This window comes from Amblyomma mixtum, chromosome 8 (assembly GCF_055824585.1).
Source record: "Amblyomma mixtum isolate Tamu chromosome 8, ASM5582458v1, whole genome shotgun sequence".
NCBI classification, from domain to species: Eukaryota; Metazoa; Arthropoda; class Arachnida; order Ixodida; family Ixodidae; genus Amblyomma; species Amblyomma mixtum.
This window is the reverse complement of record NC_143019.1, coordinates 95,361,308-95,433,396: the sequence shown is the minus strand read 5'-3', so window position 1 is coordinate 95,433,396 and position 72,089 is coordinate 95,361,308. Positions and strand designations below refer to the sequence as shown.

The following is a 72,089-nucleotide window of genomic DNA, read 5'->3' as shown; positions in this document are numbered from 1 at the left end:
TATGTTCACAAACACGCAACGACAGTCACTCAGTCAGTCTTCCTTGAACAGAAACTGTAGACGCCTCGGATTTTTCTGGGCGAATTGCGTGATGACACTGGTGATAAATTCATTTCTGTGCTTCATTACACGCTCTCGGTGCACACTCATCATACAAAGGCCGTCCAGTCTGTCGTTTGTCATCGTTGAGCGTAGCCACGTTTTCACTCTCCTCATTGTACTGAAGGAGCGTTCGACCGTACAGGTAGTAACTGGCAAAGCGAGAGCCACCTCAATGGCTTTTGCAACACCAGGGAAGAATGTCTTGGCCTGATGTAGAAGCTCGCAGTAAGTTATTTCTGATGGGTCCCCAGTTTTGTTGCACCACATCTCGTACCAAGAGATGGCCTCTTCCTTGAAGTTGTCGATGCCGTAAAAGCACTGGAGTTCTTCGGCGAGAACAGCGAACTCAACACGGCTCAAGTGCTTCATTTTTGATGGATGCAGCTGGAGAAGTTTGAAGCTCCTCTCATTGCTTTCAGAAAAGCGCCGAGCTAAAGAAGCAGTGAGGGAGTCCAAGTACGGCACATATATTGCCACACGGTAGTATTCCTCTGGCTACTGAATCCCGTAGTTGTCTCGGTGGGCCTGACGAGAGACTTGTCTTGGTACAGATATCACCACATTTAAGTGATTGGCTGCCTCCCTTGCTGCATTCATGATGTTAGAGAACTCCTCTACAGCGTTTGTCCGGTGGCCGCGAAAAATACGTTGTAGCTCAGTGATGTGGCCATGCACAGAATGGAAGTCCATGGATACACCTTGCAGAATGTTCGTAGCTGGTTCGAGCCGAGCGCTGTACTTCGCTACAATATGCAAGCAGACGATGAAAGATGAGCTTGTTGTTGCGCAGTAGAGGATGTGAGCTCGTTGTCTAGTTGCAGCGTTCGAGCATGATTCCGTGGACGCGAGCTGCTCGAGTGCTTCGACTATGGCCACGTAATGCTGAGAGAAGATCCTAATAGACTTGTACTTTGCAGACCATCTTGTCTCACACAGCATCGGAATGTTGGGCACCAATTTTCTCCGGAGCACGCTCTCGCGGAAGAAGTTTATGGTTTGTTTGATTATCCCAATTGTGTTTCGAATTTCAGAGACGTCGTTCAAATCGTAGATGACGAGATTTAGTTTGTGACTTGCACAGTGGAAAAATAGTGCCTTCGGGAACTGTTTTTGTATAATTTTGTTCACTCCAGCTTCTTTTCCAGCCATTGTAGAGCATCCATCGTACCCCTGTCCAACGAGGTTCGAAAGAATCAGTCCGACATTCGTCAAAAGCTTCAAGATTGCCGCGGCGATGCAAGCGGAGTTTAATTGCTCCAGCTCTACAAATCCCAAAAACTGCTCTCGAACGCACACTTCGACTTCCGCCTTGTCAATAAAGCGAACGCCTATAGACATCTGCTCTTTTCCTGAAATATCTGCAGTTTCGTCAGCAAGAACGGAAAAAGCAAACGCTTTGTTAGTTTCGGTAACTATCTGCTCTCTCAGGATGTCGCCACAGATTGTGATGATCTCGTTCTGGACGCGGACAGAAGTGTACTTGGCATTGCCAGCAGAAGAAGCGAAGTGCTCCTGAAGTAGAGTATCTCCAGCTTCTACACGAAAGTCAAGCAGATCATTGAAGACTCCACTATCGGACTGCTTGCCGCGAATCGGCAAGTCATGCGTCGCGCAAAAGACAATGGTGGAAACTATTGGAAATAGTTTCTCACGGTTCCTTTCAACTTGCGCGTGCAGTGCTCTGTTCAGCTGCTGTACAACGGGTAGCTGCTTGCCTTTCATCACATCCATAAAGTTCTGTGAGGCCGTCATTGCCTCCTGGTGCCATTGGGATTTTACGTGATCCCTGCACGCCTCGTGCATTTTTCTGTAGTTACTGAAAGCGCGCACGATAAAACTACCTTGAGTACCCCGGTGAACACGCGGAGGAAAAATGACGCAAAAACGACAAAAGGCGCCTTTCGCTGTCGCTGAGTACGCAAGCCAGTGGGCGTAATCTCCCAGCCACTGATGTCGAAAAGGCCTCTTTCCAGGTGTTACATCCTTCTTAAAATCATATGTGACATTTGGCGACCATGGCTTAGTAAGAAGACGTAACTTCAAAAAGTCCGGTATGCCAGTGAGTTTAGCTTTGCCTAGAAACTCTCCTAAGTCATATTCTTGAGGCAAGTTATTTGTTTTCTTGATGTTGTCTCCGGACTTCGATCCCAAGCAAGGAGAAAGGGAATCGTTTCGGCTTACTGCGTGACCGGAGCTCGCTGGTGGAGTTCCTTCCATGGAGACGACGACGCCGGCTACTGTCCGGTGATGAAAGGTTGCATCGCTCTGGTCAAATCCGGACTTGAATCCCAAGAAAGGAGAAATGGAATCATCTCGGCCTGCTGCATCACCTGAACTCACTGTTGACAGAGTCCCTTCCATGGAGTCGACGACATCAGCTACTGTCCGGTGATAAAAGCTTGCATCACTCTGTTCAAATGCTACACCGTTGTCACATGTCACACCAGAATCTGCAGGGGCGCATTTGGATAATGCTTCGTCAGACAACCGCTGACGCTTGAAGAAGCGTCGAATATCCATCATTCGGGACCGCGCGAGACAAAGCTGGCTATGGAGTTCCTCGGGGTTGGTAGTGTTAAAAATATATACACATTGATTGGAAAAACGGTTGAATGCGTACGTTGAAAACAAAAAATGACTATGTATGCAGCGAAAACTTATTTACAAGATAAATGCACGCTCGCAGCTTTTTTCATACACCTCGCTCCATCTTGCTCGCGCAACCGCACAGTCGAGTATTTGCACACACACTACTCGCCGCTCGTCGTTTTCTCGTCCGCTGTCTTGGTTGTTCTCAGCTTCGTTGACAACCGGCCACTAAAAACACCGAAGCACAAACAAAGAGGCGCGCACACGCAAGGAACGCCGCGCGACTTCCGAGGGGAAGGGACACTCGCCACTCCGGTCGGAAAATTTGTTTTGTGTGTTTTTATGAGGTTCAGAGCCCCAAAACGACTCAGGCTATGAGGGACGGACGGTCTCTTTACCATGCACTGACATCGCACAGTACATGGGCGCTGTTGGGATTTGAGACCCAGCCAGAGGTGACAGGCGAGCCAGGCAGGCGCCATCGGGCTGCCTTGACCAAAGGCGCTGGTTTCCGGAGAAGACGCAAGGAACGCTGGTGTGGGGGCGCCTCTGGAGACTGCGTCGCCGTGAACAAAAGCAGCTAATCCCCTTTGCCGAAAATTCTGAAAGCGGCGCTTGTACCGAACTGCGCTCTCCCGTGGATCGGAGGAGACAGCGAGCGGCGGCGGCGCCAACTCATCGCCCGCTTGCCCCTGAGCAGTCCGACAAAGCGGGGATGGACACGGCTGATTTGTCCCTCCCTCCTGAAGAATTCATCGGTGGCCGGGGTGTGCACTGTCTGCCTCCGTGTCGCTATCTCTCTAAAGATCAAAGAAACAGGCACACATCTCAAGACGGCTCGAAACACATGCTCGCCGGTGCCGCTGTATGTCCGCAACGACGCGTCCCCGGACGCGGCACTTTGCAGATGTGACCCAAAGCGTGGAAGCAGGGCCGCTTTTACTCTTTTGGCTGAGCGCACCGCCGCCCCTGACGTGCGGCCATCACTCACGGTTCGAGTGAGTGATTTTCCAGGGGGGTGCAGCCGCCCCCCCTTGCCCCCCCCCTCCGGACGCCCATGTACCTGAAGGTGCATGTGACGGATGGTGTCTAGAGACAGGCCAGGCCTAGGTTAAACAGAAAGGGCCTCAAAACTGAGTCCTGTGGGACGCCTGCCAAACTGGGCTGAGAGTACGAGGGTGTTTCCAATGCGGACCATCATGATGCGTCTGCTGAGGTGATGAATTGACGCCGGCAGCTACCCACTCCGAGAAGGTCGAGTGCCACCTGTAGGGTGCTGTGAGGAAGGCTGTCGAAGGCTGCTTGGAGGTCCAGGGTACCAGGAAGGCCGCCTCATCATTCTGCTTCGTCTTCTCCAGAGAACCAACCACGTCAGCAATGCAGCCGGCTTTTGCGTAGTGCCTCCGTAAGCCCGTCCGCCGTTCGGAAAGGAATCCTTTAAGCTTTGCGCTCTGGTATAACGGGTGTTAAGATCGGTGTACACGGACCGGGGAAGAATTACTTCCAGACATGAGTCATCGTAAAGCAAGATACGGCGAAGGCTAAGCACCGGCGGAAGCAGCGGTGACGGCGGCGGCGTCCAGTGGCCGAGTCTACCCTCGGGTCGCCGGACGACGGAGCGGTGCTCACAAGATCAAGCTGTTGCTGCTCATCGAAAGACGGCTGTGTCCTCGACAGAGGTCTCGTGCTTCGGACATCCGGCGGGGGTCACCTGCTGGGAGGGAACGAGCAGAAGACTTGCCGCAGTGATCAAAGTGACACATCAGTGTTTGATGACTCTGTCTCTTCCCCTTCCCATCTTCCGAGCTGAGAGAGAGAGCCAGCACCGCCCCTGCCGTGGGTGGTACCACCAAAGTCCACAATTGCCCATCCGATTGCACAGCGTTCATCGAACTTTATTCCCCAGTCACGGATCTGGGGAATACGAACACTATTTAACGGAATGTTTTTTTGTGACCAGAGCACTCCTTTCTCGACTGCAAATATGTAGAATAGACCTTCTGTACAGTTTCCTCCTCAATGGAGTTCGCTATCGTCCTTCAGAGCTGGGACTTGCGGACCTGAACGACCCACCCAACTCAAGGGCCCCTCCGTCCTCAACACGGGGCAACGCCCGCCACTGCTTTTGGCTTATTACACGCAACGAATGTGAGTGTCATCGGTCTGTAAGAACTCTGGTGCTTGGCCGACTTGTCCTTGAGTATAGGGATGATGATGGCCGTCACCAGGTGTCGTCAGGTCGGCCGTGATCTAAATGACGTTTAGGGGCTACAGGAGGCTTTCCTTCATGGAGCGGTCCCGATTTCATAGCATCTGGTAGGTTACCCCGTGTGCTCCAAAGACACTTTTCCACTTGGAGCGGTTAAGCACTGCGTTCAGCTTGTGGAGTGTGATGGTTGCATCGCACAGATGTTGGCTGCGTCTGGAGGCCTTCCACTGATTGGCTGCGAGTAGCCGGCCTACCTTGCACAGCTCGAAGGGACGCCAGTGAGGAGCACAGGTGAGGGGACGGCTACCGTTTAGTAGTCGTTTTGGCCAGCTGTTCTGCCAGTGCCTGTACAGTGACGCTCTTAGAATTTTGCAGCGTCAGAGGTCGGGTCTTGGAGGGCTGTAGAAGAGCCTTGAGTAGCCGTCACGCCCTGGATGATTGCCGTGCAGTCTGGATGGAGCTGCAGATTCTTTGCCAACTCTCCTGCCGATGGCGCTCGGCGTGACGTCGTCAGGGCTTTCTTCTCTGCTCGACGCCTAGCTGCTGCAAGTGCCAGGGTAAGGGGGAGGGCAGGGGCATACATTGGATGGTGGCAATGCGGGCACATTCTGCGATGTGTTCGAGAAAGGTGCCCAAGACTGGAGCCTCTTTGCAGGGCGTACGAAAGTCGGGCCGCCTCACTACTTAATGCGCCTAGTCACCAAGTTGTCTCCACGTGGTGGAAGTGAGGTAAACGGGGAGGGAAGTGGCCCGACCTCCATGCGCCTGGTGCCTTCTCCCACATGAATCGGCCTGGGCCCGAGTCGAGGGCCAGGTCAGTGATGGAGGACTGTGTACGTCGCACAAGAGCTGGAGGAGAGCGAGACCATACTAGGCAATGACGGCGAGGAGCTGACGTCCACGGCAATTGGCGATGACACAACCACAGTCCCTTTGGTGCGCACTGAAGATCCCAGTGATGACGGTCGCTTTGCCCAAACTAGTATGAAAGTGCAAATGCACGAGCCTCCCCCCCTCCTTTCGGGGGGGGGGCTTAGCCCCCTACTCCCCCCACCCCCCGAGAGACTGAGCGATGGGGTCAGGGGGCAGCATATCTTCTGCTACAGAATGGCATATTCCTGCCCATTGGACAGCATACAAGACAGCTGATTCAGCATATTAACGACCACTCAAGTCCACTAAATCCACCTTCTTTAAAAGTAACCCTCCAGAACATTCTGAAGACTAATCCCAAATGCTTCTGGCACATAATAATACCTGGAAACACCAATAAAGTGTCATTATTGCACCCACTGGTGAACCTGCTGCCGACCACCTCTGTGCTACTGTACTTCAGTGAGGTCATTTCCTTCTTCATCCAGTGTTATCATCCAACGTCCCGATCTCTAACTGCGATCATTTCCCGATGGACCCCACCATGTTCAACTTGCAAGGCATCATACCGATTATCGATTCGAAACTAACCTCTTCTAGCGGAATTGCTGGCATAAATGGCAAATTTATACGGAATGCTAAACAGTATAGTTCTATCATCATGAAATACATATCCTCACAATCTTAAGGTCCTACCAGTACTTAAAGCCGGAGATCAACAGAATATGTAACCATTAAACATTATCGTTGAGATCAATAGCATGCAAATAATGGTACATATATTTACACAAATTGCAAATTTCCTGGAGGATACCTTTCTGTAACAGAGCAATGCTTCCGAAAATTTTTCTCTTGTGGCATTCAACTACTTTCGTCCACTTATGGCTTGCAATTTTATTTGGACTCCACTTTTTCATTTGACTGCATATTTCTTGACTTTGCTAAAGCATTCGATAAAGTTAATGACTCGCTGCTGTTACATAAACTAAGTGCGCTGAACATTGACCCTGCAGTTTTTAACCGGATCCGCGGATGTCCTTCTTGTTTTGGATTTGTGAGCATTAATGACGCTGATTCCCCCACTGTACCACTTGGTCCTGGGGTTCCTGAAGGATCAGTACTTGGTACTCTTACCTTTTCTTTATATTCTATATCGCTATGAATTGCTGTTCTCCTGTGTAATGTACTCTGTGTCCTGAGGTTAAAATAAATGTCTCTTGCAAGGAGCATGCAGGGAAGAGGGTGAACGAAAAAAAGAGAGGGTGCTAACCCCAGCACCCCCCCCCCCCCCCCCCCCAACAGATTGAAAAAACAGCGACTATGAGCTGGGAGGACCGGGAGACCCTATGCTACGCTCTTAAGATCCGGTCCAGCAGAAGACCGCCACGTACTGGGCTGCCGACGTCATGGACTGAGGAAAATGAACGCTTGAGCGTAGCGGGGCCATGCGGGAGCCCAGGGGCCTGCGCGTCCCGAATTTCTCTGTGTCAATATAAATTTTTAACTTCTACTGCTACGACATGTATAGCAGGCTGCTGCTTCGCTGACGTCCGGGCAATGGGGCCGCTAGACCAAATGCTTTCCCTTCCTGAACACATGCTGCGTGCAACCGGCGACGGCGTTCGGTTCAGCCGCTAAGCCCAGCGGCTTCGAGTATTTTGCCTTTGCCTACGTTTTTTCTCACGCTTGCGAGCACGCCACATGTAGGCTGCTGACTGCGGCTGATCCGACGGTCCCGCTTATGCCATGGTGCATAGAGGAGCGGCACGCCCCGCGCGACCTCTGCTCTGAGCCGCCAAGAGGACGAAGTGGCCACGGGCACGTGAAGGGGGAGGAAACGACTTCACTGAAACAAGAAGAATTTAGTGCTCTTGCATCCCAGTAAGGTTCCTATGAATCAAGGGGCCCTCTGGCGTCCGCTTCTCTCTTGTACCGGTTGACCCCTCGTAGACATGTTGGTTAGGCTAGTGGTCAGTACAGCTTTTTCCAAGGAAGAGGGGATGAGGTTGATGACAGTAGACACTGCCTTCCGCGGCGGGCATTCTCAGAGGTAGTGGTATAGGTGTTGATCGGGTGCGCGGCCCGTGGAACAGTGGGATATGTGCAGGATGGGATATATATATATGCGTTGAGCAACGATGGGCGATACGCCACCACATTGAGCTCTCGCGAGGATCTAGTTAGCTGTACGGTGGGGCACGTGTGTCTGTTCTTGCGGCAGTATGCAGTGATCACTTTGTAGGCTGGTGTGTCCGCTCCCATGACCGTGAGGTTGGATGATGCTTCCACTGACGCCCAGAAGGAGATATTTTGGTTGGACGCATGAACGCGTTCAATGGAATAGCCTCATGTCCGTGTCCCAACGTCGCAGTGATCGGATCCCAGAGTGAGTGAGTGAATAATAACTTTATTGGGTGTCCGGTAGGGTTTAACGCGACCGGACCTAGGTCTCCCACATGGGGACGTCGAAATCTTGTCTCGTGGCCACTTCGAGGGCCTACTGGACGGCTCAGAGTTGATCGTTGAGGCTGGAGCTGCGCACAGTGGCGGACCACCTCGACGAGAGGGTTCACGGGGTTAATATCAGTAAGTTTTGCCTTACACTCCCAGAGTATGTGTTTAAGTGTGGCTATAAATACTTTGGCGTTCATATCACTTCTAACCTAAGCTGGTCTTTTCATATCGAGCACATAATCAACAACGCTAATCGCATGCTAGGTTACTTACGTCGCCATTTTTTCAACTTTCCTTCTTCTGTGAAACTTTTCTTATATAAAACATTAATTCGTTCCAAACTGGAGTATGCATCGTCAGTCTGGGACCCTCCTTATGACAGTCATATTACTGCTCTTGAGATGGTTCAGAATAACTCTGCACGTTTCATCCTCACTAACTACAATCGCACTGCAAGCATAACTACTATGAAGTCTATCCTTTCTCTCCCATCGCTGTCACTTCGTCGAAAAGTGTCTCGTATCGCTTTATTTCACAAGTTGTACCATCATCCTGTACTGCGCGATCGCCTTATTCCACAGCTATTTTATGTATCCCATTGTACTGACCATAATCATAAAGTCGGTTTAGTTTCTTCTAATACCAAATATTTTTCCCAGTGATTTTTGCTGCGTACCTCGCGTGACTGGGATCACCTTCCCATAGGTATTGCCGACATCAATAATTATGACATGTTCCGCGAAGCTATAGCTAGCATTGTATACACAGGTGTTATTTAAATTTGTCTCTTTTGCTGTATTTTCTAACCTTATTCTTGTGTTTTGTCACTCCCCCTCTGTAATGCCTCTGGCCCTGAGGGGTACAATAAATAAAATAAAATAAAAAGTCTGTCTTGCAGGCCTTTCATGGTTGGGTGCGGGCTTCCTCTCCATTTTTTTTGTTTATTTTATTTTACTTTATCTCAGGAGAGTTTACAATAAAGGGTAGGTCCTGATGTATTGCAGCGAGTTCGGGTACGTGTTTATTTGTAATTGCCTCCAGGTGACTGCCTGAGCTCTGCATAGTTTGTTGCTAGGCGAAGGGAAGGCCCGGCGGGCCGGGTTGGTTAAGAAACTCGCCAGCTTGACTCTCCCCCCGCGTTCACCATGGCACTCTCCGCATGGTTTGCGAGGCCTCGTGCGGTGGAGTGAGCGACCTCGCTGAGGTTGGTGAGATGCGGAGACACATCCCCCATGTGTGCGAGGAAATATACTACCTCGACATTGTTGTCCGGTCAGTGTTTCAGGTTCTTGATTATTCTTATTATCCTCATCTTGGCGTCATTCTTTATGGCCGTGCGCGAGTCGCTGACAACGACCACGCAATCGTGATCTGATATGGCGTGTGCAATGGCTATAATTCCTCGGCCACTTCGGCGTGTCGGTACATGATCCTGGCGGAGTGGACAAGCGTATTGTTGATCGCCTTGATGTTCGGCAGCGTCCACGACCCCGCCGCGGTGGCTGAGTGGTTACGGCGCTCGGCTGCTGGCCCGAAATACGCGGGTTCGATCCCGGCCGCGGCGGCTGAATTTCTTTGGAGGGGAAATTCTATAGGCCCGCGTACTGTGCGATGTCAGTGCACGTTAAAGAACCCCAGGTGGTCGAAATTTCCGGAGCCCTCCACTACGGCGTCTCTCATAGCCTTAGTCGCTTTGGGACGTTAAACCCCATAAACCAACCAACCAGCGTCCACGAAGCGCGCTTCTCTCGCTTTTCCGGTAAACTCGCTGCAGCGCCGCGGCTCTGGCCAGTCTTTTGCCTTGTATATACATCGGGTGTACGTTTTGAGGGTCTGGGGCGACTTGGATGCCGTCCCTGACGTTCCGCGGGATTATTTCCCTTGCGGTGTGTTGGCGGTGAAGGCTGATGCCAAGCCAATCGAGTGTGTGTCGTCTAGCTTCGGTGATCGTCACTCTCCCAGAGAGCCAAAAATATTTAGAGGAAATCCACCAGTGACCACAATATCAAACGTAATTTTGAGAGACCCATGAAACACCCCTGCGAGCCTTAGCAAGAGAGCATCTCTTAGTAGACATCCACTTCACTTGCATTTTGCGATATGACCACAATATCACTTTGTTGTGCACATCGCTGTGACTCAAATAGGTGACTTTCTGTGAACGTTCACAATTAGACGCAATTAAATTAGGCAGACTAGCTGTATTATCATAAAGAACTGAAATGCATGTATCTCTGAAAGCATTTTTTATGCTACAATATGTACACTGAAGAAGCCCCATGAATGTGGCTCCGAAAGGCGCCTTCTTTAGAAGCAAGTTTGTTTTTGCCTAATGCATCTGCATAATGTCCACGCCAAGGCAGCAGAGCAATATGAGTTTTTAGAGCGCAGCTCTTTGGCGTCCGTTCCTGGGTTTCGCGTCGTCGTCGGCGTTGTCGTCGGCCTCGTAACCAGCTCCGCCCCCCTTTCATCCCCCCAGCGCTAGCAGCGACCGACTGATACCGCTGGATGCCGCTGACGCCGCTAGAGAGTCAAGATAACGTGACTGTATAGAACACCGTCGCCGCCATGCAGAAAGAGGAGGAAAGGGTCCCCCCCCCCCCCCCCTGTTCTTGTGTGGCGGATAGGGTGCTCTTCAGTTGCCGACGCGCCGGTTATTTCACGTAGGCCCCGGCACGTCGACGAATACGTGACCACCTTCCCACGGCTAGACCTGGTTCTTAGCGCTGCGGAAGCGAGGGTATCATATTGTTTGTGTCGGCATCGGCGGCGTTGTCCCTGAAACCAACTCCGCAGCTGGGGTTGACTCACTATCGAAAAGGTGAAACAGCTTATTTGCTGCGCTCAAATTTCGCATTAGGAAGTAACGTAATCGTCGGTAATTTTTTTTTTAAATAATAGATATCAGCGAACACGATCTTCTCACTTGGGCTTCTCTTTTGTGCTTTCACAAGTTCATAATTGATTAAAATAACATATCTCTACCGGTGAGTGCCAGCGACTCTAACAGGAAGGCCTTGTGTGGGGCGTATATAAGCTCGTTGAAAGTCAATATCATGTGTGCAGCCAATGGTGCACGTCGATATATTGCATAATGTTTTCTGTTTCATGACGTTTGTGGTTCAGTGTTTCGCATATGGCTGACTGCCTGATTAGATTGCGTGGCATTTTTTGATACTAATTAGGCTAATCCAATGTCGAAACTTTGCTACCCGTCCGAACGAATCATCTTTTGAGTTTTACATTTCAAAAAGTTTATTTACGCTTGACATTTGGAGAATATGCAAAGAGGGTCACAAATACTTTCCACGCGTGCGTGTTTTGCCCAACTGCCGCCACAAGTTCAGTGCAAAACATTTTTGCTGATATTCTGTAGATGCCCATTCAGAGGCAATAAGGACATCTTCTAGACATAGAATGGACAAAGTGTGGTCGTTAAGAACTACCCTCTGTACATTAAATATTTTGGGAGGTAGGTACATTCTGTCGATATCTGTTGGATCAAAATGGTTGTCTGGCATAGGAGGGAGCCGGCGAGGTTTCGAGTACGCGGACGCCCCTACGTGGGGCGGTTTCAAGCAGAAGACGTCTCTATGATGTTTGCGAGTCAGTGCTAATGGTGATTATTGACTGGGTGTCCAGATGCTTGGATGATGGCTAGAGCAAACTCCGCCTCTCTAATGTCCTGTGTGTGTATGGCAGCTGCGACCGTGCGTCGCCACTTTTGCGTTGCCGCCATGTCTGTACAGTCTTTGTCAAAAATATAGAGCCCAAGGGGTTTGCTTCCAAGCCGTGTAGCAGGGCTCTAACACATTTGCAAGTCCTAAGCTTGGACTGTCAAATGTGCTACAGCCCTGCTAAACGGCTTGGAAGCATTTGACAGTCCTAAGCTTGGAAGCCCGTCATACTTAGTGGCACGGGCCGGGACACCTTTCTTTTCTAATTCTTTTTCTTAGTCCCACCACGGTATTAGTCCTATAGCTTGGGAGGGTTGAGGACTTAAGTTCTTCCTGCCTTCGTAAGATTGGGGCGCCTGAATGCATGAGAAGCCGGACTGCAGGACTCAGAATCAGATCCCTTGGGCTGTATACTTTTGACAAAGACTGTACGTGACATTCTGTTTGTCTCCGAATGCTTGGTTGAGGTATTCGGCCTGCGTTCGTCGTCTACTCGCGTACATTTCTATATGGTTGTTGCGTGGAAGGGACCTCATATGTAGCTGCTCGGCTATCTTAAAGGGGACCGGCCGCAACGCCGCCTCTCGTGTCCCTTTCAGGTTATCGTACCCGAGTGTTCCGAGTAGCTTCTAGCCATTGGCAGTGGTCCACAAACGCTCTAATTGGCCGGAGCGTTGGGCCTTTAAAGTCTTCTTTATCGTGTTGTGGATTCCGATTTAGTCTATGGGGCCTAACGTACGATGCAAGGCGTAGGGGTAGGGCTGTTTTGACTGCTTTTCTGAGAGTAATGGTGGCTTGTTTTGTCTGTTTGAGGGTGAGGTTGTCGGAGGGAAGCTGATACGCGAGGTGGCTGGCTACGAGAGACTCTACCAGGTGGATGTGTCCTTTTCTCATAAGTCGTAAGTGCGGCTTGCAATTCGCCGAAGAAGGTAGGCGATTTGGTGATTTGTTTGAGGGTGTGACTGGCGTCCGCGTTAACCTGAGTGCAGCTGCCTAAGACACGGAGGTGTTACACCATCAAGACAGACATCGAGACACTTGGTGGTGACGTGACTTTAATGGTGTTGAGGAGGGGGGGGGGGGTCTCAAGGGTGTGAAAGGAGCTTAAGAAATTTCGATTATAAGGGGAGCAGGTTAGCTACATATTATCGGCGAATCTCTCGACTGTTTCCGCAGCAGCTTGGAGGTTGCAGTTCCTATCGACCCACGGCTTACCTAGAGGGTAATATCATTGTCGTACATCATGTGATGTAGGTTGGGAATCTGAATGAGTTCCCGCACAAAGGTGGCCATGTTCACATTGAACAATAACGGGGATAGCACCGCGCTTTGCGGTGAAGAGCACACGTGCTCGTGAGGCTGTCGAGGCGCCAGCCACGTGATCACCCCGTGAAAGCGTCTCGCGTTGCTTTCGTCGTCTTCGGTTCCGGAACGGCCGATGAAAAGGTCACCCAAGTGGGCTTTTTATCGCGGGTCATGTGGATGTGGAGTAGGCCTTCATGATAACTTGTTATCTGCAGTCACATGTCCAAGATAAGCTTATGCAAGAAATACGAATCAACTCGCCTAGCTGTGATGCTCACGGGGTTGAAGACAGTGACAGTTGCCGACATCAGAGTTGCACCTCTTCCTCCGTCAGACAACATATGTGGCTTCCTCTTAGGTTAATATCCCTGTCTGTACACTAGAGGTTTCTGTTTAGATCTAGAGGGCCATGTGCTCCAACTTTGTGTGTCTACTTGGTTTGGCACCCATGACCTCTTCTAGTATTCTCGTAAGTTTCTAATAGGCCAACAATTGTTGCATCCGATAAACTGGCATAGTAGAGACGACAACGCAAGCACGCGACGTCTTGCTGAAGCAGACCAAGAAACGGCTCCTGAGTTGCGGTGCAAAAATTCACTTTTTAAAATCTGAACAGCATGAAGCTGGGTCTCCCGGGAACATTACTTCTACCGTGGCATCATGAAGTTATTTGTGTTAATCAGATAGACGTCAACGACCAGCACTATTCGATTTCAGAACGCCTGTGCCACCTATCTGCGAAGGAATTTAGTTTTTTCGCGGCTTCCGTGCCTTCTAAACGTTTTGCAGGCGGCTGTGAAACGCGGAGAGCTGGCGCAGACAATTTTTATTGCTTCACTAAGGACGCCGTCAAGGACTTGTTGCATTTTTTCTAATCCGAAGTTCTTGAACTTGAAGAAGAGAACTGATGACATGAGCACATCAGTTTCCATGTTTATCATATTTTTCAGTGGCTTTTGTTTGTTTAGTTTTTATTCTGCTTTTATTTCTTCGCCGGCTCGTGTACAATTTGGGTGTCCTTTCTTTGTTGGGCTATTCAACCATTTCTCCAATCAAGTCAACCTCCACTTTTGATCATTATGAGAACCTGGGGAAAGCGCTTCTATAGTTCCCCTGGATGCCGCCAAGAGGCGCACTGCTTTGAACAATAAAAAAATAGCGCGTTGACATCATCTGCGACGTAAGATGAAAGGGAATGATTGAGTGACTGCAGAACAGAACCTGATTGGTCGCGAGACTTAGCGTACTGGCTGGGCGCAGTTCCGAACTGCTGGTAATGTTAAGCGCTCTTTCATTTTATGTGATCATCCTTAATGTATACCACTCACACACACTTGCTCAAAAAAAAAAAAAAAACTCGGGCACCGTTCTCACAAGTCCGCCACCTCGCAACCATTCAGCACTCGCTCCTGTCCAGTCCCTGGCGGAGTCCAGACGGGGGCGTCGCACCACCCCGGCCCGTACGAACCGGGGGGCGACAGTAGGCTGGGGTCGCCGCTGGCATCATCGTCCGGATTGCGGGAGGGCAGCAGAAGACGGGCGTGCTTCCTCAGCTTGGCCTCCAGGCGCTTAGCTTCTGACTTCAACGCCGCGGACAGGTCATCCTTCTCCGTGGGATCCACTGCGTGAGACAGTACAGCGCAATAGACTGTTTTATAAGTCGTGCAACCTTTGCGCTAACAATAGCTGCATGCATATTGCTCCAATGGTTTATGGGGATTAACGTCACAAAGCGACTCAGACTACGGGGGACGCCGTAGTCGAGGGCTCCGGATAATTCCGACCACCTGGGGTTCTTTAATGCGTACTGACATCGCACAGTACACCGGCCTGTAGCATTTCGCCTTCATCGAAATGCGACCGCCGCGGCCGGGATCGAACCCGCGTCTTACCGGTCAGCAGCCGAGCGCCATAACCACTGAATCACCGCGGCGATGTATATTGCTCAAAGTAACACGGTTGCACTACTCGTAGTCATCGTTACTGTTATCAAGGGATGTGTTTTTTTAAATAAATTCTTACACGCGTAGCGATTGGTGCCGTCTCCGTGAATGTGAATTTCCAGCACTCAAGAGGCTCATACATTCGATCGCCGCTGTTGAGTTTTGGTCGCTCCAGCCATTTATTTATGTTGGTCCATTAAAGAAATACAACGTTCTGTCCATGGAACACAAAAGCGTGGAGCTTTGCTACCTCAGCTGTACTAGTTTCTCGATCAATAAAGCTTCTTGCCAGCTGTATTTCTCTCTTTGTGCTGTGAACCAAGGTTGATCATCTAGGCCGCTTATTTGTGCCCTTTATATGGGGCTGGTATATGCAAGCATTCTACACTGCAGTGGTCGATTACGTCTTCGTTGTTCGGAAAATTAAGGCAACGTCCTAGCATGTTTAGCATTTCTTTTCGCAAACTTCGTTCGTTATTACAGGTTTATGTAGTTCTTCACGCCCACATGAATTCTCAATTTTAAGGGTCTATGAGCCGCTCATGGATCGTTAGATCGCGTCATAAAGCCGGAATAGAATAATATTTTGTGCTGCCTAAACGTTCTGGCACGCTCGAGACCTTGTGCCACTCAGCTTCTTTTGCGTCTGCGTTCAAGCTTGTTGTAAGCCTATAGTTCATGCACCTTGATACAGCTCAAAGCCTTACACAGCTCAAAGAAATCACGGACCGGAAGAGAGTGACACGTACCGTGTTCCCGTCCAGATTTCTTTGCGCTGCATTCCAGTACTCTCTGAAGACGTTTGCCCAGACTTCCGTCACCTCTCACTTTTTGACAGAGCTATGTAGCAAAAAAATATGTTGCATACTGCAGACTGCTTAGAACTCCAAACGTAACAGTCAGCATTTACATCGAGTACTTTAGGCTTTTACTCGATATCTTCTTTGAAGTTGATGTGGGCGCGATGACTGTTTCAGTTCTGCTTGTGATGGCGGGCAGGCCCGAGTGCATCTATAACTGAGACAAACAGTTCCTTGATTTTTTTTTTTTTGGCGTCACGGATTTTATTCAATCTACCTTGAAATTTTGGGAGATAATCCCGGGGATGGCTGGCTATAGGCTTGTGGTTCTGCAGATATTTCAATTTGTTCGAGTTCTTTGTGGGTTATACAGGAACGGTCTCATTTCGATGGAGGCGAAATGCTAGAGGCCCGTGTACTGTGTACAGATGTCACTCCACGCTAAAGAACCTCAGGCGGTCGAAATTTTCCGCAGCCCACCAATACGGCGTCCATCATAGCCTGAGTTGCGTGACGATGCGTGTTTAGTAAACAGAGGTGTTGATCACTTCGAATAGCATCTCCATTTCGCATCACCATCGACGTAAACGTCCAGTCATTTGTTTCCGAACATAACGTCTGCCGTTAGCCTCATTTAATCTTTTGCAACGTAATCAACGGAACTGCAGAGAACCACACCGAGTAAGGAACTGCAGTAATATATACGTATCTGGATAGCATGACCGCTAGAATGCGGTTGGAAATCATTGGAAAAGGATTTTGTCCTACAGCGAACTGAACAAAGCTGTTAGTCACAGAAAAATATGATGATGACGATGTAAGCAGATCATCGTTCGATGTACTGAATGGAAGTTATATCTTGCAATGTGCGTGCCTCCCGTGTGCCTGGTGTCGGAAATGAACGCTTCAGTACTTTTTTTCTTCGAAGTTCAATTTTCCAATGAGTATATTCGTATTTTTTGTGGCGTAGACGGGTCTAAAGACATAGTGGACGTTGATTTCACGAATCCGGTAATTGCACTTTGTACGCTAACGCCAAATGACGCCATGCGTTAGCCCAAGGTTATGAAATGACTATTTTCCCTTATACAGAAACTTTTCCCTTTGAACGGCACTAGAAACTCGGCATTTTTGAAGAGTTTTCGAACAAGAGGCTTTTTTCTTTGTGCTGTTAACTGTAGTGTTAGCTTCGCACTGGAGATTACAGAACCCTGTTTCATTAGCTGCATAGACGCCATTCCTGAGAGGTCGTGCAATGAGCAATGAAAAATCATTTTTAATTTCAATTATGGGAGCATGTGATATCCCAAAGAAACTCAGTTGGATTACACAGAATATGACAGGCTTCCCCCGTAAAGTACGCGTCCTTTGGAAACAACACACATTGGGCCGCGTTGCTAAGCCGATACACTGTTGCGAAACAGTATTTTAGGTTGATGATCCGGCAACTGAAGGATCTTCATATCCAGAGTAACTTTCTATTGGGCTTATTTTCATTATTGCTGAGTTGCTTACCCCTGCCTTTCTTACAGGAGTCCAAATCATGGACTATACATCATAGCGCTAAACAATGAAGACTGCGATGTATGATGACGTATAGTTAAATCCAACTAGCCCAACTTCCCGTTATTCAAATCATGGACTTGGCCTTTCCCGCCTTAAGCGGATTGGACATCGCAGTGTCGTATCACCCGTTTCTTGTTCACTGTATACGCACTGGCCATTAGGCTAACGGCTACCCTCATGATTACATCACTAGCTGGACACATTATAAAGATCCTGTACCTAAGCCACCGCTAATTTCTGCTCATGCATTTTTTCATTGCACTAAACATAAACTAAAATTATCGACGTTGTTCATGGCAGCCTGCGACTCTTTAATTACAGCTTCCAATGCTATCTTCCATCGCACTTTGGCCTGTATTTGCGATTACAGGAAGCTGCGGAGGAATTATGACTACCTGCGTGAAGGACAAAGATCGTGCGCCGTGGCTCAGACTTCTTTAAAAACCCAATGACCTACCTCCTGAGAAAAGCGGCGTGTTGAACTGATTTTACTTATGTGCCTGTACCGTACAGAGCTGCTACCAGGTAAACGGCTTTGGTGTACGTGTGGTACGCTCAAGACAGCTCCCAAGCGAGCATGAGGCGCTATGGTCCCTCCACGGTGCTCATGTTAACCGGTAGTCGATATTTAAAGAAGGTGTCGTATTTAAACATGCGGTCCGGTTAAAGATTAGTATGCGTGCATTTGTAGAATGAAGATTGGGGGGGGGGAGTATACAAACAACTATCTCTATCACATCTCCTCCAGAAGGGAAGGGGAAAGTAGGGGAGCCTTTTTCTTCCCTACTGAATACCAGACGTGCGTGGGGACAACCGATAAGACCCATGCAGGAACTGGAAAATACTAGTGGGACTGATTTAAAAGAGCTGATGGTGCACGTTTAGCGCGTGCGAGAGTACAGCGAGAAGAACGACGACGATCGTGATAAGCGTGAAAGGCTGTATCGTAATTGTAAATTCATGCGCTGTTAACTATTACATGCTGCGCTGCGTGTCAGACTACAAATGCTGTATTCCTTTAGTATCCCTCGTTCCTTTTTACAGCGAAAGAACAGTTATGATTTTGTGTTCATTCAGAGAACATAATATTCAATGGTTAAGAAAGTTTCCTATAAGAGCAATGAAGGTGCAGCGCACTCACCGGTGACGTTGAAAAGCATCCGGGCCGACTTGCTGCCGAGTGATTCCGTGTTATCAGACCCTTCCATAGGTTCCGGGTACCATCCATTATGCGTCGACGAAGGCCTTAGGATGAATTTGAGATGTCCGTCTCTGCAACGAAACATTGGGGATACACGCTATTCAACATCGCAACAGCTTTTTCAGTTGCCTGTTCCTCAGTCGTCTTGCTTTATTCATGACCTCGATTGGCTGCTCACTTGCTTTTATGCATGCGTGCGTTTTCTTGCTTCTTTGCTCTCTTCTGTTTTTTTTTCTAAACCACTGCGAACCACGGAATAGAAGGGTGAATAGATTTGTTTGCGAAACCACAGGATAAGTGAAATTCGCAAAGGGTATGCAAGAAAACAAGGTATGCATGAACGAAAGAGTCAGCGCACATCCGCTCCGCCCTGCACGACATTCTCGGTCGCATTCGCCAACCCAGATCAAGTCGAACTCTGGAAGAACCACCGTAAGACAAGCCAGGCGCGGTTTCGAGAATGGATTTCGCACCACCCTGCATTCCTGCAGGAATTACCACGGGGAACGCAGGTACTCGTGCAACAAACTGCTAAGCCGAGCGGCACTCACTGAAGATGTCCCACAAAAATGGCTCACACAGTGACACATGCCATCACTCCAGAATAGTCCTAACCTGCGTGGCCACAAGCTTCACAAGAACCTATCAGATAATCTCCCTAGAATACCATCGGCCTTGTGACAGCGGCCTTGTGACCGCGTCATACCCCGAGCCCATCGCACAGTCTTCAGGATCGAGCTACGTCCGGCAGCAACACGCAAGGTCTCCCGGTGCTCGTTCGCTTGGGCCTCATCCACAGAACGTGAAGGATTTCAGGATAACTTCCCACGCCACTCCCTATCTCGGGCACCAGTAATTTGCCAAACCGACTCCTGACAAAGTTAAACGTTCATTTCCTATCACCATACCGTTTTTGTTTTACTTGTGCTTACTGCAGACGTTGTTTTGCTCCCGTGTTCTTTTTTCTGTTGGTTTGTTCACCTCGCTAATACCTCTCACCTGATTGCTCCCACCAGCTTGCCGTTCTTGCAGTCCAGGTTGTAGATAAACTCTGTTCTCGTTCCGCCGACAGTTCCGTCCCTGATGGATGCCCACTGGTCGACTCCATCCAGGTCGTTCAGGAGACCAACCGTGCTGCCTCCGTCCGCGGCACTCAAGAGCGTCGGAAACCAGTCGACTACATGCATATAACTGGTGAAACAAATGGTCAGTGATATTCCTTTGTAACGCGACCTGCCAGCTCTAAATGGCTTGTCAGAACTATCACTACGCGCTCCTGATTATTTTAATCAGCTGGCAGTTGCTTCGCTAAACTTGTAAGCTTACCACTGCACTTCCCACCGAACGTTGCAGGAACGGAAACCGACGGTCTTTGTGTTTTTCCGCAATGCCCGTGCTTATTCGATACTGTATCCTTCACATAAGCATTTTTTCCGGAAAAAAGAAATCTTTCGAGCATTCTTAGAAACTCCTGCGAAGAAGCTTTGGGTGGTATGTATAAACATATATGAAAATAAGAAGCTGGGCAGGAGTTCCAGTTTAACAGCAACTTACCCTTTTCACAGTTTTCTTTCTTACAACGCGATATAAATTACCATGTTGTAATCTTCAGTGTTACTTTACGAATAAAAATGCTAGAGTACAAAACTGCGCCTTTTGGTCGAGTTCAAAAATGCTGTTAATAATATGAACATTTTATTTCTTTACTTTAAATTATCTTTTTATTAATTGTTACCGTTTACGGTCAGATACTTTCACATGGATAAAAATTACAGCTTTCATAAGAAATACTCTCAGATTTGCCCAATATTTACCCTCGACATTTGGTTACGCATCATGGCTCCTCGGAAGATATGAGTTAGACCAGCATTCCGCCAGTCAAACTGTTGTAGAAAAATCCAAAATTTCTTTCGCGGCTAAATTTTATTTCAGGTGAGCTAAAAAGTTTGATGTCTGGATCTAACCTTGCTGGCAAACTTTGCCTTGGTGTGCCTACAGTGCACAAAACACGCGCACTGCATCTGCATTTTTTGGCGCACCAGAGTAAGAGGACTAGGCTGTCCCTTTTAAGCACCTTGAGTTGTTACCGTGTATACACATGGAAAACACGCATTACGGATAAATATCCGTCAAGACCACCGATCGCTTTAATTCCTGCTAGTCCGTGAGGTGAAGCAAGGCAATGCAGCAGGGCTGCTAACATCTCGTTTTACTGAGTCAGCTTGGTCTGCTGGGTCTACTGGGTTTGATTCTCGCTGAACCGGACACAGAAAAGCCATGCTAGAAAAAACTTCGGTTTTGCATTAATTTTCAGTGCACAGGAACCTCCCTCATTTTCTATATTCTTCAAATATGTGTTTACAAATACCTTTGCCGATATATTTCCCATATTTTTGCGATTAAATTGTTAATCATGGAGTACTACGTGCCGAAGCAACACACTGTTTATGAGGGACGCTGTACTGGAGGGTTCCGGATTAACTTGGATTACTTTAACGAGCGCTGACATCGCACAGCACAGATAAGTCTTTGTATCTGACCTCCGTCGAGACACGGCCGCTTTGGCGTGGATCGAACTCGCGACCTTAGTATTACTAGCCGGACGCCGCCTTTCCACCACGGCGCGTATATTTGTAATTAATGTTGAATTCTATGCGTGGTTTAAATCTGCATCCTTTTGAGCCAAGTCAGGATAATTCGATTAAAAAAAATAGCATGGGAAGAAAAATCGAACGCGTTTTGGCAACGAGAGTACGCATTGCTCAGGAAAATGAGTTGTGGCGAACTTAGTAGGTCGCGAATAGCAGTAAGGCTAATGTCATTAAATTTGTGCGTGTCGCACGGCTCGAGAGCCACTAAAATTTAATGCAGTTATCCCTTAATGCCGTTAATTTTGCCCATTCGGCACGGGTATAACACTATAATAGTTCGGCAGTATACGGAGCATCTTATTTGTCTGAGTTACTTTCGTTTTTTGCTTTGGTGCATCGAAAAATATTGGCGGGGTCTTAGCTTTTGTTAAGCCTGGTAGGTTGCGAAAGCGAGCGCAGCGCCTCTAACGGAAGGAACGCGGCGCGCCGCGTCTAAAGAAGGAACGCAGTGTGCCGCGTCTACAGGTCACGCGTGGCTACCGGACGCCGTTGCGCGACGACTCCACTTGGTAGCCCACCTCTCACCCTGGTATGACGTCAGAGGTCATTCTAAAGGTCAAACGTGGCCACCGGCCGCCGCTACGCGAAAGGCCGTTCATGAGAGTAGTATTGCTTTCGCAATAAAAGTGAAATTTGTTGTGTTCACGGCTATTTAGTTTTTTATTAGAGGCAATGGTTGCAAGTACAGGAAGCGCTGGTTTCGTTTTCAGCTCCACACGGTCGATCCTTAAGGTTTAGTAATGATTTAAGATGTTTGCAAACTAGCGGTTATCAGGTTTCGCTAAAACTGTGTGGATGTCTTGGTTTCTTCAGCTCACCAACTGCCTCTTGCATAGTCCTCCGTTAGAACTGAAACTGAGAGCAGGGAAAGTGTGCGAGTTTGGTTGCTACTAATATTTTCAACATTCGTTTCATTATATTCTGTAGTTAGCTTTTTAGATGAACCCTCAGACCATTCGACTGCAACTGTATCATGCGCCAGGGCAAGTATGTGCATCAAGAGCGCCACCTTGTTGTTAATTTCATGCAATGTTTCAATGATTATACATCCTTACTATGCTGCCTACATGGTACGGGTAAAACGTACAGATTTTCGTTGCAGATTTGAATTTCATATCAAGACCTGTTCCGGCGTCCTGCGTGAGAAATATATTTTATTGCGGTGGGCAGGATATCGGAATTGAAATGAAGCGCTTCTTCCGTGCTATACGCCTTTCTTCTCGTATATCTGATACGATGTGTTCCCCACTATCGAAGAAATGCGTCATCATTAATTTCCTCACTGCAAAACGAACCTTGAGTTTCCTCATAAAGCCCTGATTCTGAACACATAAATTCAAGGCGATAACACTATAGGTAAACTATTGCTCCAAATTTCACACCGCTGATGTAATTGACTTTTGTCACATTTTATTCTTGAGCCTGCTATAGTAATCAACACACACGATGGATAGCTGCAGCAGTTGAACGGCTTATCTCGTTTCCTAGCCGATATTCAACAATCACATGCCTGGAGCTGTGGCGTCCCCCTTTCTTGATCAGCGGTCCAGTCACAAAAGCAGGCACCCTGGTGCCTCCCTCGAAGAGTGTGTTCTTGTTGCCTCGGAGTGGCCAGTTGTTTCCACCGTACAACACCTGGCCGCCATTCTGTAAAAAGTGGGCCATGAGAGCCAGCTCAATCGAAACACACGGGGCGGACTTACCTGGAAGGACATTTTTGATTCCATAACGCGATACACCGAAAGCTCATACTGGCGAAGATTTCGTCTGGTTAGTTTATATTCATAAAAGCGGTTTTAGTGCCAAAACCAATCTATATTTGGAACCAATGCTAACAGTGGTTTACAATAGCCACATACTGCGAGGTATGGAGGCGCTGCAGGCGCTTTCTAATAAGCCCCAGCCTCGCGTTTAGGCCTAACACCCCGCAGGGGCTAGTCGCGTATAAACGATCTCTTGAAGTTCTTGACAGATGGTGACCTTAGAGCTGATGACAGTTATACCCCTTTATTTTCTTCCGCGCAAAACATTTTGCTGGGTTTAGAGAAAGTTTGACCTAAATACATTGCCTCAAAACACGCCAGCACATCATGGGGCGGTTTTAAAAATGTGCGAAGAAACGACTGTTACCGAAGTCAGTGGTACTTTCCTAATTAAATAGCAAGGTCACTTTGGATGCCTGAAAAACACGTAACAGCTTCTTCCATAACCGCTATACTTCAATTACAGACCTAGAACTAAAAAAGACTGCGTTTCAGAATAACAGACTGCGGGACGCGTTGGTGTACCAGACTAGAGAACGGCGGCGCAACGATAACAGTGCGGTCGTCGTTACGCCGACGTTCTCTAGCAGAAACTGTGTGCTCACATCATTCATCTTCAGTCAGCGTGTGCTGGACGAAACCATACTTTTATGATCTTCTATGACCATGGCACTGAAAGCATACTGCCGAAGGCTTATCTTCTACGCAGCAACAGACTGTTACCACAAGGAGTGGTAACAGCTGCCCTGCCAAATCCAGGAACTCTAAGCCTACTAGCGATGGCAAAAGTTTATTTGCAACATAATTTGTAGCTCCTCGCCAATGCCTGTCAATGAATGCTTAAAGTGAAAATCGACTACCGCTGCTTCCGCAAACCAACAAAATTTCATTTTATATACTGCAGCCTCTGTATTAACTGTGGGGTTCAACGTCCCGAAGCGGCACAATGGCTATGAGGGACGCTGTAGTAGAGGGCTCCAGATTAATTTAGACCACCTGGAACTTCTTTGACGCGCACGGTCGCCTTTCGCATTTCACCTGCATCGAAATGCGGCCGTCGCGACCGGGACTGAATGCGAGTCCCTAATCGCTAACCACCGCGTTGGGGGTTGTTGAAAATCGCCGCTCTTGAGATGGAAAACGGAGGCTAGACACATGGCCTTGCATGTAGATTACGGGCTGAAAATAGCTAAACTCATAGGAAATGTCTTGAATGATGTAGTGCTCTTACGTCACTTATGAAAGCGAGTAGGGTGTTTTCCCACATATCCTCTTCCTTGAGCTTCTTGACGATGAGCCCCACTGCATGGTCCATGACTGCCAGCATTTCTAGGCAAGAAAAAATGGAATTCCTTCATTTTTATTTCGGAGAGGAATCTTGAAAAAAACACCTTTTTTCTCTTGACTCAGATATATTTATTTAAGCATTTGCTAAGATTACTGAAGTCACTGAGGCGCTTTGCCTGCTTGCAGGCTGACTCAGTACTGCACATGTCGCATGCGTAGTGAAAGAAAAAAAAATTTCGTCTTACATCTGTAATGAGAAATAAGCGTATTGGTACTACGGGACAAATAGGAGCAAATTAACCTAAAAGTTATTTCGAAATCTTTGCTGCTGAGGGAAAAATATCATCCCTGTAAGATATCAGCATTCAAGTCTGAAATGTATCACAGGTTATCTGGTTTTGATCGAGCGTTATCGCCGTACGTATGGAATAACTCACCGCATATCTTCTTCCGCTTCGGGTTTGCGTAGACTGAGCACATCTTGCGATAACGGTTAGGAACCTGAAGAGGGGCGTGCACTGCCTGGAAGGCCACGTAGAGGAACATGGGCTTCTGATTATCCTTTGACTTCTCGATGGTCGACAGCACATGATTCGCTATGAGCGTCTGCAACGAAGATGGCAGAGAAGAGTGCGAGGTTCATCTGAGAACTTTCTTTTTTTCTGAGGGGGTGTTCTAAAGCGAACCTGACAGCTGTACCCTGTGGCAGGAAATGTGTTTTCTATGTAGTTGTAAGTTACTGTGTCATGGTATTCTATAAAAGCTACCCGCCAATCCTCTAAGCAGTTCACAAGCGCGTCGCTTGGCCCGTCAAGCTGACCACTAGCCGAACGACCGCATACACGGCTGTAGGCTTAAGCAAGTTGCTCTCTATGAAACTGAAGTTTTGGCGGGACGCACTGCTTCCCAACCCAAGAGTTATTACCCCAGCATTCCCAGAAACATGAACAACTTTTAGGCAAACTCACTTAAGAATTAGGGATTTCTTTTGTTCTTTCCCGGATTTCCGAGGTAGCTCAGGGGGAAGCCCATGGTCGCGTGATGAAATCCCGACCGCGACGAATACAATTCGATGAAGGCGAAAAAAAAACAAACTTGCATGCTATGCGATGTCAATGCACGTCAAAGAACAGCGGGTGATCGAAATTAATCCTGAGTGTTTTACTACGGCGTTTCTCGTTGCTTGTTCATGTAGCTTCGGGGCTTTGCACCTCACATACCCCACCATTTTTGTTCTCTCCCGAAATTATTATGACTTGCGATTGCTTAAAAATTACAGCCTGTACGTATGCTCACCGTGGAGTAGACGCCTTTGGCCGCGCAGTCGACGTCATCGCCATCACGATAGTCATAGCCGTTTGCCGTCGGACTAGTCTTGCCACCGGAAAGCGTGTGGCTGAAGTAGTCCTGACCGCCCACGTAGAAGCCTCGGAAGGTGTCGAAGCCACGGTGGGTGGGCGTCAGAGACTGGTTGCAGAAACCTAGGTGCCACCTGCGAACAGCATGGGTGTTTATGGGGAACATCTTTCAGTACACTAAATAACAACAAGCGGCATGAACGGCCTTAGATCCGATTTCTGGGCGGAACGCTCGTGGACAGGCGTTCCTTGCTCTGCCCGTAAAATAAGTTTTACGACTAAGAGAGAGAGAGAGATACGAAGAGGGGAAAGGCAGGGATGTTAACCAGAAAGGTTTCCGGTTGGCTACCCTGCGCAGGGGAAGGGAATGGGGGGATTAAAGAGGGAAGAGAGAAGGAACGGGAAACATAATCACAGTCTGTCAGTCAAGGTAGTCTCTCTCAAAAAACAAAAGAGTGCCTTGTAAGCCTTGATGGTAGTCGACTGTTGTGGCCACGAACCGAGGCCACCAACGTATACGCCTAATTTATAAAAAACGCATCGCTGTTAATAGCGTGACGTGGTTAACAGTATCCTGTGCGGAACGTGCTATTTTCATCTTGTGTTTGAAATAATGAGCAAATAATATGGCACAAGAACGTGCGCTTATCAAAAACTGCCATTTGCTGCAAAAAAGGAGGCGAAAAAAAGTCAAATCTGCATCTTTTTGCTGAACCCCATTTTTTTTTTCCAAATGTGTCCTAAAAATATTTGCAGAATTTGCCCCCCCCCCCTCGCCCCCCCCCCCCCCCCCCCGAATTCAGGGAGAATTGAAAACCAAAAAAGAAGGGCCTTACACATGTCGAATGTTCCGCTGAACGCGAGTACGATGCACGGGGAAAAAATGCTATACTTCTGCGTAGGATTTTTAAAGGCTATGTTGCGACTATTCGATAGAAGCGATAATTCTACATGTCCGGGTACTACCGTATGCTGTCTTTTATCGCTGTGCTTCCTATATGCATTGGATAGCACATTCTAAAAGAGGTTCAAGATCTCCATTTGACCGAAAACACTCATCTGCAATTAAGCACAGAATATCTGCTAATTTTCGTTCGGTGTATTCAGATTAGTGCAGACAAAACGTTTACGTTCACTGGAAGGTGCATTTTCGTGTTGCAATCTGGTTTAAGCCGATTTTAAAGAAATCTCTTCGGGGTGCAGGAATAGGTTAAAATCGGGTTTTACCCGAAAACGATGGGCCCTAGATATATCTAACGGCGATTCTTGTCCCTGCAAATGACACTCAGTGTCTTGCGCTTATTTACCACACTCCATAGCCATCATTCAATGAAGCCAACCTAAACAAAGCCTAGCGGCGAGAGCTTCGTTCGCTGCGAAAACCAAATGTACTAACGTGATGGAAAGAAACGCGAAACACGCGACGCCTACACGCGCCGATGTTGGAATTTGTTTTCATCGCGAGTTTTTACTCGGGTGGTATGATAAAGACGTTAGAGTCGTCCTGGAATGCGTCAACTACGACCCTAGCGTATTTTTGCTGTCACCTATAAGTAAAAGCGTGATCAAAATAAATTCCAAGGGCGGAGCGCGTAGGCGCCGCATTGTTCGCGTTTCTTTCCATCGCTATAGTACTTTAATTTTAATGTGATAATTCAATTTAAGGTGTATTGATAATAAGTTTTATTCTATGGTTTTGTGGGGTTGAACGCCACAATGTGACTCAGGCTATGAAAGTCGGCGTAGTGGAAGGCTCCGAATATTTTCGGCCACCTGGTGTTTTTTAACGAGCACTGACATCGCACAATGTACGGGCTTCTAACATTTCGTCTACATCCACCGCCGCGACCCAGATCGAAACTGCGTCTTTCGGGCCAGTATTGGTTATATGATTAGACATCTTATGATAAGCAGTGGCCAGTTTCGGAGCTGAGTCCGCTGCAGCTTCGATGTGCAGCGAGTTAGGCCTAGCAATGCCTGGCGAAGAGTGCACTCGCAACATGAATTAGCTTATATATGGGAGTAAAAAATGGAGTGAGCTGTCCTCTAGCACACACTCTTTTAGGGACAGAATTTGTCGCTCAAGCACTGGGGTAGATTTCCATCACTAAAAATACGGAATACTTACGGTCTTCAAAACATGCAAAGTTCTAGCGCTTACGAAGATTATAACCGAGGTTTCAACCTCCTATATTTGCTAACCTGGAGACTTGGGGTGCCGTGCTTAAAAGCCTCCTTGCATTGCTAACTTCGTTGCCAAGAGTATGCCTTCGGTTTATTTAGTGATCGAAATGTACTCCGAAACTTGGGCAGTTTACCTTGCCCCCAAAAGGGAGACTTATTGCCTTTTTAGCCCCATAAAGGCTAATTCTTGTTTAGAATGCGCTTCCAGGACGACACTTGGTGGCACGTCGCAGCAAGAAGAGCGCCATTAGCGTGGACGCGATGTATTCTTGCTTCTAAGTTATAGACAACCTTACCTACTGCCATTTTTATATCGAATTATAGATACATCGAATATTTCTCGATTACCTTCGAGTACGATATATCGAGGTTCGACTCTATTGAGACGGCCTGATGAAAAATTGCGGCGTTAACCCCTCAACGTTAAACTCCTGTATTCTTAATGCCAGCGATGTTACCTCTTTAGTTTCGGGCATTAGCTGAATAAGTCATATTCCCATGCTTCATTTAATTCTATATCATATTCTGATTCCTTGCGACACGAGGCACAGGATTGTCATATTCATGTGTGCCCCCGTGGGCGTGCCTCTGGGGTACCGGAAAGGTTCGATTTTTTTTTTTTCAGCTGCAACTTTCCAGTAACATGGGTTTTGTTCACATTGCATAACTGCTGTGAAATGTCGCGCACTAGTGTTTAAGTCTTACGGGATTTCGTTACTCTGCGCTGATTTGTCCGAAGGCCATGCACAATCCGTTGCGTCTAAACTCGCTTTTCGTTGTACCTCGAAGCAAGTGCGCAGACTGATGAAGAGTACAGCATGCAGTAACGTATGAAAGCAAAATCGGGACTGAAAGTGCATGATTACAGATATATGAAAACATTCAAATTTTGTAAAGATAATATTTAAAAATTGCCCTGAAGTTCAGGAGACATCGCCTTCTACTTCACCGCCTTCAGTGTGCAAAGAACTTCGTTATACCGTGCATTCTTGTAGAATATGTTGCGCGAGCAGAATGAAGGCACCAGAAGTCCATTTGTTTTATATTGGGCAGCAGTACTTTCTTTTACTCGTCGTAAGCGAAAACCAGACCGCTCGTTCCTGACAGAAAAAGCGGGCATTGTAGCAGACACCTATAGTAGTCAGTCTACGACCACCCAACAAACAACATTCTTCAAAGATGGGGCTCACTTTCCGAATGCGTGGGTGGCGTATCCTCTCTGCTTGAGCTCCTCGGGCAGCGTGGTGACCCCCAGCGGCAAGCCGTTAGGCTCGAGGGGGCGGATCCCATGGCCCTGCGCATACAAAGGCGGGTCATATTGTAACGGTGCCATCCCCATTAAAACTACTAAGAGCCAATCGTCATTGATGCGACGCCTCGGTTATCACCGTGACCCGCCGCATCGCGTGTCATATAATCACAATTCATAGAATCGAAGGGAGAGATTCGGCATTCACTGACACGCTGCATTATGAGTTGTGTTGCGTGTTACAGCTGTGTTGTGTCGCGAACAAAGTTGTTAGTCTTGTTATGCTGTTCAGCTCAGTGAGAAGCAGTAGCCGGGACCCTTACTAGGCAGCATCGTCTCCTCATATGTTCCTGTAAATGCGAAATAATTCCTGTTGAAACACGTACCCACGCCCCAGAGGTCCTGAAGCGTATGCGTGAACTGGGCGTTAATAAGGACAGTGCCACACTGTATACAGAATACTGTTTTAAGCATTATACGTTGTTTTTACAAAAATCTAGATTTCTTTGATTTCGCATTTCAGCACAATAATATTCGAACAACCGACAAAAGCATCCAGTATCGCATTACCAATTTATTACTTAAAATGCTGAAGATTATAACAATTTCTCTAACAATAACACTTCTACAACGCAACATTGTTCATAGCGCTCAATAACCTACAGCGGCTCATGGAGCCTGCCGTATTGCAACTAAGTATGGCGCTTTCTCATTTACATACGCTGTACAACATCGGAACGCACAATGCGAACACATTAAAACCAGGCGTTTTCGAGTCAAGAAATACGACATTTTTTGACCCTGTTAAGTATAATATAGTAACTGGTACTGAAGCTCACTGATCCTCCGGATATGTCCGATTTTGGGCTTTGCTTCAATGCTTTAATGAGATTAATAAGTATTTAAACCCCTCTCACAAGCCCCGCCGCGGTGGCTCAGTGGTTACGGCGCTCGGCTGCTGACCCGAAAGACGCGGATTCGATCCCGGCCGCGGCGGCTGAATTTCGATGGAGGCGAAATTCTAGAGGCCCGTGTACTGTGCGATGTCAGTGCACGTTAAAGAACCCCAGGTGGTCGAAATTTCCGGAGCTCTCCACTACGGCGTCCCTCATAGCCTGAGTTGCTTTGGGACATTAAACCCCAATAAACCAAACCAAACCAAACCCCTCTCACAACTCTGGTCCGAGCCGCGCGGTACTGCCTGTTTGTATACAGTTACTGACAAATGAAGAATGATTGTAGCTTGTGGTGGTAGTGGCTCAGCACCATGCACCCGCTCAACAGAAGAACTTGTTTCTACAGGTACAAATCGGTGATACTTGCGCCGTAAAGACTTATGAGTTTACCAGCAGCGCCAACAAGGGCTGAACAAGTAAATCGAAGTGAGCCTGCGAAAGGTTAAATTGCTTGGTGCCTACAAGAACTACGGTGGAGATGGAACGAGCTCAGACTCACTCGACAGATGGCACTATTCAAAGCATCTCTAGAGTTCGCTTCCTTCGAGAAGCGAAATGCATATAAACAGCGCTTTTCATTTAAACAGCGAAAACAAGAGAAGTTCGCATTATCACCCGTTATCCTTAGCAGGTTTCATTTCCGGCTTATTCAGCTGTGCAGATAAAAAGCAAGTCAGAGAAAAGAAGAAACTATGGAAACGTACGAATAATTTCCGGACAAAGAAAAGAGTTTGAAGAACTGAAGATTAACTGCAGTGGTGCAGAGCTGCGGGAAAAATAACAGAAAACGATTGCTATGAATGCGGCGGGAAAGGGAAAAAAAAAACGGCAGGATAATAGCTGTACTTCTGTTTGAGCTCCATTGGTCGTAACAAATCTTTACAAACTCTCCCGAATATTTGTACTGCCGCACTTCCTAGCTTTTTCAAGCGTGAAAAAGCTGCGACGTGGCTCTGCTGTGACGCATAATTAACAAGGAGCGACTAAACTTTGTAAACATCTGCAATTTCACTTAAGAGCGATTAAGGGCTGTGGGAATCCTGGCTTTCCGCCGTCGCCTTTGCGCGGCTCTGCCGGCCTCCCGCGTTGTTTCTCCTCTTTCCCTTGCTTCCGCCTCAGGCGGTGGAGAGGCGGCTGGGTGACTAATCACTGTCATTTAGCCACAGCTCCGCCCCGGCTCCCCAAGGGCCTTTGCCATTGGCGCCTTTTGGCGGGAATTTGGGATCCGCTTTGGGGCGGCCGCGCACCGCGCGACCGTCCGAGCGGGGCCCAGAGAGAGAGATCCCTCCGAGACATCGTAAGGTGCGTACGCTACTGTTTTGTCCGTGCCGGCCGTTGCCGTTCGGACCAGTGCTTACTCGAGCTCGCCCGCACGTGTCCTCTGACCTGCAGCGGCTCGAGCCTGTCACTCGGGGTCCAGCGACCTCAGATAGGCGTACCTTGCGTTTATTGCCCACTCTCTCTCGCAACCGGCCCAACGGTCGACACGAGAGAGAGATCACAGCACTGCCACAGGGACATTCTCCTGCAGCGGCGTGCTAGCGGCGCGTATTGCTCGAGTCCCTTCGTGCGCGCAGCGGAGCCTTGCTCCTCGCGCGCCCCCGGGACGGGGTGACTATTGATGTTTGTGTATCTGCTAGAGGACGACATGAATAAACGTCTCCTTTGTGAACTTGGAGGCCTATTTCTTTGCGGCGAATCGCTCTCCTCCCAGCGGAGGTTGAGTGCGCCGCATCGGTGTCCCAGTGGTGTGTGGTGACGGCTGATCGGGGCCCTTGGCTCGCGCGAAGCTCGAACCCGCGGTGGGTGGTGGCCTGTGTCCACTTAAAAACCCACAACTAGCGCCCAACGTGCTAAGTCATTGGCGCTTACGCCTTTGATGACATATTAGCCGAGCAGGTCGCCTTGCCGATCACGCTTGCGCACCATGTCTACCCCCAGCGGGGCACTCTGCAGCTACATGTCGGCTCCCTACGGAGTTGTAGCGTCGTTTGATCCGCTGGCTGCTGTTCCTTCGAATAGCCAGACACCGTGGTTGGCCGCGGCCCCCATTGGGGTTTACGGCGACACAACCCAAAATGTCGACCACGCGGCTCCCATTGGAGCTGTATCGGAAGCACCCTGCGGTGCATCCGCTGGTCACATGCCTCAGCTGTGCACGCTTTCCGCCCAGTGCGAAAGCAGTTCGTTTCACGCTGCCGCAACCGGCAGTTTCGAACAGCAGCAGCCGTGCCCCGCGAGCAGTCAATTCTGCTCTGGGAACGGCGAGGCGCTGGCCCGGTTCCCTGCGGAAACCGCGCCGCCCATCGAACTAGGAGCCTTGCCTCCCTCGTTCGTGCAGCCCGCCCAAACCTCCACTGAGGCCGGGGCGCAGGCGCTGCTAGCCAGTGCTGCCCAGATGATCCAGTCGCTGTCAGGGGCTGTTGGGACGCTTTTGGCCACGCCGAAGTTGTCTCACCCCGCGGTCAAGTTGCCCATGCCAACATACCGCGGGTATGATGACCTACTCAGTGCCCGGGGTTTCCTTGAGTCCCTCACCCATTATCAGAGAACTATGGGTCTCACTGAGCAGGTGGTGCTTGCACACATCATCCCCGCAGCGCTGACTGACACGGCAGCTCGGTGGCATCGTCTTTCCGGCCACCGGGCAGCGACTCTCGAGGAGTTCCGTGCAGCATTCTTGCGCGAATTCCTGCCCGCTGACTACGAGCGTAGGATGCGGCGAGAGCGGGAGCTCCGTACTCAGGCTCCGGATGAGTCGCTGCAAGAGTATGTTCGTGCGATGGAAGACCTTTTCTCAATCGCCGAGCCCAGAGCCTCGAAAGAGGAGCGTGTCGAAAGGACGATCAGGCAGGCACATCCGACCTTTTCGGCTTACCTGCGCGGCGGCCGATTCCGAGATTTGGAGGAGCTGGCCGCCGAGGCAAAGCGCATTCAAGGCGACCTTCTCGCCGCGCGCGCCTATCGTCCGCCACCGCCGGAAAGCGAGGCCCTTGAGCCACGCTGTGCATGAAGAGGGGCCTTGCCCTTACCCAACCGGCGACCACCCGCACAACCTGCCTTTGCAGCTGTTAGCGGGCAAAACGAGGCATGGGAGTTGAGCGACAGAGCTCTCGATCCCTACTCGTACGGGAGACGAGCAGCCTGCGCTGCACCGTTTTCTGAAGCGCGTGCTGAGGGGCGCCAAGCGCTCCAACGCACAGCGGAGGGGGAAACCCGACTCGGCCGACCCTTTGGTCGTGCAGCGGGCGGACCCAGGCAGGGAGAGGCGCCATTGTCCCGCGACCAAGCTCGCGGCGGGGTGCGCTGTTTCCGCTGCCAAGAGAGGGGCCACTTAGCAAGAGAATGCACCGTAGCCAGGCCTCCTGCGAGGCAGGGAAACGGCGGCGGGGGTCGGTCGTAAAGGGACCACCGGCCCAATCTCTGCTAATTCCCTCTGCGTACAGAGCAAGCTGCCTTGCTAATGCGCACGCGCCGTTTATTCCGGTCACCATTGCTGGCGGCGAATTTTCGGCGTTACTGGATACGGGAGCCAGCGCTTCCTTGTTCGGTGAAGAGGTGTTGTCCCACTTGCAAAAGCACTCTGTGCGCTTGCGGGACTGCCGTACGGCATTCAACCTTGCGAAAGGCGTAGCCCATTCGGCTGGCGCCGCGAGGCTGACTGTCAGGTGGGGAGAGCGGACGAGACGCACGCGTTTCATCCATCTCCCAGGGCTCAGTGTGCCCATGATTCTCGGACGGGACTTTCTCCTGAAAACCGGGATCGTGGTGGACATTGCGATTGGCGGCTATCGCGACGGACCATTTTCCCAGCTTAAGCCGTTCATTAGCCCACCGGCGTCAGTAACTGCCTGCGCAGTGAAGGCGTTCGGAGAGTGCCACGCTCAGCGGACAGGGCCACGCCCTTGTGTCGAGCGTTCCGTCGTTCAGCCTCCCCTTTGGGACCGAGCGGCGCGGCACGACCAGACACCACATCCGCTGGCCGCCTGTGCGGTAACATTGGATGACACACAGAAGGCTCGTTTGACAGCGCTATTGCGTCAGTACGATGAGCTCTTCACGGATCAACCTGGCTGTACCACTTTAGTGAGCCACAAGATCCACACTGGAGACGCTTCCTTTGAAGTGCAACCCTAGACCCGTCAGCCTTGCGAAAAGGCAGGTGATTGATGGGTTGCTGGATGAGATGCTGTCGGCGGACATTATCCGCCGCTCGTCCAGCGCCTGGGCGTCTCCGGTGGGGTTGGTGCCTAAGAAAGATGGCAGCCACCGTTTGTGTGTGCATTATCGCCGTCTGAATGCGCTGACTCGCAAGGATGCCTATCCGCTCCCGACGATCAGCTCAATCGTAGGAAACCTGGGCAGCGCGCAGTACTTTTCCACGCTAGATGCCTCCAAAGGTTACCTACAGGTCCAGATGGCTGACACTGACCGGTCTAAGACCGCGTTCACGTGTCACAGAGGGCTGTTTGAGTTCACTCGTATGCCCTTTGGTCTCTGAAATGGTCCTGCGACTTTTCAGAGGCTCATGGACCGCGTCCTGGGGGAAGCGAAATGGTCCCACGCCATGTGCTACCTGGACGATATCGTGATTTATTCACGAACCTTCGATGAGCACTTAGGCCACATTGCCGACGTGCTCGAGAGGGTACGGGCTGCTGGGATGACTTTGAATCCTGCGAAAGCCCAAATAGCGCGGACCCGGGTTCAGTTACTAGGGTTCACGCTGGGCGAGGGCTCCATTGAGCCTGATGCGGAGAAACTTCGAGCCATACTCGAATTTCCCGCGCCCAAGGACGTACGCGGCCTCCGCCGTTTTCTGGGAATGGCCAATTTTTATCGGTCGTTCATCCCGTCCTGTGCCCGCGTGCAGGCACCCTTGACCAAGCTCTTGGGAAAGATTGCAGCGTGGCGATGGGGACCCGAGCAAGAGCGATCCTTTCGCCTCCTGTCTAGTGCCATTGCCGAGACAGCGCAGCTCAGGCTACCCGACCTCACCAGACAGTTCGTAGTCCAGACTGACGCGAGCGATCTGGGTTTAGGAGCAGTTCTCCTACAGGAATTCGATGGCGTGCTGCAACCGCTGGCCTTTGCCAGCCGCTCCTTGCTGCCCTCGGAGAGGAACTATTCCGTGACCGAGAAGGAGTGCCTCGCCATCGTGTTTGCACTGCGCAAATTTGACGTCTACCTTGATGGAACGCAATTCGTGGTGCAGACAGACCACAGTGCGCTCAGTTGGCTGATGCGGCTCCGCGAGCCTGCGGGTCGGCTGGCGCGCTGGGCTCTCCTGATACAGCATTACGACTTTTCGGTGCAGTATCGAAAGGGGAGCACAAACGTGGTAGCTGACGCGCTATCCCGTGCCCCACTCGCCAGCGGCGCCTTGACGCCTGTAGGCGGAGGGGGCGAAACAGCGGACGAGCCGCCGGGCGGCAAGGAGGGGGAGCCCGGAAACGGGTTAACCCATTCCGCTAACCAGGCAAGCAGCGCTTCGCAAAGCGGACGAGAGGCAAAGCTCTTCGTGAGCGCCTCGGAGTTGCCGACGCGAACGGAAATTTTGGCTGCAAACCTGAGTGGGGACGAGACCAGGCTCCCCTCTGGGATGACTGGAATCGTTTTCAGCCGTAAAGAGCTACTGAAAGCCCAGCAAAATGACCCCTTTTGTCGCGAGGTGAGCGACGGTCTCAGGGAGACGGAGCGCCGTGACTCTACTGGTATTGTAGCGGGCGCAGGGGGGCAGAAGCCAGCGTGTGTCGCGGCGAACCCCGGGGATTCATATTTGCTGGACAATGACGGGCTCGTGCTGAAGTACATAGCCACCGATGACGAGTCCATCGACCCGTTTAAGGTGGTTATCCCCAAAAGTCTGAGAGGCGCACTGTTGAGATTCTCTCATGACGAACCACTGGCCGGTCATCTGAGTGGCTCCAAAGTTTTTGCAAAACTGAGCCAATCGGTGACGTGGCCCGGCATGAAGCGTGACATTTTCCGCTATTGCCGTTCCTGCCACGTCTGTCAAGCGGTGAAGTCACGGGGCGGCAAGCCGCCTGGAATGATGAAACCGATTGACAGTGTGCGTCCGTGGCAGATGGCCACCTGCGATTTGATGGGGCCTTTCCCCAGGAGCAAGCAGGGGTTCATTTACCTGATGGTAGTCGCTGACCACTTTTCCAAATGGGTTGAGTTGTACCCCCTTCCAAAAGTGTCAGCACGAGCGGTGCTGGATAAACTCCAGGAAGTGTTCTGTCGGTTCGGCTTTCCGGAAAGACTGATCACGGACAATGCGTCCTATTTCACCGCTCGGGTGTTCGGTAACACGTGCCGTTCCCTCGGAATCGAGCACTACACCACTTCACCCTACCACCCCCAGTCCAACTTGACCGAGCGAATCAACCGAACGCTCAAGCCAATGCTTGCGGCCTTTGCCGAGTGTCAAAAGGATTGGGCAGACCATTTGAGTGAGTTCGCGTTCGCCATCCGAACAGCTGAGAATCGCTCAACTGGTTTCTCTCCCGCCTTCCTCAATTTCGGGAGGGAGCTGGCGAATCCGATGTCAAACGTCGTGCAGAGCCAGCTCGGGGATGAGCAGACGCGGGCAGACTGCTCTGCTTATGCGTCGACGCTTCGGGACCGGCTTGGTCGGGCTCTCAACAGAGCAAGGCAGAGTTTGGCGGCAGCCAGAGCCCAACAGAAGGCTCAATATGACCGCAAGCACCGCCGCCTGACTTTTCAGGTGGGTGATATTGTCCTGAAGCGCAACCACGTGCTTAGCGATGCGAGCAAGGGGTTCTCAGCCTCGCTCGCTCCTAAGTGGCTTGGTCCGTACCGAGTGGTCAGAGTCTGGTCGCCACTCGCGTACCTGCTGGAGGATCCCCTTACGGGGAAAACCAGCCGTGCCCACATCGCAGACCTGAAGGCCTACGCGTCACGGTCTGACGAGCTTGCGCCGGTACCCATTGGTATCAAAGGCAAGCGCAAAGGCACAACTGGTGCTGCGGAACGCAAGCGTACGGAGCACCGGTACAATCTGAGGCGACGGTCACCGGTGTGATTGATGCCGGACGGCGGACTTTTCCGGAACCGAAGGCACGCAGCCCCAGCTAGCTGGCGAGCTTTCTCGTCAGGCCCTACCTAGGCGAAGCACGGTGTGTTATTTTTTTTTGTTTTTGCATCATGCTCAGTTCCAGCCTTGTGTGTTTATCTATTCATTTATTTGTTTTGCTTGAGTCAGTTTTCTAGCCACTTTCGTTTCCTGCTGGTTCGTCTATTTTTGTTCTAACGTACCGAGATGTACATAGGCAAACTTCAGCCCGCTCGTGCTTGCTCTTATCTTCTAGAAGGAATAGATTGGATTAGGTGTCGTTTGTACAGCGCGCCTTTTCTCATTTCCGGCCCGACTGTGGGTGGTTGGCTCGTTAAGGAGCCGTGTGTCGCGGTGCGCGAGTTTTGTGCGGCCCGTACGGAGGGGAAGTTGGCGGGGCGTTTGGGGCGATGGGGGGCGGAAAGTGCACCCTTTGAGCCCCGCCGCGGCGCCTCTGAACGCTTCTGATGGGGGGATCGTTGTTGCCGACCAGCGTCCGCGCACGTGCCGGTGTATGCGTGTTTGTGGCTGTGGCTGTGTGCACGCGTAACCATGAACCAAGGTGCCACCTGGGAGTTGTGCCGTTGTGTTCTTCTGCGTGAGCGCGAGGATGAGAATGACCCCTCGCTGTGGCCAAGGTTACACATCAGGACGCCGCCGAACGTCCTCGCCCGTTTCAGCCGGCGTGAAGGGGGTGCACTAACTCTCTTGTGCCGAACGTGATGTCGTGTCCAAGGGCGCGAGGTCAGTGCTCTGCCGCGGCCCCGTCGTCATCAACGCACCCTACATCAACGGAAAGAAGACCGCCATCAGTCGTCGGCCCTCCCAACCCGTTCAACTTGAAGTCTGCGAGCGGTGAGTCGCCGACCGGCCCAGTGGGCCGTACCATCGAACTTTGAGGCTGACATCCACCTGTCACATAGCTCTACAGTTGTATTCACATCTTCTTGTGTACCGTGTATATAATCTGCAAGCTGTTTTGATTTACTGAAGCGTATGGCAGTGTTTGTTTGTTTGCCTTATTTTCCTTTGTTTTCTTACGTTGTTCTGGCTGGGACTGAAATATAGCTAGTTTTTTTTGTGTATTCATTTCTTTATTTTTGGAACTGAAGTGTAGCTTATTTTTTGTGTATTGATTTCTTTATTTTGGCCGCGTGCTTTGCCGATGGGTAGGAAGGCATTTAAGGAGAGGGGGATGTGGGAATCCTGGCTTTCCGCCGTCGCCTTTGCGCGGCTCTGCCGGCCTCCCGCGTTGTTTCTCCTCTTTCCCTTGCTCCCGCCTCAGGCGGTGGAGAGGCGGCTGAGTGACTAATCACTGTCATTTAGCCACAGCTCCGCCCCGGCTCCCCAAGGGCCTTTGCCATTGGCGCCTTTTGGCGGGAATTTGGGATCCGCTTTGGGGCGGCCGCGCACCGCGCGACCGTCCGAGCGGGGCCCAGAGAGAGAGATCCCTCCGAGACATCGTAAGGTGCGTACGCTACTGTTTTGTCCGTGCCGGCCGTTGCCGTTCGGACCAGTGCTTACTCGAGCTCGCCCGCACGTGTCCTCTGACCTGCAGCGGCTCGAGCCTGTCACTCGGGGTCCAGCGACCTCAGACAGGCGTACCTTGCGTTTATTGCCCACTCTCTCTCGCAACCGGCCCAACGGTCGACACGAGAGAGAGATCACAGTACTGCCACGGGGACATTCTCCTGCAGCGGCGTGCTAGCGGCGCGCATTGCTCGAGTCGCTTCGTGCGCGCAGCGGAGCCTTGCTCCTCGCGCGCCCCCGGGACGGGGTGACTATTGAGTGTTTGTGTATCTGCTAGAGGACGACATGAATAAACGTCTCCTTTGTGAACTTGGAGGCCTATTTCTTTGCGGCGAATCGCTCTCCTCCCAGCGGAGGTTGAGTGCGCCGCATCGGTGTCCCAGTGGTGTGTGGTGACGGCTGATCGGGGCCCTTGGCTCGCGCGAAGCTCGAACCCGCGGTGGGTGGTGGCCTGTGTCCACTTAAAAACCCACAGGGCAAAACAAGTTAATTTGTAACCTGTGTGGCGTGAGTACGGTCGTGTACTTTTAGGGCAAAAAGGTTGAGAAAGATTATGCAACCACTCAAATATTGAAAGCATGGTGACCGACATTCTTATCGTGTAACTGAAAGTAAATATCTGACAGGAAAATCGCGTCGGTGTCTTTAACACAGAGGTCCGTTTTATTAAAGGTAACAAGACAAGGCGTCACGCCCAGTGTGTCTGTGCTGCACGAACAAACAGATGTTAGCTGTAACACTTTTCCTACGTTGTATCAGGTAGCTTCAGGATGTGTGCGTCAAGCGTAATTTAGAATTTTTCGGAAACGCCGTTTCTTTTATATTTGATTGCAATGGACTGTGCACTGCCTCCATCGAGGTGCTTTCGAAGCAGCCGTTTCCAGTGCTCTGGCTACGGGTGGCGAAAAAACGCAGTTTCCAGTCTCGATCTTTAGCAAGCGACGTCCGAAGAACTTTTGTAAATGCAGATAAAAATACCTCCACCACTAGGCATGTTAGCTTGTGCTCTTTCAGCGTCCTCCCGGTTCGCTAATAACATATGCTCTTCTCAAGTAATAACACGTGTAGCGCGGCGGTCAGAGTAAGCTGCTAAAATAACATTCCGAGTAGTGAAGAGCAAGGTCTAACGAGCACTCGTAGCCCGCAAGTATACGGAATCAGCGAGGAGAGACATTAACAAGGCCGTCAGTGTTTTTTGTCACCTGCACCTTCTTTTCCAACTTCCATATGCGCTCAGCCTTCGTGGGCGGTTGAAATTATCCTGTTAGTAAGAACAGCGTTGCCACATTCTCTCCCGGATGCTGCTTTTCGTCTCGTGTGGCAGTGTAAACCGAGCGGGATGAACGTACCTGAATTCCCAGCTTGTACGGGTAGCGTCCAGTCAGCAGTGCGACCCTTGTGCTGAAAGCAGATGACACAATTGTTCACGTACCTGGAACTACTTGCTGAAAGCAGAAAGCGTGACTACGTTTTCTTAAATGTCTAAATATTTTGCGAACACCGCATTTAATCCCATTGATTACGTCTTCAAAGACTGCACCAAACAATGCGCCATAATCATTACCGTAGCATATCGCCAGTACTTACACGAGCTCACGTGTATATATTTTATTAGTTTTTTTTTTATAGCGAGAGCTTTACTCCTCGGAGTACAATTTCCGGTTTCGATGTGGATGAAACAATGACATTCAATGCCTCAAATGATCAAGCCGAATTTAACTGCGGGGTATTATGGTCCAAGCTATGGTAGCATGGCCACGTGATCATATCCCTTAGCGAAAAAGAGGATGTGCTAAAAATGCATTTCAAACGTATTGTATTAATTTCATATTTATTTCGCATTTTTTGTCCCTAGGCTTAAACTGCAATACGAATGCTTTCTAAGTATACTAGGAATAATATTTTAAACGTTCTTAAAAATACGTGCAAAGTACATTTTTGCCCGCTTAATATATTTATAATGCATTAAAAATATAATAAAAATATACATTAGCAATATAGTAAAAATATACATTTAATACATTAAAAATGTGTTTACTCGGGCTTAAAAAAAGTCTACTGGGCGGCTCCATGGCATGACCCGGGTTAATTCTTCAACTGGAGAACAAATCTTACACGCGTATTTATCATTAATTAACAGTAGTCTGATATTAGAAGTCACGTGATTGAATGGGAACGGCAGATACCTACACACAGCACACCAAGACGACAGTGACACAGCAAACAACAAATCCTACGACAAGCTCTATGCTTGGCTTGCGGTATATATACCCAGCGAAAGCGACGCACTTTTTTGCACGGTGAGGCCTTTTTTTGCGCAAATACTGTAGACTGCCAAATTATCGCAGAAGTACCCTACTGGTCGCGTTCGAATCTGGGGTTAATTGAGAACGGAATTGCTAGTTGAAACTTGCGTCAGGCCCAGGTCAGGAGTCGAACTGTCAACCAACAGATACATGGGCGTGTAAGGGAGCCGGTCTGCCCTGCCAGACGGGGTCCTTTCCGCTGGCTTATTCGGACCCAGAAGTACCCAAGGCGCTTTTGCTGGTATAATGCTATCACGTTCTCACACGGAAATGTTCGAATGACATTGAGTGGAATGACATTCGAGAATAGAAATGACATTCGGACTCGACTGACTGCCGCGGTGCTGCACGACACTTTCGAAACGCATTCGAAAGCCTCAGCTCGTTTTCAGTGTACAGCGACGACGACGACGGCGGTCACACTCGTCCGACAACGACAGTATATATCATGCTGAACAACAGCATGTAATTATAGTGAAATATCTGGTTTACTATAATATGATTCTAGAAGGACACGTTTTTCAGGCCAACGACACCGACGAATCCGGTCGGCGGACGGTCAGCCTTGTCGGCGGCTGAGCGAGAGCACGGTGATGAGGCGGCGGTGTGTATATGCTCGCGCTTCTAAATGAGCGAAACGAACGGCTATATTTCACGTGTGCACACCTGAACACTCACCAGCGATAAGCGCTTGCCAAATCAATTTCAATCGACGACGGCTCTGTTCCCTTCCGCGACGGCTAGGCCCAGCGAGTTCGCAGGGTTGGATCTGTGATTTCGGCGGTTGTGAAGAGCGAATCACAAGCTTTAGGGTATGCAAATGGTCACCAGGTGTAGTTTTGGCAACAGTGACCTGAAATAAACTATTGCTTACATCGCAGGGCACGCGTACGATGAACGGGAATCACCGGTGTGACCCAGACTGCCGAGCAGTGCTTTAAGGCTGAACTCCATGTACGCGAAAACTCACGCGAACGCGACAGCGGCAAGCGACGAGCGGCACCGTCGCGCGAAGCGAAATACCCGTGTCGCTTGTCCTGTCGCTCGGATCTGCACTCACAGAAAATTTCGCTCGTCGCCCGGAAGTTGCCAACGCGATTAGCCAATAGCAGCTAACCTGGCAGCGTACGTCACTACCGAGCCTCTTGCCGGCTCTGGCAAAGATGGCGCTGGCTCTGGCCGGGAATCTTGCTTCACCACCGATTCGTCGTTGTCGCTACGCTGTGCCCCACGTTCAGGGCAAACTAAATGCTCACGAAGCTTTCGCTTTCTCTGAACTTGCGTCAACCACAAAATTTTAGCGATAAAACACCCCAGATTTTCAGATTGCTTGTGTTTACTGTGCTGCTAGGCTTAGCGAGTATGCGTCGTTTGAGGTCAGAGAGCGCGCGAGGTTCAAACAGGTGTGCGCCCCACGTTCAGGCAACAAGGCGGCGCCCGTGACAATAACATAAAATGACATGCAATGACATACAATGACAAAGCTGTAAACACGTTTTAGTTGACATTTTTCTGCACAAAATTGTAATCCTTGCAAATAATGTGACTCTTGTTATAAACGCAAACAGCTTTGCGTTGTATTATGCCAGCAACACTGATCGCCGTCTCCGTTTCGCGTTCGCGTTGTCGCTATGCATGGAGTTTGGCCGGTGGGCGAAGGAGCGACAGCCAGCCGTCGTCGCCGCGCCGCCTCGTCGCGTCGCTTACTTTTTCGCGTACATGGAGCTCAGTCTTTACGGCCAGCAGCGTCGTCGCCGTCGCTAGCTTGTGGATAACAAGTTAGGCCGTTTCAGTTAAAGCGAACAGTCGCCAGACATACTTCTCGATAAAGTAGTTTAAAAAAAAGTACTGGTCACGTCGGAGAAAGCCGGGACAAGAAGCGAGAAGCGCCAGTCCTGCGCGATGCCAACAACCCGGCTTTCTCAGGCGTGCGATGGCATCATCGCTTCCCACACATTGTCGCACTGCGTAAACAAGCACGAGTACAACCAGTAAAAAAGAAAACAGATTGTTTAATAGAACGAAAGCGCAGATTGCGTTGTATGTTATGTAAACAAGCGATGTAAACAACAGTATGAGTGCAGTCGTCCTCATCGGCGCACTCCCGGGGAAATTTCATGCTGACGCGGTTAATATCATTGGCGTAATATTATCTTCAAGCACTCCCTTAGAGAGAACACGTGTAGCATCATTAGATGACATTCGGCTGGAAGGCATTCGAAGCGCCCTTGTAGCAGGGGTATAAGTGGTGATCACCTTCCTGCTAGAACTTACCATAAACGAAAGGATGACAAGGAAGGGAAAGTTTTCACTCTTCGCTGAAACGTTATTTCGAGCCCTAGATTGTTCCACGGTAGCTTGAAGTGTAATGCAAATATGTTTACGCGGACAACCCACTTGTTAGAATTTAAATATACTTCAGACGGATTAATTGCGTATTTGCGAAAGTACACTTTAAATAGATGGCCAGCACCAAAATGCGATGTCCCGAAACTCGATTTTGAGCGTTAGATTGTTCAACGACAGCTTGTAGTGCGCTGCAAACATGCTAATGCGGACTGCCAATTTGCTAGAATTTTGATCTTGTTTGGACGAATTAATTGCGTATTTACGGAAGTACACTTCAAATACATTGACGACACGCAAATGCCATTTCCCGAAACGCGATTTCGAGCACTCGACTGTTCAACGGCAGCTAGAAGTGTGCAACGACGTTTAAAAGGACTGCCCGTTTGTTAGAATTGAAGTATATTTCGGATGAATTAATTTCATATTTACGAAAGTTCACTTTTAATACATTGACAAGATGCTAAAACTGCATACATATACGTTTACAAGGGCTGCCCGTTTTCTAGAATTGAAGTATACTTTTGATGAATTAATTTCATATTTCCGGAAATACACTTTTAATGCACTGACAAGATGCTAAAACTGCATACATATTTTTTCACGTATTTGAAAAGTGCTCGAAGTATGCTTTAAGTGAGGTATTTTTGGCACATTTTAAAAATATATTTCGAATACCAAGCATGAAATTTCAGAAACGTATTTCCGACATATTTTTAGTGCATTCATGAATACAAAATATGTTTAAAATACATTTTAAATAGTCCACCGCATATTCCAAACGTATTAGTTTTTGCTAAGGGATGACTATGACCACTGGGCACTTGACCTTGACCTTGAAATTTGATTTGAGGCAGTGCAGACCATGGTTAACAGAGCTTTCGCTCCTATAACTAAGTTCAAGACACGTTGAACCCCAGCCATTTTTTGCCTTGAACGAGTTCAGAATAGAACGCCCTACTGATGAATTGACCTTTTTTGTCATCCAACGACTGAAGAGTCATGTGTTGTACTGCGCGTTGCTTTTTCATGGTTAATTACCAGCGTTCTGCGTGTGGTGTTAGTACATTCCACCAGTTTTAAGGACGTCTCCTGCTTGTGCATTCTAGGCCTGCGGTAATTTTGTAAATAACGTAAGTGAAACACCGTTAAACCAATTTTGGTGAGTATACGGTCCTTCATTGCGGTTGCAGGGAAAAAGGGGTCACGCATTGTACCGTTCGCAGCTTGTTTTCTTTTGCCCTACGCCAACGGTAGCGGCTCTCAGTCGCAACAGGTCTATCAGCGACCGAACAGTATCAGTAACCAGCCCTTGTAAGCAGAGCGGGGTGTCCAATAGCAAATATGTAAAAGAATGCACCAGGATAGGAATCGTTAACGAATCTCGCACCGGGCATTTTAAGAGATAAGATCGCCGAGATTAAGAAACACTGCTATTGAAATTTCGCCATGTAGAAAATATTGTAAACATCTACCAAAAATTCTGCCAGAAAACGCAGTAGTCATGTGAGCTCACTATAAAACACGAATATTCAGATAGGTTCTGATGGGCTGAAATGAGCTCTTCACTGAGCATGCGCGGCTGCGCAGACAGTGTAGCAGTTCAAAGCTTAGTTTCAAAAAAAAAGTAGCAGTGCATGCAGCAGAGATGATTGTGTTTCAGCAGAGCGCCGCAGGAGACGTAATTTGCGACGCCTGTACACGTATACCGAGAGTTGTACGTGTACAGCGGCTGTTCCGCTTTAATATAAGCCGAAAAGTTAGTCGTTTCGCTCACTGTAATATCTACATAAAAATACGAGTGCACGCAGGACTACGGAGATTTGATCGTAAAAAAACTTATTTTCTCCGCAAAAAAGCCCCCACACAAAAAATCGCGGCTTTTCACATAGTATACAACAACATACATGCCTCTGCTCTACAACTAAGTCAGTAACTGCGAAAGAATGGCATTTGTAAAAATTTTTACCAAATGAACCTCCGCCCGGACACAGGCAGTTAAAAAGACTTTTTATTTTCACGCTATTTTATGATCATTTCAGAAGAATGCAAAGGATGGAAAAGTAGGCTAAAGAGAAAAGGTATTTTTTATACCGTGCACTGTGCCCAAAATTAAAAGGGGTGCCATACATCGTGCGATGGCGAAGAAGAGTGACTCTTTTCTGCTATTACTTCCTGCTATGCACCCTGGCCAATAACCCGCCGTGGGTATGTGCCATTAAGGCTGAAGACATCATCATCATCATCAATAACTTCCGCTTCCAAGTACAGAGTCGCGACAACGTATATCGGTGTAAGGCCGCCACTCATTGCCAGCTGCAACCCTTTTGCAGGACCCCTGCACCCGAGAGCCCCCCCCCCCCCCCCCCCAAGCACACTGCAGATGGGGAGTTGGACATGGTCTTTTGACGCACCGCCGCTATCTTCAGGGGGCCCCCTTAAGCCTGGCCCGCATTGAGCGTTTTTTACCCGCGAAATCGCGCCGCGCGCCCGACGCCCGCGCCGGCGTCGACGAATTCACTCCCGCATGGTCAGCAGCAGAGCGGCGCGCGCTACGGGCGCGTTACGGGTTACGTTGACAAGATGGCGGTGCCCTGCTCGTCCACTTCGGAATAAATACATGTCACCGCTGTATTCTTCGACGTGATAGCTCGCTCAAATGGTAGCGGTTCGCTTTTATTCCGCCTACTCTAGCCCACGCGTAGAGGTATAAGCGATAACTAGACCTTGTTTTTCAGATAATTTGGCGATTTTCAAGCTCTTAGGCCTAACTAAATACAGTGTGTTTACCTCGCAAGAACGACACCTGGTGAAGCAGTTGTCTAGCTTTTAGTCACTCGCCACATTTTCATCTATTTGCACTTTTTCTTCTTGGAACGAAAAAAGGCTCGCAACGCACCCATCGTAGTTATCAGTAATTACGGATAAAAAATTTCTTCAACACAGTGTTGATGTGCTTTGGCGTCTTGTCACTAGATGGCGCTACCTGAGGGACGGCGCGGCCAGCTAGAAGCGACTCCTCCGAAAGACAACACGCTGCTCGGCCGTTTCGGCCGAGAAACCCGAAGCCCAAGCCCCGGTACTATAGTGAACTAGAACTCGGTACCCTGGGAGCGCCAAACGCCCGTCTTTCCGGGAAGCACGACGCTGTTGAGAAGCGACGCAGCTACAGTGCCAGAGAGAGCTCGCGAGCGCGTCTCTCGGCCGGCGTGGCTCTGTCCGGAGTCACGTGACGCCCGCTCCGGCTCTCATTGGCCCTCTGTCGCTGCCCTCTCCCGGCGTCGGCGCGGCGTCGACGTTTTTTTCTGTTTCGACAGAACCCGACGATTTGGAAAAAACGTCCTCTCCGGCGGCAAAAAAACGCTCCGGTGCCGTCGACGCCGACGAATCGCCCGGAAAAACGCTCCATGCGGGCCACGCTTTACGCCGTAGGCTATCGTCGGAAAGACACCCGATGTCCCGCAGCTCCCTACGCTGCCGCGGGGCCTAACGTAGGCGTCTTTGAAGGAGGGTGATTAGGAGCTCCGATTAAGCTAATTAAGGCGTATCTTTAAACATCCTGACCCAAAGTGTGGGAAAACAGGAACCATACCTTATCTGGTATGCTAAGGCGGCAAAGAGCACCCATGAAAAGACGATTACCGCTGTCTGTGCTGTACCGGCTTTGTGGCCATTTTCCTTTCTCTCTTGTTGCTTATGGACGACAAGCACTGATGACGGTTAGGTACGCATCATTGTCAAGAACTTGACTTGCAACGCAGTGGAGAAGGGGGCGGCGGTGTGCTTGAGACAAGTCGGAAGAAGAGCCCCGATGGGAGCGGACGTAGATGCCCTTACCGAAGAGAGAGCGGTGTCGTATTTGTTTTTGATTTTGTTTGTGCTCTTAGCGAGACCCTGGGTTCGAGGCTGAGCCCAACCCACGGGGTTGGTTCCACCTCGCATGATATGTTTGATTGCAGAATTGATGCTTGGGGCGGGCCACTGAAAATGACCGCCCCTATTTCTTTGTAAAGTAACGGTTTAAGAATCGAAGTGAACGAATGGAGTCCAGTCTGAGCTGGGGCTCTATGCTTGCCATGTAACGCAGTGCTACTTAGGCTCTAACCTGCTAGGTCGATGAGTAAAGTAGCGCAAAGTTTTGTTGTTTTTGTAAATTCATTCCTGCTTCTTCCAGTTTTACTCTCTGCATGTATGCTGTAAATATATGCTCTTCTGTCATCATCATCTACAAGCACGCCTCCTGGTCTTCTTCCACGCCGAACTACACTAGAGGAAGGGTTTAGAAACCTTCTTTATAGAAACGAACAGATCATAAGTTCAACTATCATTCTTTTCGAGAATGAACAACAGAAAACGGGTGGGGGGGGGGGGGGGACGCAGTGCTCAGAAATTTTTTTGGGGTGTTCTGACACCAAATAATACTCTAAAGAAAGAGCAAGATAAAATGAAATTCTCAGGTGGAAACTTAGGTGTACTTTCCCGCATAATATCCACGTGGACCAGCTCACGTGAATACATAATAACCCGTATCAACGTGGAAGCCATAATGCGATGCGGAAGCTTCGATGCATCCATAAATTACATCGACAATAAGTAGGTGGTTTCATATTGATGTAATAATTGCCGACAACCAACTCATGACAGGGTATTTCAGACAAAACTTCTCTGAGGCTGTTATGTCACAAAAATGAATTGTATGCGAAAATCTTGAGCGTTCTTAACTTGAATGTCCGGACCCAATTGGGAGTCAAAACTATGTACTGTTAATTACAGTCGTTGCAATGCCTTAGAGGAAAAGTGCGCTTAACTTATTCCAGTTACAAGCGCATAGAAAGCTTAAGGATAACGAAAACCAGTCTAAACTTACCTTCCTTAATCCTTTTTATCAATTCCTTTATTCTGTGCTTCTTTCACCACCATCAACACTATTTCACGACCACCTTACTCTATTATAAACCACTTCAGTTTAGTTTCCACACTTCTCACCTCGCAGTGGTCTTCCAGAATAGTGTCGTACGGTTTTCGTGCGCGAAACATACTCTGCTCGACTGATAGGGATGCATCAAAACATTCTAACGCACTCTGCAGTATTATCAGATTCCTATCTCATTATGCGTTTCACCACGCATCTATGTCTCCAATACAAGGCCGTGACAGATTCTTAAGTACCTGTTTCTGTGTTTTACTGACTTTCTCCGGTGCAGGAGCAAGACACCAAGTGTGTCATTTTTCTAACAGCCATTTTTTGTTTATGCTTGGTACCGCGTTCATGCTTATTATGTTAAGGCCATCTGCTGTGTAATGAATCGCGCTTGTGGATAGGCAAAAGCCTGAATAGGTAACTAAAAAATTAACTTATAAATGTTGCTGTCCTATTGTGTGTTACAAATTCTTGCCGTGGAAGCACATTTAGTGCATAATTCCAAGGCTGCGACAAACACTGCAGAACTGACTTAGTTACTACCGCATAACAGAAACACATAACTGAACGACGCTTCGCAGCTGCATGACTGCAGAAGAACAAAAAAGCCAGTTCTGTCGCACCGACAGGCATTATCGTCATTACAATCAATAAGCCACAATACATCATAAAGATTTGTTTTCCGACGAGAAGATTTCTTTCGGCCTTTCTAACAGCGTTTCAGTGCAAAAGCACTATTCAAGATCAGCTTCGCTGGCAACTGCACGAGAGCCCTAGGCTATACCCCGCAGCCGAACACGCCTGGTGTTAAACTCATTGCCACGGAGCAGCGCGCAACCACGATAACAAGGAAGGAGAGGACACACAGCAAAGCGCTGGACTATCAATTGAGGTTTATTCGGGAAAAAAAAAATCTTCTAAACGTCGCTGTTCTCCACGCTAAGGGGTTGCACAACACCCAGAAGCGGCCAAACATTCGTTTTAAAATGTCATTGTTCAGCAAGTCAAGGGGTTATACAACGTGTGGCAATGGTACATCAAAATTCATCAAAAAGTCTCAATAAAAGTGAATTCCTTCTTATGCAAGGTCGCACAAACTTGCCGCGGAAAGTGGACGCGTTGATGTGTAGAACGGCGATGTTTAAAAGAAGTTCCCCCTCCTCCCCCCAATAAACCTCAGTGGATAGTCCAGAGCTTTGTTGTGTGTCCTTTTTTGTCTGTCGTCGTTGCGCGCTGCTCCGTAGCAATGAATCCATGAAAACTTGCCCAGTTAGCCGTTCGTTTAAACTGCAACACACCCTCGCGCTGTGCATTGCACATCATCCTCTTCATCAACGATTACTACTATCAAACTAATATTCGCGCTTTGACCTATGGGGCGGTAGTAACAGAGAGGCGTGCGCCGAATGCGTTGTCGTGGACAATGTTGTTGCAGAAACACGGCGCTAGAGCAATACGCTTTGGCGTTGACAACATTGCATAGGCAGCCGGCGTAGATTGTAAGTTGGAAATAAAGATGAAAAAGTTGAAGACACGCGTAACTGGCTCCCTGGGTACGTGAAAACCTTAATCGTGTATTGAGGTACGTGGCGGTGGTTTCAACGTGCAAAAAACTGCTTTCCCACAGTATTTCGTGCTTAGCAATGCTAAACCGCCAGCCATTTTTTTCCTTTTTTTACGCTGTTTTCTTATCCCAGCTGTGCTGCCTTTTTTTGATTCACGCGTTTTAGGAAGCCCCATAGAAAAAAGAAACGTGAAGGTTCCGGTGCCGAGGAAAGCGCCCTCATCATGCCCTTGTCTCTTTTCAAACTTTTCCCTGGTGACACGCGTCTCTAATTCTGATACTGGTAACCACATCGACCGCTTGCCAAAAATCTTCCCGCAGATTACGAATCGTACTTACGGAGTACAGGTGGGTAGGGCATAGTGCTGATCAAGAATGACTCCTTCCCTCGCCAGCCGTTCCAAGTTGGGGCTCTCCATTTTCTCGTTGTGCCAGGAGACGTCGTTCCATCCTGCGATAAAGATCAGCCAATCGCCAACAGCGGCCAATTATTTCGTATGAATAATGTATTTCGTTGTTTCTAGCTATAGCCTGGTTATCCATTGTCAAAGCAATATTTTTCAGATAATTTCGAAAAGTGATTACGCATGCTGTTTTTTTTTCTCCAGTGTGTTGCTTAGGCAGCCGTCACAGGGCACTGCAGTTTTCAGAGACAGTTGCAATGAAATCCTTGAACGGCCAATTGCTCTGATGACCGTTCTCATTGTTCTTAATGCTTTTGCAATTATGTGAAGAGGAGAAGGGAAGTGTGACGAAGAGTCTTTGTATGACTGTGGCAGTGTGTGTCGTATTTTCGGAACAACTTCGTGAGCGATTTCCCGGTTTTTTTTTAATGATCTGCAACCTCCCCATTGAATATTTCTGTGTGAGTCGAATAGTTGAAATGGTGAATGATTATCGTATGTGTCAAGGTAAATTAGAATGAATAAATATGTACCTACCCCTACTCTCAGCGACACCGCAAATACTGTTTCTGCATTATTTCTGCGATATTGACAGCGTTCCCCTTTGTTCTGTTCGTATTGCAGTTCTGCGCCCTGGGCAGGTTATCACAGGAGTTAAATCTACAAGGACAATGGAAGGATTCACGCGAAGAAAAGAAAGCAAAACGACGCCCAGTGAAGTTGAAAATGAAAGCGCTAGCAGCGGTAAACGTGCTGGTTGGCAATAGAATGTAGAAGGTACTTGGGCAACTCCGAAAAGAATCGGAGGTAAAGACGAGAACGATAACGAGGGGAAAAGGTGCGAACTTCACCTAAAGTTCACCAATATGAGAGCGCTGTATCGCACATCCAAATTTGCGTTGCCCTAAGGAGCACAACAAACACAGGTAGGTCCTCATTGGTCGAGTCATGGCACTGTCCGCACATACAGACGTGGACCCCGCATGTAGCGCTCTTAGCACTGGAATTACTGTTAAACAGGGCGACTCATAGAAAGCGTTCGCACTGATCCCCGTATTCAACCCCACCACATGCACGCCATTGGTTTGCATGTTTAGTTCCGCAAGCCGTGGTCTCAAGCGCACGAGTTCCCCACAGTGGAGGGAGATGGCGCTGCACTGCAGAAAAAGAGGGTGGTTAGGCCTAGCGGCGCCTGTGCATTATAGAAATACACGTGACTCACATCTCGGGTGCTTACCCAAATCGTCGGCGACGATGAAGACGATGTTTGGAGGTCGGCTTTGCTTTTGAGTGGATGCGAATTGAAGAAGCACCAGTTGCCAAAGAGCATGGAGAAGCCTTGTCATGACGGCCTCTGGAAAATGGGTGCTGAATGGCCCTGAGAATGGCAGAGGCCTGCACGAAAGCATTTATTTACCTCCTTAATTATTCCAGCTCTAAGGGTAACTTAGACATTCTAGGTAGTAGTCGGTACGAGGGAAAACTGGATGGAGAATTGGTATGAGTGGAAACTCCATGGAGAATTCGCTACCATGTCGTAACGTGGCATATCGTTTCGAAAGCGTGAAAAAAAGTGTGGTTGTAGTAAATGGGTGGCGTTTGCCTAGAAAGGCGATTAAATTATTTTAAAGTACGGGGGCACAAATGATCTATGTACAGCTTGTACATAATAATTATGATTTCATGTTGGTGCGTCACTGTAACGACCATGAGAAATGAGCTGGAACACACAATTAGATTGGAAAGAGTCCAGTTCTTATTTCTCAAATAACTTTGAAGAGCTGTTGCTGTTAATCTTGTGGAGATCAAGATAGAAATAAATACAAGATGCAGCAGACATATATAACTGTTTTGCATTCCAGAGACACTGGGTACCTCCTCGCATTTACGTATAGCACACGACATTGAAGAATAGAAGTTTCAGACAAATATAGATGAAATAATTAAATCGCGCAGCTGCAGCCTGAACCCACATTTCATCTCCTCGCAGCATAAATGTTTCGTATCTAGAAATATTGTGTTGGGTAGCATGGCACATAGGCAGCTAAGGCCATCATGCGTCAAACCCAAGTATATAGAAATAGTTGATAAACATGCATTATAACCATACATTATTGGTAAACAAGTATTTTCATGAGGTAAAGATTGCTAGGATATAAATCTCAAATATACGCACTGTTAGGAAAAACGCTGTGCGTCTGAAGTATGCGGAAAACGAATATAAAACTAGGCTTAAAAGCTTCATCAATTTCTAGCTACACACCGATAACTCTTATTCGGGGCCTCTCCCGGTACTCCGCCTTGAGAAATTAGAACCCGTATAACTCCGCCACATGATCCCTGTTCGATTTTTATGATGCGGGTGAAAGGCTACGTTAATTATTTCTTTTTTTTTATTTATACTGTGAGGAATGCGCAGTGGAATACACCTTGTTTTAAAGCGGCATCGCGCCCAAAACATCATTTTGCTGGCGTGATGGGGATGCCATATATAACTTCAAGCCTGAGCTTCTGGGTAATTGACATTGTCGCGCAAATTATTGCTGTCGGTCGCAAGTCTCGCGTTTAGCATGTGAAGACTTCACCCTGAGAGCGATATTTCTGCGATGCAGCATTGCTACAGAGTTAACAGTGAATGCAATAAGAGATAATCCCACTGCTGTAAGCTCAGGCGGGATCTCCAATGTTAAAAACACCCGTTGATAACACAACTACTACCGAAGTACATTTATTTTTTATGTGATTAGGAATATCTACGTGATAGTTCTAAACGGTTGGTGCCGTCTCTGCTCAAAAGTATAGTAAAGCTTGGAGGCTCCCTTTAAGCTGCAGATTTAAGGAGCTTTCCTTGGGAAAAACGGCGCCGTAGTTGGCTCGGTAAATCTTAGACACGAACGCACCCTCTCATCCGCAAAGATAATTTGGTCACCGCTTCCAAATCCCTGCATTGCTAACTATGTTAGCTCACCCGCTTACTTTAAGTGCCGCTCAACACGGGCCAACCTCAAACGCTGCCCATTCTTCTGCCCTATGTCCTCTACATTCCCCTTTCTTCCCTTATCGCCCATCTAGAGCTCTTGGCTGAACTCACCTCATCTGCCTTAACCAGCCTGCGTGGGTGAATCAGACACAGTGGCTGTTTCAATAAAGTGGTGTACCCTATTTTTTTTCCGTAGCCAAAAGCTCATCGCCTTGATGACAGCGACGGACGGCGGCGTAGACAATGAAGATGGCTTCAAGTACATGTAGTCTGGAGAGGGAAAGCTCTTACAAGTTGCGATCAGTGGTATGTGTAATTACTATATGCACCTGCGCAAGGGCCATGCTTTTTATGCGAAGCATACTACTTTAGCTACCACTTCAGCCCTTCGCTGTGGTTATGCGCCTCCAAATCACGTGATACATGACGTCACACCACGTGACACGATGACGTCACGACAGTAGAGAAATGGGGGCCCACCTCGCGCCGTCGCTGTGGTTGTGCGCCTCCAAATCACGTGATACATGACGTCACACACGTGACACGATGACGACACGACAGTGGAGAAACGGGGGCCCACCTCGCGCCGTCGCTGTGGTTGTGCGCTTCCAAATAACGTGATACATGACGTCACACCACGTGACACGATGACGTCACGACAGTGGAGAAACTGGGGCCCACCTCGCGCCGTCGCTGTGGTTGTGCGCCTCCAAATTACGCGACACGATGATGCTTCGCATTCTCCAGGCTTAACCAAGTTAAGCCTCAGCCCTTTTTTGTTGTGGTTTCATGAAGTGCGGCATTCCGACGAAAGAGCAATTTTTTCGCTGCCTTTTTCCCGAACACAGCGGGACCAATAATATGCCTATCACGTCCCTTTGACGATTAATATTTTCAAACGGATTAGCGTGGGCCAGGCTAATCCTTTATAGTCACGACGACTTGAAAGACTGGATGATGCTGTGACCAGAATAGAGCAAGTTTTTTTTTATCACTTCATTCGGAGACGTCACGTCACTCCAAAAGGTGACTAACTGATTTTCCCGACAACTTCGCGTTAATCAGATACACCTACGATTTAATGTGAGTTTATGTAATCGTATCGTTGCCAGATCTGGGCGGAATTATCGCGGGATTAAAATTATGCACAAATAAAACGAAATCGGTCTTTGCAACTTTATTTTTATTTTCAATGTTTTGGGTACCAATGTGAGTGGAGCGGCCAATGCACGAGCGTGGTCCCTACTCGAGTCTGTACTGTATGCAGGAACAATCCACGCAAAAACACTTTTCCCTCGTATGATCACACTCGAAGACGTACGCACAGCCGGAAGATAAAAGAATAGGGTTGGACAGGCCATTAACAAAGTTTACCACCCGCTCAACACTCAGTGCCAATGTGGTTGTGGTTGTCAAAACTTTAATTATAACAGGGGAGTTTGCGGCTGTGGATTTGGAAATCTCAATACTGCAGCCTCAAATCTGATTACACGTGATATTAGAAAGAAAATTCTCCGACACTGCGCTTGGATGAAGCTGGTTGTATGCGAGGAATAAATCTTGGCCAGAGCTCGGGAGGCAGCGCAAGCTATGGCGAACACGGGACTCCGGAAAACTTATGGCTCAAAAATTTTTTTTCTGTTTCTATCTATCTCAGAAGGTAAGCGTTTGTGCGATCCTCCGCATTTATTTGTACATTCAAGTACTCCGAAAGGCACTCTTGAAGTGGGCAGTACATATGAAGGAGAGGGGGGCGGGGCACATGAAAAACAGGAAAAAATAGACACACCACGTTTCGAAATGCCAGCAAAAATAACGTATAGCCAAGAGAAAATTGCTAGGAGAAAGTACAGGTAAATGAAACTCAAGACATATAATGGTCTAGTCTCCTTCGGACCTTGAAATTTATGTGCATGAACCTCAATGGAAACAATTGATGGCAGGTTATTTCATTCAGCAAAGATGCGGTGTATGAATCGCTGTGCACGAAGAGATAAGTGACAGTGAGGGCGCTTAACTTTGTAAGGGTGACCTCGGCTAGGAAAAATGGACCAGCTTAGTTCAAAGGTTAAAACTTAATAGTTGTGATGCCGGTGAAGGCAATGAGCATTTATGTTTGTTTTCATTCAATGTTTTACTAAAGAAACCATGTGCAGGTGCATTTGTAGACTCTCAACTTGCAATGCATTTCACGACATAGAGCCACCACGGTGGTTCCACAACACAAATGGGGCTCAGCTATTTAGCACGATGGAGTGCATTCGATAAAGACATCTATGCCGCATTTTCATAGAGGTGGAACACAGACATCCCTGTAACGAGATTTCGGCGCAGTTCAGTAAAGCCTGATGCGTCGCAATTAATCCAGATCACTTCACTGGCGGCATGATCCACGACCATTTACTTAGCTTTGCGAAGTGAAAAGGTATTATTGCGTCTACATCTGCACGCAGTCTCCAAGCTTTTGTCCCACAAAGACAAACAACGCCGCTCGTTCAACACGCGTCATAGGTCAAAAACCTCTTAGACGCTGCGTACAATGCGTTCACCTGAACCAGGCATTGAAATAAATATTACAAAAGAGTAGACGGAAATCGCGCTTACCCAAATGCGCTCTGTTCCCTTTTCGCTCGCGATGACAATAGCGTTCGTCTCGGCTCACTGGGGCGAACGGCCCGCCGCGGGCAGACGCCACGCTGAGCCGGATCGGGCGCTGCAAGCGCTTCGTTGGGGGAAAGGGACGTCCGCGGCAGAACCAGAACAAGGGTCGTCCCGGGCACACAGCGCGGACGGCACAGCTGGGCAGCCTTCTCTTCGTTTGTGCTGGAGTGGGGTCCCCGATGAATCGTTTTTGTGGTCACCGCTGCGTGAAACGACCTTGCTCTGTGCCTAATTCCCGTTCTCCTTACGAATAGAAGCTCTGAACAGTGTTGCGGAATTTCTCATTTGCTGAGTGCGGAACGACCCTATCCTTGCGGCAAGGAAAAAACTTTCGATTAGAGGTTACTATGTTCGCAACGCGCTTTTTATCTTCAGTGATTATTGTTCTTGTTAGCGCCAATAAAGAAACAAGAACTGTGGCTAGTTTTAGCTTTCACAGTAAAGTTGTGACAGTCGGTTGGTACCGAACACGGCTCAGTTAGCGCAAAAAACTTCGGGCTGACGAAAGGCAAGACAGCAAAGCGCTGTGTTGGCCGGTCTTCTACCGTAGGGTCGCCTTTTGCTCTGTTGCAGCTATGTTTATAAATCTCTGCTGTGAAGCTATCCGGCTACGGCTACGAAGAACTGAGCGTCATTACTGGCGAAGCCTTAATATGAATTGATATCTTAAGAAATCAACACAATGCAGATAGGCTGGTAACATTACGCATTCCGCCACAGCGGTGAGATTAGCACACAGGTCTAACGTCATCAAAATCAAGCGGATTCTCAAAAGAAGGCCCTCAGTTTCGTGGAATCTAAGCCTTGCATGGTCGCTCATTGTCTATGCTTCCGGTCGAAGCGAAGCCATAGGCGCGTTGTTCTCTAACGACGCTTGAGAAATAGCTAGAAGCGTGTCCAAATAGAACTTTGGGCTCTACTTTTGTGAGTGTGGTAGCGACCTTACTGGCTGTTCAAGCCCCACAGTTACTGTAGATTCTCCTCAGTCTGGCGCATCGCTGGTGTAGGAGATCGCTCATCGAAGGAATCAGCTTTTCAACGTAGAAGACGAGAATTATAAGACGTTCTTAGCATACCGGAGACGAATAAGCGGAGACGTATACCGGTTTAGCGGACCCCTCCTGCGCACGCGCAGTTGCATTGTTGGGGTCAGGCGAGTCTACTGCGCATGCGCAGCCAGCGTTCGGTAAAACGGTATACGTGTCCTCTTATACGTCTTAAAAACGTCTAGTGAAGAAAAGATAGCGCAAAGCAATGGTTTCCAGTGCTGGAAATCAGCGCAACGCGGTGTCTAGAATTATTCTAAGCTGTGTCTTCATCTTCTGCGCTGTGCCCCGATTCTAAAGCAACAGCTAGCAGTTAAACACCATGTTACTCGTAACGTCTCCACATCGCCCTCGGCATTTTCTTCCGAAGATTTTCCAGCGGGCATCGCGGGGTCCGGATTACGTCAGAATCACGCCTCGTCGACGGCGACCCCGTTGTCATCCATAACTTGTCCGCCGGAGGGGGGGAACAGTCTGTACTGCGGTCGCCAATTGTCTCTCCCCTCCAGGCTGGAAAGATTGCGGAAATCGCCCATTTAGGCGTCGTGGGAAACCCGAGCAGTGTCCCGCCTCCCCTCCGTAATCACTTTCGACTGCGATGGATGACATGTCGATGGACAGTGGATGCACTTGTATGGTTCCCTGCTCGTGCTTTCACGCTTGCTGCGTGTATGTGTAGAGTCGCGCATGTTTTTTTTTCTATGTTTTTCTTACTGAGGTGCACAATTCCACTCCTGAAATTCAATGCGGAACCTGCGCCAAATGCCAAAAAGCGCTGGTGCAGCTGGTGAGTAAGGAAACAAAGGAGTTTTATGAGCAGAAAATAATTTCAATGAGAACCGCGAGTAGGCGCCGGCACTGGCGGCTTTCGAACTTGCCAATATAAAAAAAACTGAACGGTGTCATTTCAAGGTCGGGGCGGCAATCGTTGGCCTGGCTTTCGGGGTAGCTTAGGGTGTATTTTTACGAGCGATGTCGAAATTGAGGACGAGCAGCAACGCCAGCCCGTTCCAGTTAAGCCGAAAAACGTGTTTCGTCCCATTCCTGGTCCGTATATAGGTATACAGGGTCTGTTCTGAAAGTAGTAGGACTCATTTTTTTAAATAACATTTATTCAAGAGAATAGTACAAACGATTAGAATTTTTCAAAGTACCACCCTTCCGCACCTACACGCTGCTGTCAATGAGTTTTCCACTTTTCGCATGCCTCCAGGAACGCCTGGACCGGAATGCTGTTTAGCTCCCTCGTCACGGCCTGTTGAGCCACCCCTACCGATCCGTGATGTTTCACCTTGAGCGTCGATTTTATCCTCGGGAATAGAAAAAAGTCCGGCGGGGCCAAGTCGGGGCTGTAGGGGGCCTGAGGCAGCGTTGCCGCTTTGTGCTGTGCAAAAAATCTGGGTCCTCATTCCCATGATGAAGAAGGTCCTGGCAGATCGCTTTCCGGTTGGCCTTTTGCTTCTCTGACAACACTCTCGGCACCAACTTCGCGCACACTTTCCTCATGGCTAAGTTTTCTGTCACGATCTCAGAAACTTGAGTTTGAGGAATGCTCAAGTCATCAGCAATCATTCTGATACTCATCCTACAATCACTGTTCACTAAATGTCTCACTTGCTACACATTTTCGTTGGTCTTGCTGGTCGAAGGGCGTCCGGAGCGGTCATCGTCTTTCACTCGTTCCTGACCTTCTCGGAACAGCTTGTGTCACTCAAAAAGCACCTGATCTACCCATGTCAGCGTCACCGTAGGACTCCTTAATCATGTTGTGAGTCTATTTGCCTGTTTTATCAAGATTTACACAAAATTTGATCGCGTATGGCTGATCCAGTAAACGCTCTATGATTCTTCGTGACGAGATGTTTCGACAGGGGTTCACAGTACAGGCGACCTGCTCTCTTCAACGGTCGAGAGCGGATTGCCGATTTTCCCTAGCATTCCCAATATCCCCCTTCAACGATCCTGCACACGCAGATCGCCTCTCTTACACCCGTTCGTCCAGGAAAAAACCAGTCCTACTACTTTCAGAACAGACCCTGTATACTGACTAGGACGCAATGGCTACCTGGGATGTTCTGCAATTGTTTAAAATAGGTTTTTTCAGTTAGAAGAGCACTTTTTCGGCATAGCAATGTCAGCGGTTAGGGCAAAGAATACAGCTAGAACGTGATGATTAGTAATGTGGTTAACTAAGATTTAGTAGTTAACTTTCTACTATTACTGCTAGTCCCATGATTTATTGAGAGGCGTGTGGCCCACCGAAAACATTCCTCTCTTTAGCAGGCCAAACGAAACGTTCCGTTTTTTCATCAGTATCACCGTCTACACTACGCGCCAACCGTAATAAGTTTTGAAAAACTATTAACCGTACACCCCTAACAAGTTTTAGAAAACTATTAACCGTACACGCTGCGGTGTCACATTGCACAACGATGACAATAATCTCATTCCGGAACGTGATATTTGTCGCATTCTTAATACCTTTGTCTGTCCAGTTTTTACTAAAGAACCCGAAGACGAATTAGAAAACTTCCCTTTCTTTCACCGCTTAGCGATTGCAGCTCACGGCCTGAAGTTCGGATCCGAATCGTGCGTTGTGCGTCATTTTGTGCCACCTTTATCAACATTCATTATGATCAGGGGTCCTTCCACTAGACTGGAAAATCGATAAGGTCTCCCCTGTCCACAAAATAAGGTTCATCTTTTTCAATTAAAAAATACCGCCCAATTTCCCTCACAAGCATCTGTTCGAAACTAATGGAACGCGTTATTTACCCTCGTGTCATGAAATTTCTAGCTGCTGTAAACTTCTTTCACCTTAAACCGCATGTCTTCTTAAAAGGATTTTGCTGTGATTCCCAACTACCGTATATTGCCGCGCATAAGTCGACGTTTTTTTTTTTTAAATGCCCTTCCAAAGTTGGGGGATCGACTTATAATCGGAGTGGACGTATATGCGGAGTCTTAAAGTCGGCTTTTATGCGGAGTCAAAGTAATTTCGACTGGGTCGCGCATAATACTACGCCCCGTGCGCTCGTAACTCAATAATAGTTGTCAGCCCCGCAGCATGCTAATCCAGGACTCTTTCCGCGGCCACATAACCGCCCGTGCGAAAACAGTGGTAGCGGACACGGATGCGACCTGGTCATTATTCCGGGCGGATTGACACCTATTCTTCAGTCACTAGATGTGGTGTTGAACAAGCCATTTAAAGACCGCATCGGTGCATTCTACAACGAGTGGCTCCAGCAAGAAAACTCAGACACCAACAGAGTGGCTTAAGCGAGCTTCTTTGGGCGAAGTGATGCAATGGGTCAACGATGCCTGGTATGGACTACCAACATGCATGGTCTCTGCAGTGTTTTCCACGTGCGGCATCTCGGCCCCGCTTCCGACGACCAGCGGCAGCAGTGGCTCATAAGATGATGATCGCGACTGTGTCCTCACAAGCGACGACGAGTCAGTGATGTGTCGTGAACGAATAAATATGCTCAGGTGTTATGGTGCTCAACTGCTGACCCGAAAGACGCGGGTGCGATCCCGGCCGCGGCGGTTGAATTTCTATAGAGGCGAAATTCTAGAGGCCCGTGTACTGTGCGATGCAAGTGCACGTTAAAGATCGCCAGGTGGTCGGAATTTTCGGAGCCCTTCACTACGGCGTCTCTCATAGCTTCAGTCGCTTTGGGACGTTAAACCCTATAAACTAAACCAAACCATTTCTTTATGACTCGGCCTTCTGAAAAACTTTTTGGGTGAGCTAGGACCGCAGGGCGCGGCAGCGTCTACCTAAATTCGGAGTCTAACTTTTTTTTGCCCAAAGAGGGTTGCGAGTTGGGGGGTCGACTTATAATCGGCAATATACGGTAGTCATTTATTTTATTAACAACAAGAGCAATTTAACTTGTACTCTCCGCGCTGGAACTCGATCTACGCATTCAGAGCGTTCTTAGAAACTTTGAATTACGGCCCTGTGTGGCCGATTTCCCTAATTTAAATCCGATTAAACGCCCCGGCTCCCATCTTTCTTTTTTTAATTCCCCGTAGACGGGGGGGGGGGGGGGGGGGGGTCGACCAACCTTTAGACCTTGCCGCTCTACCATCGGCGGATGGATACGTAGTGATCGGCGAAAGGAGAGAGTCCACGCGTATTTTTATTTCCGTAGGCCTCGTTTGCAGCTATGTAGTCTCTGACTGGATCTATTTATTCACGGATACATAAAAACGAAAACAAAATAAAAGCCAAAGAAAAGCCGCCACGCGACTGCCTGAAAGGTACTCCATGCGTTGGTCAACTCCTACCACCTTCTGCGGGGAATTCAAACAAAAAAAGGCGGGAGCCGGGCGTTATTCAGGTTTAACATTTCACTCTGCAGCGGTGGCAGCATAGAAATCGTATCGCCTACTGATCCCAGAAATTGTTACAGGTACTACGTCGTCAACGATAACAGGAGCACTGCCCCGTCACCGCAGTATGCCGGTCTGCTACGCCCACTGACTGGCTCCCGGAAACCTCGGGTCGTTACGTCACCGAAAGGCAGCTACAAAAGGGACCCACCAGCCTCGGCTACCGCATTTCACTCTGCAGCGGTGGCAGCATAGAAATCGTATCGCCTACTGATCCCAGAAATTGTTACAGGTACTACGTCGTCAACGATAACAGGAGCACTGCCCCGTCACCGCAGTATGCCGGTCTGCTACGCCCACTGACTGGCTCCCGGAAACCTCGGGTCGTTACGTCACCGAAAGGCAGCTACAAAAGGGACCCACCAGCCTCGGCTACCGCATTTCACTCTGCAGCGGTGGCAGCATAGAAATCGTATCGCCTACTGATCCCAGAAATTGTTACAGGTTAGTCTCCATTTTTTCATTCAGTTTTTAAATGGCTGCCACTGCTGCTGAGTGAAAGGTGTTTTTTTTTTTTTTTTTCTGCACGATGGATACTTGTTTCTCATGTAAAGTTTCACTGACTGATGACGAGGTTTTCCTAACATGTGCAGAATGTAAATCTTGTTACCACATTGGCACCTGCTCTGGTGTTGCCGAAAATGCCTGCAAGAAAATGTCGCAGGCCACGAAGAAAGCTTGGAAATGTCCAACCTGTAAAGCGACAAAATCTCGTTGCAGCAGCACTGAGGCAACAGTAGACCTTGCCCAAGAAATTGCAGAGATTCGCCGCATGCTTGCAGAAGTTCTCACAATCAAAGAGAAACTAGAAACACTCGAGACTATAAAAACAACTGTGGATGACATTGAGAAATCCGTAGAATTGATGTCAACAAAATATGATGAAGTCATAGCACGTATGGAAAAACAAAGTGCAGACATATCCGGTCTTGAAAAGCGTGTGGAAAAGCTCGAGACAAAGTTAAAAGAAGGAGAAATCGAGCAGCTGAAAAGGGAAGTCAACAACCTTGAACAATATTCAAGGCGTCAAAACCTTGAAATCCACGGTTTGCAGCAGCATAACAGCGAAAACCTTCTAGAAAAGCTGAACCTTTTGGCTAATGATCTCGACCTTCCGCCGCTTTCCGAGTCCGATGTAGAAGCAATACACCGCCTTCCTACAAGAAAGGACGAAAATAAGGTTGACAAGGTAGCTCCAGTGCTTGCACGTTTTGCTTCACGCATTGTCAGGGACAAATGGCTTGCAAAAAAGAAAGAACTAAGGGATGCAGATTCGAAAATCTTTTTGAATGAAAACCTGACAGCCCATAACAAAAAGCTACTGTGGCTCATGAAAACTAAAGCTACCGAAAAGGAATACAAATTTGCCTGGGTGAAAAATGGAAAACTGTTCGTGCGGCGCAACGCGCGTGATAAGATTATCAACATTACAACCATTGAAGACTTGGAGCTGATACGATAACCCATGACCAAAATGCACTTTAACAGATGGCCATTTAGAAATGATGGCTTGCTTTTCAGATCTGGAACATCCTCCAACTTTAGGCTATCACAGCACAGATTCTTTCAGGCGTTGCAAAGCTCAGAATAGCTCTAGTTTTTCCTTGTTTCATTTAAACGCTCGAAGTCTAAGAAATAAGAAAGAACCTGTTGATTTACTTTTAGAAACTTTTCGTCATGAATTTGATCTCTTGGCATTTACCGAAACCTGGTTCTCAAATGAACACGACGTCTTTAATTTTGAAGGTTACAAATCTACATCAGTATTTCGAACAAAGAAACGTGGCGGAGGCGTTACGATATACATAAAAAACAATCTTAACTTTAATGTCATCACAGAATATACTGCTATAAATTCTAGTTATGAAACGATCATGATAGGATGTGTCAACACAATATTTGTTATCATGTACCGGCCTCCCAATGGAACCGTAGGTGTGTTTTTGGATTTTCTTGAAAATGTACTAGAATACTGTGCAGACATTGGCAAGCATGTTGTTTTATGTGGAGACTTAAATATTGATTTTGCCTCTCCTCAGCCTAACAAACAAAAGCTTGAAGATATCCTCCTTTGCTTCCGATGTGAAAACCTGATTCATGTACCGACTAGAGTAACAGAAATATCTGCGTCCTTACTGGACCTGTGTTTTACAAATTATGATATGAATGACCTAGAAGCTGGAGTGTTATCATATGAAATAAGTGATCACCTGCCAATATTTTTATTTCTGAAGCACATTAAAACTAGGGAACCTCAAAATAACACCTCTAAAACCATAAAATATAGGAATTTTTGTGCAGAAAAAGTAACACTTTTTCAGAACTTACTAGCAGAAACAAGCTGGGAACAAGTTTATTCTTCAGCCGATCCTGTTCTAGCGTATGATATCTTTGTCAGCGAAGTTAAAAAGCAATACGAACTTGCATTTCCTGTCGATGAATTTCGAAAAACAAAAAAGGCAAGGAAACCCTGGATAAACGCTGCCCTTGTTAGAAGAATAAAGAAACGTGACAAGATGTTCGCACTATTTATCAAAACCAGGGATCCAAATACTCTTACTCAGTTCAAAAAATTCAGAAATAAACTTAATTCTGATATCAAACGTTCGCGAGCCATGTATTACGAAAGCAAGTTCACTGAGATTTATAACAATCCCAAAAAAGTTTGGACCACCGTAAATAATTTGATGTCTAAGGGTGAGAGAAGGGACCTTACCGAATTGACAATTGAAGGTGTGCCTTGCACAGGGACCCCGCTGGCAAACAAATTTAATGATCACTTTTTAGCTGCTGGGGCTCCCAATCCCAACATAGACAATAATATTCAGCATAAAACACACATGAAATCAATATTCAGGGACTCGATTTTCCTGGTTCCTACAACTTCAGAAGAAATTTGTGCCATTATACGACAGCTAAGTAATAGTAAATCTTCTGGAATAGATGATCTCAGGGTCCAACCCATAAAATCAGTAGCACAGCATGTCAGCAGTCCGCTTTCTCACATATGTAATTTAATCCTTTCTACTGGGGTGTTCCCTCATGAGCTAAAGATTGCGAAAGTGTCAGTAATTTTTAAAGGGGGAAACGAAAACGACTTAAACAATTACCGACCAATATCGGTTTTGCCAGTCTTTTCAAAAATTATGGAGCAGGTTATTTACATTCGCTTAATAAATTTTTGTAAACAAGAAGGTATAATTGCAGAACAACAATATGGCTTTCAGAAAGACAAGTCCACTGAAAAAGCATTACTTAACACTAAAGATAAAATAATAAGCAACTTTGAGCAAAAATATCATACAATAGGACTTTTCCTTGACTTCAAGAAAGCGTTTGATTCCATCAAACACAATATATTGTTGCAAAAGTTATACAACTATGGAATCAGAGGAATCGCATTTGACTTAATAAAAAGTTACTTAGATAGTCGACAACAATACGTGCAGATAAACCAAGCAAAATCAGGTCTAGGAACAATAAAATACGGGGTCCCACAAGGCTCCATCTTAGGGCCCTTACTGTTTTTGTTTTATATTAATGACATTATCGATATTCCACTTACGCCAGATATAATCCTGTATGCAGACGATACTAATGTATTTTTTTCTGGAACAGACTTAGAAATGCTTGAAAGGCAAACAAACAGCTGGCTAAGCAACCTATCACAATGGCTTAACATTAATCAATTAGCCTTGAACACTAATAAAACAAAGTACATTATTTTCCGTCCCAGAAGTAAAGCCATCAGTAGAGAACCTATTATACAATTTCGTGGGCAACACCTAGAACGAGTAAACTCTCACAAATTTCTGGGGGTTATTTTTCAAGAAAATCTGAGCTGGTCTTTGCACATAGAAAAAATACGAAAAGATATTTCCAGATCAATCGGAATTATCTTTAAAGTAAAGAACTTACTACCAATGTGGTTAAAAAAACAGTTGTATTATAGTCTAGTTTTTTCTCGTTTGCAATATTGTATTCTTGTCTGGGGAACTACGACAATAACAAACATGGAAAACCTGCTTATACTACAAAAACGAGCCATACGATTAATAGAAAACTCTCCATATAGAGCCCCCTCAGCCCCACTTTTCGAAAAACATCAGATATTAACTATCACGAATATCATGAACAAAAGAGTAGCTTTGAAAATATATGATCAAATAAAAATGGACCCGGCTGGGTTCTCGCAAACTTTCTTCTTTAGAGACCACGACCATAACCTTCGGCATATTACCTGTAGAAAAGAACTAGTGCGTACGAACTACGGTACACAAACGCTAAAGTATCGAATCGCTGATCTTCTAAATAAGTACCCGGGTATTATAGAAATCATTCACGACAGTCGTTCCATGAAAGCATTTAGCGAAAAGCTAACCCATTTCTTTTTGTGACATAGCAATGGCTTACTTTTTCTGCACATATCTGCCCTATAAAAAAAGTAAAAAATCCATGTTCTATTAGAAAAGAAAACCTTACTTTGGCCGGCTTAGTTAAGCTCTTCATGCCTTTTGTTATGTTCAGGGACACCGATATTTGTATTTTATGTGCAATTCTGTGTAACAATGTTGACTGACGAATATACTTTTTGCAGCATTTCTTAATTGTGTGCCTTAAGTGAATATGTGCTGTTTTTCTTGTTTTTTCTTTTTTTTTGTATAATGTTATATGCAATGTCTCTTTGGTGTTACGGTCTGTTTTCTTTGGTTAAACCTGCCCACAGCTCAGTTGTATAGTGTAAAGGGGGCGGACGCTTCGTCAGGCAACTTTTGATTGCCTTTTTGTTCGCCTCCTCGGCAACCAAGTGTTGTTGAAATAAATCTGAATCTGAATCTGAATCTGAAATTAGGGAAATCGGCCGCACAGGGCAATAAATCGATGTTTCTAAGATTGATGGGAACGTGTAGATCGAGTTCCTGGTGGAAAAAGACGAGTTCAGATTCCTCTTCAATGCACCTGTGACATCCTCACTTAGACATTCCTGTTGACACACTCTTCCTTCACTTTGAAAAAAGACTTCAACAAAGCACCGCTTAAAATATTACTACTAAAAGTTTCGTGCCTAGCCTCAAGTCTATAATAATGGAATGGCTTCAAACTTTTTTGACTAACAGAAAGTATTTCGTCTACGCTAACAAATCCTTGTCCTCTAGTTCCCCTTTATTTCAGGTACGTGTTCCTCAAGGCACAGTGCTCGGACCCTTGCGTTTCCTTATTTACATTCACGACCTTCCTTCTCTAACATCCGATTATTTGCCCACGATTGTGTAATTTACCACACGACTTTTAAAAGCACTGACGCTGACTTTCTTCAACAAGATCTAACCCGAATCGAGACTTGGTGCAAACAATGGCTGATGTCCCTTAATGCTGCTAAAATTTCTAGTTTTTCTTTTCATCGCGAGCAATCCCTCATTTCGAATAGGTAAGTTCTCGGTTCTGAAGTGGCTTCCGCTCCTATATGTCACCATTTGGTCATTACTTCAACGCATACTTCAACATGGTCTTCACATATCACGAACACCGCTAATGACGCTAACTACATCCTTTCTTTTCTACTTCGCAATCTTCGTTTTGTTACCCTTTCCGTCAAATTATTGGCATGCCTAACTTTCGTCCGACCTGGATTAGAATTCGGTTCAGTAATTATGGGACTCTCATCGGTCTCACTTTTCTCTAATCCAAGTTGTTATTAAAGCACGCGTGGAGCGGCGGAGATATTTCTTGGTAGGCAGGACGGCATCTCCTGCGGATAGTTGAAGTGCAGGAAGAACTGCAGTTGCAGGAAGCGGATAGTTGCAGGAAGCGGGTATGGCACTTGCAGTGGGTGGGACGCACTGTCGGCTTCTCTAGGACGGTGCGTATTGCCTTGAGCCTACACAACTCGGACTGGGCATGGATACGATGGCACGATGGTGCACACATCGAGAACAATGCCCAGGGGACAGGCTACGCGCCGTAGAGCCCCTACTGGTTGTGGTGAGCTGGTATAGAGGAGAGGACAGTTCGGTGGAGTAGATAGGGGGTCCTTTAAAGCGGATAAGCCGTCACGAATGGCAACGAGCTCTGTTATCACAGAGGGAAATGGATCCTCTGGGATGTAGGAACATATATGGCATGCATTAGGTACAACTTCACAGAGTAGGCTGGTGTGCAATATGATCTTTTGAGCTTGTGTCAACCTAAGTTTGAAGGGCGCCTACGGAGTATGCTGGGAGAAGAGGCGCTGTTTCTCCCACTGAACGATAAGCGGTGCGCGTACACGTAGGGGTGGGTTGTCGGTGGCCTGCGGATGCTGCCAAGGAGAAGGTTCCAATGGTGTTGTGCAAGAAAGCGGGTAAGAAGGGTAAAAATAATTTGCGATGGCAGATGCCACAGGGACTGCTGATAATTTCAGGTTGCGTGCATTACGGCTCTGCTTCACGAGCTCATCAGTCGTACTCAGCTGAGCTTCCGCTTGTAGTGTGTGAATAGGGGTCAAACGACAAAAGCCAGTGATAACTCGCATGGCCTCTCTATTGACTGTTTCCAGTCGGTCCCAATCTCTTAGGGTAAGGCGTTAGAACTGGGCTTGATAAAAGAGCCGAGGCTGCTACACAGAGCGGACTAACGTTCGAGCCATATTAAAGCATGCTCCACCTGTTGTCTCTGCAATTCTGTGGAATAGGTGCAACGTACTGGCGGCCTTCTGTCGGGCAGATCGGACCCAGGGTGCTGCAGAACCAGAGCTGTCCAGGTCGACACCTAGCACCCGCATCGACGAGGCTGTAGTAAGGAGTTGGCCGTTCAAGGACACATGTATAGGTGTGAGCAAAAGGCGGCGTCTGCCCCATCGGTTTGTGACAGACGAAGTTTGACTTTTCAACTGACAGTTCTAGGCCAATATTGGTGCACCACTGTGAAGTCTCGTCCAGAGCTGTCTTAAGGCCTACTTCTTGGCGGATAAGGTCCGTGTGTAGTGACCAAACGGTTACATAGTCCGCATACACAAATAAATAATATCCGGAATACTAGCCAGTTACAATGTTAAAGGAAGCAGAGTGATGTTAAATAATACTGGGGCGAGCACGGATACTTGAGGTACAGTCCTCTTTCCGGTGAAATCGCCAACACGTTCCTTGCCGATGCGTATGGCAATGGAACGGTCTTCCAAGAACGAAGCCACAAAGTTGCGTACTCGAGTAGGGAAATGAAGCCAACGTAGAATGGCCAAGATCGCTGAGTAGCTGACGATGCCACACGCCTTCTGGACGTCCATGGTTAGAAGTGTTCGGATTTTGTGAGATCTGCCTCTGAGCAGCACCATGCTTGATAGGTGGTCCAATCCGTCCTCAGTGCCCAAGTGTGGGTGAAAGCCAATCTGAGCTGGCTGGTACCAGCGATACCGTTCCAGACACCATAAGAGCTGCGTAGCTATCATCTACTCTAGTAGCTTACATAGTGTGGACCTAAGCGCTAGCTGGCGAAGGTTGCTTAACCTGCTAGGATCCTTTCCGGGCTTAATGATCAGCACCATCTCAGCACGTTTCCAAGATGTTGGGACGTCTCCAGATGTCGAAATTGTGTTCAGGGCTTCAGGTGTTCAGGGCTCCAATGCACGGCCTTCGATATTTTTGAAAACCTCATACGCAAGCCCATCCGGCCCAGAAACTACGCAGTTTCGTTTGATCTATGGCTGCAAGAAGCTCAGCCTTGGTGTACTTCTTCTGCATACCATCAAGGTCCTCTTTGCTTGGAGGCGAGTCCGCTTCTGAAGGGAGAGTATTCGGGTAGGTGAACGGCGGAGGTGGTTAGTATAAAGCTGGGAATAAAGTCCTGACGACCTCTGAAGCGAACTGATTTGGCGTCTGTCCCGAAGCAAGACATGCTGAACTTGGGGAATCTTTTGAACGCTTGCTGATCTCCATGAGACGAAAGGTGCGCCATATCGATGCAGTAGTTGTAAGATGAGTCAAGAGACGCGCACCAATCCTGCCATCGCTGGCGAGAAAGGCGCTTCTCATGTCGCAGTGCCGCAGCTGTTAGCCGGTGTAAAGTGTCTCGGCGGAGGGATTGCCATGTTCATTTGGAAGAAGCAGCAAGCGGAACCAGTGGGTCAAGACAGCCGTGCAGAAGACGCTGAAGTAGCGTCGATAGGTCAGGCAGACGGCGTTGCAGCCGCGTGCGAAAGCTGACGCCTCAGTAGCGTCGAAAAGCAGCAAAGTGAAAAAATGCTGCTTTAAGGTAGGGCAGCAGTAGTAGTAGGTGTGGTGGAAACGTAAGCAGAATATCCTCACTTACATATAAGCACTATGACCGTGGATCCCATTCTCCTCGCCGAAATGTTGTGCGGCGTGGCTGCCACGAACGCCACGCCGGAGCACGTTGAAGCACGCCGGGACGGCGGCCTGAGCAGAGAGGGACACGGACGCAGACTGACGTTGAGAGCCCCTTTTATTCAGAGCGCGGCGTCCTAGATAGACTGAACTCCGCTAATACAGCGCCCCCAGAGGCGAGTAATCTTTGGTCTCGAAACAAACTACGATATAAGACGCGGGTTCGATCCCGGCCGCAGCGGTCGAATTTCGATGAAGGAGAAGTTCTAGAGGCCCGTGTACTGTGCGATGTTAGTGCACGTTAAAGAACCCCAGGTGGTCGGAATTTCCGGAACCCTTCACTACGGCGTCTCTCATAGCCTGAGTTGCTTTGGGACGTTAAACCCCACAAAACAACCAAACCAACCAATAAGTAAAACAAACATCACACGAAGACTAAAACTACGTCAGTCCGAAACCAGCAAAGCGGTGCACGCCGCTGATATGAAAAACGCAAAGGCCATGAAATGAGCAAGTAGAGGACAAATATTTTAATAGATATTTTAACAAATATTTGTCGTTCAAAAACCTTTACATTTTTGTAAACATGCAACGATCAGGGAAAAATCTCACTGACGCTGTCCTTTGTTTCAGTGTACTGCGCAGCAATAGCTGCCTCCAGTCATTGTTTTTTCTTCTGCTTTCTAATCAGTTATCTTCAAAATAATTGCATTATTAGTCTTCCATTGATGAACAAACGATACTGTATATAAAAAGCTAAAATAAATAACCCCTCCTATGCTCCTTGGTTAAGGAGGTTGTTGGGTTCCGTCATGTATGTCATAGCGAATCCCTCTTTTCCATTTTCTTGCCTGTTAAATAGACATAACGATGTTTTCAGTTTGGCATGTTATGTTTAAAGGATTCTAAAACCATCTTTCTACAGGCAGTTAAGGTACTAGAATGTTCTTGGCGCTTTCTATTCCTTCCCACCATAAAAAGCGGCTTATTCGGTTGACAGGAGCTTTGTCAAAAAGTTCTTTGCCTCAGTACACATGAGGAAATCATGATCAAATTGCAAAGCGTTAATAAATGACTAGTTTTCAGCCGCGAGGCTTAACTGCCCAATTTAGAAACACCCTGTTCTTTTTTTTTTTCGTTTACCCATTCGGAGCTTCTTATGTTGGAGCAGCATAGTGATGAAACGCGCAGGAACACAAGGGACGGTACGGTCGTGCTCCAAGATAAAGGATGCTGCAAGTACGCCCAAATTTCCACCCTTTTGCAATTAAGAGCTCAACTTGCAAAAAAATACACAGTGGGCTTAAGCATGTTTGCACTTCACAGAAATATACTGCGCGGCTACATGAAACATTTTGCATCTTCAGCAAGAGCTTGCTTTGAATCTAGCAAATATATCTTGAAACTGTGCGCTCTTGTTACTCCAAGGATTTTCCTGAGCACTTCTTCCGAGATAAGGACTTAGCTTCTAAACTAACCTACAATGGAAATGGTATTCAGCTAACAGGAAGCGCTGCATTACGTACTTCACAGCGTCCAAGCCAGTCGACGAGCAATGTCGAAGGCAGGGTGTCGAACCGGAATTTTTTCGGGTTCGGTTCAGGTTCAGGTTCACACCTTTCGGGTTCAGTTCCGGGTTCGGCTCCAGAGCGACATTCCGTTCCGGTTCGAACCGGTTCTGACCGTACTGAACCAGTTCGAACGGGTTCAAACGAGTTCAAGGCAAAAAAAAAAATTAGAACGTAGATGGGTTTTAATCAACCTTGTTATGGTGTTTACTTTTTTCTGTGGCATCGATATATAACATAAAAATGCAAAAATTTGTTTAATGCGAGATGTTCTCACTTTACCCACTTTATGTATTGTCCGCGGCACAAAGACGAATTTACGGCAAGAGCCGAAAAATGAAATAAACTCGAAATATAATGTACGGCTATGTGTATGCTATAATCCTTCTGATGATGTATAAGGCGAAAAGCCGGAGGATTTTGCATCTACACAACTCTCCAGCCTGAGGAATTTCGGAGACCCCGTCACGCGAGAAATTGGCCTCCTTGAAGCTCGAGTCAGTCGGGAATTTTTCGTACGCAGTGCACTTACGCGGGCGCCGACATGACCGCCGCACCATGGCCTCTACATTCCCGTGCACTATTGAGAAACGAAGCTGCCATGTATCGGCACCTATGTACAGACAGACACCTTTTCGTCGTCCCGAAATCGACTTGCCAGCCCCCCCCCCCCCTCCCCCCTTTCCTACATGTTACGAGAATATGCGAGAACCCCTCCATCACCCATCCCCCACCGAACGAGAGCCTCGTGGGAGCACTAGCTCTCCCTAACATCCTGAGCGTACCAAAACAT

At 48.1% G+C, this 72,089-nt stretch overlaps 1 protein-coding gene across 1 annotated transcript; it reads right to left on the bottom strand.

The window, feature by feature from the left end:
- Positions 1 to 14,562: 14,562 nt before the first annotated feature.
- LOC149333613 (arylsulfatase I-like) lies at positions 14,563 to 51,674 on the bottom strand. Its single transcript, XM_089557762.1, has 11 exons — positions 51,557 to 51,674; positions 50,255 to 50,366; positions 40,128 to 40,179; positions 29,153 to 29,256; positions 25,717 to 25,912; positions 24,858 to 25,026; positions 24,365 to 24,462; positions 22,881 to 23,017; positions 19,719 to 19,910; positions 18,660 to 18,790; positions 14,563 to 14,830 (listed from the first exon to the last, which is right to left on the bottom strand). The coding sequence occupies exons 1-11, from the start codon at positions 51,663 to 51,665 to the stop codon at positions 14,580 to 14,582; spliced, it is 1,551 nt and encodes a 516-aa protein (XP_089413888.1). The 5' UTR covers positions 51,666 to 51,674; the 3' UTR covers positions 14,563 to 14,579.
- Positions 51,675 to 72,089: the final 20,415 nt, after the last annotated feature.

Coding starts and splice junctions, on each gene's coding strand:
- LOC149333613 (XM_089557762.1), bottom strand. CDS start 51,665: ATGACAAGGCTTCTCCATGCTCTTTGGCAACTGGTGCTTCTTCAATTC. Junction 29,257..40,127: donor CGTACAAGCTGGGAATTCAG/GTACGTTCATCC, acceptor TTGTATGCGCAG/GGCCATGGGATCCGCCCCCT. Junction 18,791..19,718: donor AAGCTGGTGGGAGCAATCAG/GTGAGAGGTATT, acceptor GTTTCGTTGCAG/AGACGGACATCTCAAATTCA.